The following is a 70710-nucleotide window of genomic DNA, read 5'->3' as shown; positions in this document are numbered from 1 at the left end:
GTCTGTATAACTCGGATGAAGGAGGGAAAATTGCACAGCTTCCTAGGCAGATTGTGCAGGGCTGGCAACTCCCAACAGGGCAGCAGTGCCAGTGAGCTTGGACAGCCATTCTTTCTGTCAGTACAGATGCCTTTCCTTACCTGTCATCACACTCCAACCAAAACCTGTTTGGATGCCATGACAGCCCACACCACTTGCAGCCCTGTCACCTGCTGTGCCCAACCTAACAGCAGGGACAGGAAGGAGGAAGGTTTCCATCAGGTGCAGTGCCTGGCTCCTGAGCCAAGTAAGCTGGACCAAGGAGTGCAAAGTACAGGACAGTGACCCCACTGCCTGCTTCACCTAAGCCAAGTCACTGACCCAGGCTGGCTACTGCTGTGCTTAAGTCCACATCCTTAAGGATATGGACTCATCCACATTCAAGGCAAGAGAAGATGAATGCTTCCAACAGTACAGCAATGGCAGGTCTTCCTGAAAGTCCTGTTCTAATCTCAGTCCTTTAACCCTGAAGCAATCTTGCTGACATGACTGAGAAGCCCTGAGACAGTTCTGAGTCCCATGATTTCTGCATCTCACCTGCTTGCATGGTAAATACTCTGACACACAAGATGGAGCTCACTATGGGAGCACCAAGGGGCCCTGTGTGCACTTGTGTGCAATTGCTGCAGATTAGAAGGGCTGCCACTGGCCAACAACAGCCCAGTTTTCTTTTGCACAAATAGGTATAGTGGGCAAGAGACCATGATTGTCTTGCTGCCTCCTATAACCTTTGGTAGCCCTGTGCTTAGACCAACCCCGATCCTGGAGCTTGCTGGTGCAGTGCAAAGAGCCTGGCAGTGCAGAGCAACTACTTTCATCACAGCTATGAAAACCTCTGCTGCAGATGGGCCTTTGTCCCTTGTGGAGTGGCATGGTCCTCACAAAACCACCCTTCTTTTTCCTCCTCTCCATTCTCCTCTCTGAATCCCTGGGCTCTTTGCTTCTTGGTGCAGTGTAGCTCATGATCTGCTCCCTGGAGGAATCCCAGAGAAGCACTCCTACACTGAAATCAGTGTAGAAATCCAGCTCAGAAATTAGGATTGAGAGCTCCAACACCTGCAACAGGATATGCAATCTGTGTGACCAAAACAGGAGAAATATATTCCTTTTACACTACTAGAAGCCAAACTTACTTCCGAGCTTCTCAAGCTAGAGACACCATGCTATGTCAAGGTCTTGTTCTCAATATTTAAAGATGAGTAACATCCCTTCGGCAAGTAAGTGCCAGTCTGGTAGAAAAAAGAGATTCTTTTTACCAATCATCAAGCAAAAATGAAATTGTAGTTGCTTGCATCCCAAGACAACACAAAAAATGCTCCTGAACTTTGGGTGATATTTAAGTGTCAAAGTCAGTTCTCTGCAAGTGCAATTCTATTCCAGGCCTGTGGCATCTGGAGATTTACAAGCTGATGTGCCACAGGAGAGCACAGAGAAGATGTTCATATAGGGGGAAATACACATTTACAATGCATCCACATTGTGCAGCTGCACTGTGTATTATTAGACTAGCTTCTCTTTTTATTAAATCAGATCACTGCAGAAAGGAAAGAGCTCAGATGTGACGGTCTAATGGAACATCAAAATATGAAGGTTGCTTGCTTGAAGGAAAAAAAAAGCATGACAGCTGCTGATAAATCCCACAAAATTGATCAGTATATGAAAAAATTCAAGTCAATAGATATAAAGGTGAAGGAAAGGGTGAGAAACAGCTGCTAAAGGTGCTCATAGATAGAATAAAAGAAGATAAAGAAGCAGTAGTGCTTCTCTGCTCCCTGAAGAGCTCAACAAAGCCCCAGAGCTCCTCACAGCCAAATCCCAGGGCTGTCCCGGCTCTCACGAAAGCCCAGCCATGCCAGTTGCTGCTGGTTTGAGCTCCTGCTTGGTTTGTTTAGGGAAAAGTTCCTTGCTGTCCCCTTGGTGGATCTCAGTGCAAGGGGACTGTGGAAAAAGTGGGTGATGCAGCTCAGCCTCTTCTGCTCAGCCATCCAGTCCCCCACAGCCCCTGCCAGGAAAGCAAATCAAATTTGTCCAGGAAAGTGAGGCACCGCACTTCCCCAGTTTTCATGCTACCAGCTGGTCTAATTTCTCTTGACATTTCTTCTGTAACAGCAACTGCAATGTGTCAGGATTAATTAAGCCAAGCAGTGGGCAAGTCTCAAAGGAGAACACACATCTGCCGTGACCTGCCCCCACCTAAAAGCCAAGGACTCTTTTCAGCCATGGGGGTGGAAGGGAAAAGGGAAAAGGAAGCAGGAATGCTGAGGCATCTTCCAGCAGAAGGAGCACATTGAACAGCCTTGAACTGTCAGAGGAACACCAGCACAGCTACAGCACTCCAGCCTCAGAGCAACCACTTTGCACCTTGTTATTTAGCCCTTCAGATAGACCCCAGTAGATTTTGCAAGGTGTACATTGGAGGTCTGGCAGGCAATTAAGGCTACTTCTCCCCAGACCTGAACACAGGACAGAGTTTATTGGAAGACTGCTTATGAGAGGGTCAGAGATCAATGTGTGTCTGTGGTCTGGAGACAAGGCTGACCCTCCATTCACAGCCCAAATGGTGGCCTACCAGTGAGGAGCACAGCTATGCTTCCCACCTTCAGGCTGGGAAGGAAAGTGGATCCCCAATATAATTAACAACCAACACACCTGATAATGACAACACAAGGGCACAGTAGCTGCTTCCCCTGAAGTCAGCTCTCCATTCCTGACTGTGGCCAGGAGAGGGGTTTGCACCAGTGTGTGCAGTGGTAAAGGATGCTCACACCTCCAGATGGCTGCAATAGCCAAGCAGTGGCACAGTATCCAGCCATTTCCCAGGGGTCCCTTTTCCAGCTGGAAAGCAAGACATGGATCAGCTTAGTGGATCTGAGTGGCAGTCATCATGGTCACTAACACCAGAAGATGACAGTTGGAAATGCTGGAACGTTCTCACCTCCCTTTCTTCTTTTTAGTTTCCTCTTTAAATTCCAGCCCTGCCGCCATGCCTTTCACACTTCCAGCAGTCGGATGAGGAGCAGTAGATAGTCTGTGTTTTCAGTTCAGCATTAATTCACACAAGCTGAGTTCTGTCACTTTCACCAAGCAGCAGGTGGCTCAGTAATAAGAGAAATTCCCACAATTATCATAATTTTTTAAGCCAGGAAAGGTATATTTTAGTATAAAAAGAAACTGTCTCTCTAAGTAGCACTGCATGTAAGACAGAGATGTCATAACAACATGTACAGACATAATTACCTAAATACTAGTGTTGGTTGATTACCAAAAATCCAGATCCATGAATCAGCTTTCTGCTCAACTCACTCTGTGTGATGTTGTTGTATGTCAGGGTCTGGAAAGTCGCAGAAATGCCTGGCTGAATGTCTTCTAATTTTAGCAAAGATTTACATTTGTCCAAAAGACTTCAACGATAGTGTATTTATTATTATGCTCTCAAAATTAATCCTCTCATCACAGACCACCAAGAGAGATTGCTGCATAACAAAGGAGGCCAACTACAGACAGAATGACAAAGAATGCACAGCAAAACTTGTAATTTATTAGTTAAAATTGTTTATTAATAACTTTTGAGAAAATCTACTGGGATAAAAACAGGATTGAGACACAATTCAGAAAAAAAAAAAAAAGAGGGTATTATATAAACACTATGCCATTGAGCCCACATCACTAGGTAGTAATACCAGAACAACAATCTCTAAGCTGTGTTGTACAGATGTTACAATACAGGGTGTTAAAGGGTTTGACCTTGTTTGATATAATCTGCATTCTTCAAGTGCTAAGACAAACTCTCAGATGAGATATTCAGCCATATTTCTGGTCCATTTTTATCAAAATAAGTGTAGCTATTTGTCAGAAAATATTCCAGTCAAGCCAGGCTGGGTATAGAAGAGGATGGAGAAAGCTTGGTGGTCAGTGGTTTTTTTCTATACATGGTGCTCTTGCAAACATCCAGAGCTGTGAATTTTCTCTCTGACACACTCCTGATGCATAGTGGCCTATGTATTATGAATATAGTTATTATAACAGTGTATACAACCAATTCCAGTAAATCTCTTGTGTTCAGACATCTCTGCATATACCTGGATTGAGAAATTCAAGCCTAACTTCAAATCTAAGTCCTTCCTTGCCCCACAACTGATGAAGAGCTCCATCTCTGTCAGGGTTCATGACGAAGAGGCACTATGTCTCCAGAGACATGGCATACAATTCTCAAGGTCACTGTTTGTCCTTAGGCATACTCCATCTGCACCACGCCCCACAGCTTATTGCACTTTAAGCCTGTCCACATGGTAAGTGGTTTTCTAATACCAGCCATAATTTTGCACCCAGTTGGCATGTGGAAGGCTATATTAAGCCCAGACGATTAATGCTGTCTTTGCTGAGAAGCAAGAAAATAGTCTCTGTGCTATTATACTCTGCCAGCTTTCCCAAACACTTCAGGCAACTAATTCTGAGGACTTTTTGACTGAATTGACATAAAATACATCCTTCCCCTCTTGTTGCTTTTTAAATGCTTTAGGTTAATTTTATCCTGCAGTCTCAGAGGTCATTGGCAAGAGCATGTTCTGCCTCCCACCAGGCACTTAAGGAAATTTATGAAGACAGTCAGGTCCCATTTGTTCTGGCCATCCTCAATGGGTTTACATGTCAGCATAATGTATATGAACATCAAATTGTTGTTTGTCATCAGAAGTCCCCTGAGTCTGTCCATGGGGAGTTGTTTTGGAACAGATATAGTGGTTACTGCCTTCAATAGATATAGGAAGAAAATGTGGACATCAGTAGATGTGAAATTGGAGAAAGGCCACCTGGAAAGAACAAAGAAAGCTCTAGGAAATCCATCAGAGCAAAGTCATGAGAAGAAGTCATTTATAAGATAGACACAATGGGTTAAAGGTTTAACAGAAAGACATTTTTATATATACATACATAATACATTTATGTATATATACATATATATATACACATTTATATATTCTTGACTTCTGAGACTGAATGTGTTGTGAAGAAGACATTCCCATTCAAGACTTAGTTCCCAAAAACTTTCTACATCCCTATAGTGTGAAATTAAGTGGAAGGACCAGTCTTAAATACTAAGCTGATATTCCCAGGGAGTTGAAGATTATGTTTTGGCAACCATCTTGATACTGTTATTGACTGACATGGTGCACACCAAGGCGAGATTTGCAGCTCAGGACTGAGACAAACTGTATGTACTTACAGCCAGTGTGAGATGTGGCTGTCTGCAGTGTGGGTATCTACACGTGAACTTGGGTCCAAACATCTACTCACAGTCAACAGAAAACAAGTCAATGCAGGCTGCAGGCTCTGGAGAGCCATTCAGCTGACCAGCTGTGTCTGCTCAGCAAGAGCAGTACAATTCTCCAAACTACACTGCATGCATTGACTGGATCTCTGCTGACTGCAATATCATACCTTTCCACATACCCACACATAAGCAATGCAGTTGGATGTAAATCTTGCTGTCAGTAATAAATTTTGGAAATTCACTCACTGCCAGATTCTAAGGCGAAACATGCTACAGTCACTGCATGCCCAATTGGCCTTGCCTTATCATTGAGTTCTGTTTTTCTTGTAGATTGCTCTGACTAACATTAAGTATCTGCCTTCAAAGTGTCAACTGCAAACACAACATGCCCTGATGTCAAAATGTAGGTTATTCTTTTGCAGACTCAGGTTGCTTTATAACATCATAATCACTGAGACTTTAATTTCTCTGACTCATGTCATCCAGGTAATGGGGCTTCAGCAATTTTGAGCAAAAATCAGTCTGAGGGCAATCAATCAGACCATTGATTTCTATGTACAAAATGAGATGTTGCTCATCTGCAACATTTTGACATCCACGAAACAGGAGATGCAGTGGTACAGAAGTGAGAACGGAGTATTTAAACTCCTCACTGTAGATAAATTGCCTCAGCAGCATTCCTCTTGTCCACAAAGGTGCCATCTCTTAACCAATAAGCACTTTCCGTATGGACACTGTATTTTGCTGGCTGTCCTGTGAGATTTGTGAATAGGCAGTTCCAGCGGTACAAGCTTCTCACTTGGAACAGTGAGGGTGTTGATGAAAGCTGCTTTCAAATCAGTTCAATCCCTCTTGGATCAAATGATGTTTGGGAGACAGAAGACCTTCTGTTAGATCAGTCAGAACAAAGTTATCTGTTTTACTGTGGTTTTCGATGTCAGCACAGTCATGTGCAGAACACATCCAACAAAACCACTGCTGTTGTGCATCACCATCTCAACAGGATTACTAGAATCTGTGTTAGTTCCTTGGCATGTGACCTTCAAAAAGGCCAATGTATAAGATGTTTAAACCTCATCTCTCTGCATCTGCTTGTAAGTTTTTTTTTTAATTATGGAGAGAGCTAGCAGCATACTTTCTACAGCATCCAAATGACTAAATTTTCCAGTACTGGACAATGTAATCTCTGATAAGGCTAAATTGCCCATACAGAAAATAAGAAAAGAGCGGTAAAGATATCATTCTCTTGCTACCCAAGATGTCCTAATATCAGAGATGTCCTAACATCAGAAGTCATCGTGTACTCAGTCTTTCTCATTCCTGACATATTCTGAACTGGCAAAGAAGTTCCAGGCCTCATCCTCCAGTCTTGCTGAATTGCAGGGACAGCTTCTCAGCTCAAGAGCTTACTGGTTGGAGCTCATAGGAGATCACGTATTTCACGTCTGAAGACTATTGCCTTCATGAATCTCATAAATAACACAATAGAAACTTCTGTATGATAGATTGCATCCTTTTCTCAGACAGAAAATCACACAAAATTCCATGATTTATATGAATGCAGAGTAGTCATTTGGTTTGTAAGACAGCTGAACATTACGGAGATCTTTTCTTGCATGTTCTTGGAAAACTGAAAGGCAGTCTACTACAAAATCCACACTAAGGCTTTGGCAAAGAGGGAGGAAATAATCTGTCCTCCATATCCTGATTGAATAGGGCAATATACTGACAAGGGGGATAACAACAATGAAACACTGGAATAGTTGCTCAGTTTGGGGGGTGCAAAGCCTCTACTAGTCAGATGCTTTGGGAAGAGGTTATACAGCTGGCAGGAAGGACATTGTGAAGCTGTTCCTGTCTTTTGGAGGGGGATTGATTAGGATAACTTCTCAAAATCTGTTAAGGCCTACAGTTCAGGAAAAACTACAGTATCTCATCAGGATCAAAGCCCCACAGGCAGGCATCATTAGGCCAGGCCAGACAAGATGGTAGATGCATTAGTATGAGACCCTCAGCCCACACTGCACCGACTTCTGCATTCTAAAACATCTGCTGGAGACAACAGGAGTCCAGATATGCACAAAAGCAGGACTGGTCCTTGATATTCAAAGAGTGAGATTCTCTAAGGTTTGCGCAGAAAAGAGCTCTCTGCCTCAAGCAAAGACATTGCAAAACCCTTCACTTGAGTTACTTGATGCAAAATATCTCTGCTCATTTGTGCTGGAGCTGCTAAATTAAGTGTGTTACTTTCTATAAATCCTTCCTGTTGTCAGTGGGTTGCCTCTTACTTATGGCCATTGTCCCTTTGTTGCTACGAAGGAAAGAAACATGGCAGAGAGCTTTTGTTTAATGAGCCATCACATTTAAACATCATTTGTCTCAGTTGTTTTCCTTTTCTCATCTACCTTTGCTCATTAAACTCCACCCTGCATGGCTGTTAACAGTATAATCATGGGGAGCAATAGCATCACGAGATTCCTTGTACCAGTGTGATGTTGATACCCCCGCTGCTTTTCCCCTGTTCACCAGCTCTGATGGGGCTGTGCTTGCCTAGCATTACAGCCAGGGTAGCAGCAGCTTCAGAGCCAGCTTACTCTGGCTGAAGGCTGAACAGCTGGAACTGTGCTTCTCCATATGGAGCAGGGTTTCAGATGGATTTTCTTGGTGCTGCCTGTGACGTTCACCTTGTCCTTTTGCACGTCTGTCAAAGCCAGTTGCCAGCCCCTTGCCTCTGCAGTAGGGCAAGGGAAAGGGCCGTCAGTCTGTTCGGTACAGATGGCACGTAGCTGTGGCAACACCCAGTGGGGACAGAGGGGAAAAAGTGAGGTAGAGGAGTGGTGTTTGTGCCCCTCCGCAGAGGAGCTGCAGGAGATCCTCCAGTTCCTGCGCTTCCTTACGTGTTTAGAAACTGCAGCAGTCCTAAGCCTGTCAACCTAAGCCAAGCAACTGCGGGAAGCAGCAGCCTCGCTAACAGGACAAGGATTTAGGATAAGATAGCTGCTTGCTCCAGTCACTCTATGGCTGCAGGTCCTAGCCAGAGCTAAAGGTAGCAAAAACAGATGTGTTTTCCACAGTTCTCATCTTCATGGGCACACTCAAATATGAGCCAAAAATTACCCTTGCATCCTCAAACCTCTTTCTGAGTCAGCTTTGGGGAGGGAGGGTACACCCATTGACTCTTACCATGACTCATTTTTAGTATGAAGAACTATAATGAAAACTTGGAGTCAGCATCTTTTATTTACATCTGTGGCTTATGCTGCTCATCTCTTCTCATCTGTCCAGCACAGGGATACTCAGATCCTGATGGATGGCACTTTGTACCTGTGAGGGCAGTGTTAGGATCAGGAAGCTGCAGCAGCATCCCACAGTACCTGTTGCTTGTCATGTTACCTGAGTGAAGGAACACATGTGATGAGTTCAGCCTGCAGTTCAGAACAGCTAAGTCCAGGTGCCAGTGGTTGGAGATGACAACTGTGGAGCTGTCTGTGGAGTCTGGAATAGCCATGAGTGGGACAGTGACTCTATGGTGCTAACAGAGGCCTTGTTAACCCTGTTGGGAAGGCAGGTCCTCAAAGGAACTGGCCATGTCCTCCCATTAGCTGGCTCTGTTACATTTATTGCCTATATCAGCCAGATTGAGGGTTTGTGTGGGATCTCATCAGATAAGAAACCAAAGACCCTAAGTTCAGTAAAGCAGGGAAGACTGGACACGAGGAAGACATTTCTGAGAAAATATTGTAGGGTCAAGTCCCTGTAGAGATGGTCAAGTTCAAAGATTCTTCCCAGACCATCAGGAATACTCTGTAGACACTGTGACCTCCCACCAGTGGGAATGTTAATGTCAACCTGAAATAAAGTCCATCTGCCAGTTCTCCAGGATTTCATCCTTCCTGATCTGAAGGCAGTCAGATCAAAAGATATGCACGCATCTGGATGTGCATATACTCACTCTTTGCTAAGCCACTGTATGACAACTCTGCCTGGACCCGTGGGTAACCCTGAGCACCTTTCCTTAGGCTTAATTGGCCGTTACAACTACCAAGCTCACAAGGAAAAGCATTCCTCTGGCAGAATGAGGAACCAAGAGGCAGCACTTTTTTAATGGGTGGCAAGTGTGCTTCTTTGTCACCACTCAAACCACCCCATGTATACATGCACACATGGTGCTGAGCCCATATTTCTCAATCAGACATGCTGTGGCTAATTTTGGCAGACAGTTCAGCCTCAGAAAGTCGGAGCTGAGCATCAACTTCTGCAAGGCTTAACCCAGTGAGCACTATGAGTAGGGCTCAACCTCTTTCATAGTGCAACACTACTCCAAGTCTTACAGAGGGGCAGAAGAGTTGCAACTCCTCCACACTCACTAGATGCTCCTGATCTTCATCTCTTCTTTTTTCACCTAAGTTGGAAAACACTCTTCCAGCCTTGTTATTTATTCTGTGTACCTTTTCTTCACATGGAAAAATGGCACTTTCATAACATCATGTCAGACACTGTCACAGCAGAGCTAATTCCTCTTTTATGAAGGGCTTGATCCAGAGCCAGGGAAGTCTCTCCTTCTCCTCTTCTATTCTTGTTGTCCAGATCCAACTTATTCTTTCAAAGCTAAGCTCTTTATTCAGTAATACCCCCTAGATTTTGTCATTGCAGGGAAATTTTACCAGTGTAAACTAGGTTATGAGATTGAAAACTTAGTAGTTTTACTGGTGAATATAAGGATACAAATTCCTTTCCCCCTTTGTTTTAGTGATGTTTTGGAAGAGGCTTAAATTAAACCAAAAAGTCATTTATTCTAAAAGAATGCCTGCAGGGGACATAAACCAATAGTGCCTTAATTATGCCTGTATGCTCATTTTGATTGCTTTAATGTTTCCAATTACAGTGTTAACACTTCTCCCATTTGACAAGCTGGGAAGACAATTTGGCTCAACCAAGGAAGCTGGAGCATGGGTTATGGGAGATGTACATCACCTTCCAAAATGGCTTGTTCTTGCCAGCTTGGAAAGAAAGGATGCTGTCTTTGGCATCGTTATTTCAGTCTGTTCTTCCATTGGGGCACTGATGGGGTAGCATTTTCAATGACAATGCAGTGGCAATGAAAATGCTGCTATTGCCTCTTTTGACAAGAAAACTTTGCGGACATATGCAGAATCATAGAAAACAAAGTTGAAAGAAATTGCAAAGAATGATTTCTGCTTTCCTTGTGGGAGAAGACAAGATCCAAACTTCTCTACAGGCAGAAGGCCCCTAGCCATTTATTCCTGTGCTTAATTACTGTACCATTAGTAAAGGCTTCTTAATGTCTAACGAGATCTTCCTTCTGTTTAAGCCAATTACATATTGTCCTATCCTCAGGAGACACAGCACTGATTATTACTTCAAAGCATGTTAAGGCAGATTCAAATTTAACAGCAAGTGCTGTATTGTGAGTGAGGTATCTAAAGCCTGATACTTGCAAATATTTGGAGGGGAGCCACAGCCTGGACAATATTTAAGGGGTCTCCATAGACAGTGTAAGTGCTAAAAAACTTCAACACAGAAAATTTTAATCCAGTTTGCTTAGATGGAAGAGAAGGATGGTAGCTTTTTACTAATGCCTGCAAAGATGAGTTTCTCTTATATCCAGAAGAGTGTTAATTCAGATCCCTTAGTAATGTAGTCTGACTATAATTTAATTGAAAAGCAATAGATGATATTTATATCTTAGTAAATTTAATCAAAGTATTGGATGTGAGAGGGGCTTTTTCTAGTCTCTCGGCTCCAAGACTTCAGTGCCCAAGGTTTAGACACATCCTGGGCAGGGCTTTTGTCACCATGCTATTCACTGCTGAGCTAAGACAGCCCATCTAAAACAGCAACAAGGGCAAGGGAAAGGAAAAAACCACAGAACTCAACAGAGTTAATCTTCAGACAAGTGTATCACTCTCTTTGTAATCAGTTCCATCCCATTTTTAGACTCAGATTCGGAGACACACATATCCTGTGTGTGCATAGGTCCAAAATTAGAAACCTTTATATTTCCTTCCAAAAACACTGAACCCGTATCTTTAAAGTTAAGTGGGCCAACTTCTCTGGAGTCAGCGCTCTCTTTTCCTGGTTAGTTCTCTAATGCCCTCTTTGACCACATCCCAAGAAGGTTGCTGGTATCCATACTGCTCCCTTCCACACACCATCTTAGAAGACCACACCTTTGTAGCATCTGGTTTCCTCTGCCCCCAGGAGAGCACATCAGGTCTGACTTCTGTAGGCATCAAGACTGCTCCTGGTTTTGCAGAGAGCAGTAGTTATTCAGAGTCAGGTGGAGTGCACATTTGTCCAAGCCCTGCAGATTAGGACATTATGAAAGTTAAGGGTAATTACCAAAGATATGAAATGAGCACACATGAATTACAGTATGTTAAGCCCTGTGTGGATATTTTGGGATAAAGTGACCTTGCTTTGCTTTTGTCTAATTGTCACCATAGTGAACCAAGGCCATTTTCCTTCTATATCAGAGCCCTCACACAGAGGTTTAATGTACTTGGACTTCTGCACTTTAACTCACACCTCACATTAATTTGTCTTAACTCTCCATGTAAAAAAGCCCTCAGAGGACTGATTTTTTTCCTCTCTTATGTGATGGTTCACTTTGTCACTAAGTGAAATGTGATGGAAAAAACTATTTGCAGTGAATTTTCCCTCAGTTGTGCCCACAGTGACATCTTTGTCGGGAATTGCTGCAGAACTTCTCTCTCTGCCTAAGCTTCTCTGTTCTTTTCCTCTTTCAAAGACCTGTACTGGATCAGCTTATAATTAGTAAAGCAGCATTTCTCTACCAGGCAGATAAGGAACTGCTGGTCTGGTCTACAGGTGAGGTACAGAGGCGACCCAGGGAGATTAACTGCTGGGCTAAGGATTACACAGGCTGTCTACATCTGAGCAGAGAAATCATCTAAACCCAGGCCTCCTCGGCCCCTGGAAACATCTTTTCTCCTGCTCTCAGTGGATTTTTCCTCATTAGAAATAGTCAAAGAGCTTCTTCAAACCTCAGGATCATGCCAGTTGTGTGGGAAAGAAAAAAATAAAAATTACTGCCATATGCATGACTCCTATCCAGGGACAAATCTTTCACTCTCCCTCTCTCCTTTTCTGCCATCCTCCCTTTTTACTTAAGAGCAGTAGGAGACCTTCACATTAAAATACTGAACCCATCACAGTTGGAACAGACAAAGCCAAAGTGAAAAGGGAGGTGATGGAGGCTGAGACAATGTATTTTTAGTCATTTCGATGAATTATGGAGACATGAAGTTGATAATTTATTGAAGAAGGGAAACGGGGGACTCTATGTAAATGTTTTCAGATGAATAATTAATGTGCCTTTCTAGCATCAGGGGGTCTTTAATTAAAGCCTCTGTTAAACAAGGGAAGGCAGACGGGCCCAGCTCCTTGCAGCAGCTAATTGCACCTTTCCCATGTACAGCTACGATTCAGAAGACAAAGCATCATTTGCATCAACAAAGAAGGACAGATCCTACCCAGGGAGAGTGGCAGGAGACTGTGGAGGCCAACCGAGCAACCCCAGGGCTTAGGTGGTCTGCATCACATTTTAAATCAGCTTGGCATATGGGCCAAACAAGGAGGTGTGGGTAAGTGAGGATGGAGGGGATACTCTGGCCACGAAAGGCTTTGAGGAATGCAGAAAGCCACCCACAGCCATCTGCAGATTACAGCTTCTTCAAGAGGGACCTACTGACATGGTTATCCAGGGTCTTCCTGTCACTGCATGACACATTTGCCTTCCAAAATCCTGTTCCGCACCATGCCTGCCTCCCTGTTCCAATGGAAGAGATGGGTTCACAGCAGAGGGGAGCACAGTAATAAGGCAGCATTCACAAGGTGGAGCAAAATGGCAAACTCGAGTCTTCCCACTACTCAGCTACTGTCCTTATCCCCAACATCCTTCACAGGCACCACTTGCTCAGGTGAACATCACACCTGGACTCTTCCTTCCTTCAGGGGTTTCAAAGCTGATGGGGAGAGGATTGGATGAAGGATGAACATTCACTGTGGACTTCAGTCAGAACACAGCATCCTCTCCCTCTGGTGCCATGTGAAGGTGGGATCTAACTGAAACCTTCTCCCTTACAAGGACTGGGCCTCTCAGAAGGTCTGTGATTATTTCCCAAGAGAAAAGTATAAAATCATAATAGTTTCAGGAATTAGAATGGGACAATTAAGGAAAGACAGAATTCCTGACCCGGTTAATACTGCTGAGGAGCTTCCAGTATAATCCCAAATTTGGCTTATTTAAATGCCATGGGAACAGCAGGTAAATTTCCAAACTGGGAATGAAGTCTTGTTTTTCTTGAGAATGTTGTCTAAATTAGACACAGATTAATTAGTTTTACCACCTTGGCAAAGAAACAGTATCTCACATTTTTTTCATTCATCCTTATCACCACTAACATTCATGGTAACACTATAAAGTGAGGGAACAAGAAAGAGTCAGCTGAAAATTTATTTTTAACAGAAAGGGTTAAAACTAAGGTAGGCTTAGCAGGTTCACAAAGCAAATATTTACAAACACAGAAGCTAGCAACATGTTTCTTTCCTGCACTGCCTAAGATTGAGCTGAAGAAGACCTCAAGGGGTTACCTAATCTGTGCCAGTCATCTATGAAAGAGGTTTGCTTAATTTGCTACAGGTATCTCCCCACCTTCTGAAGCCATACTTGAGGCACTCCCTTCTGGCACTGAGCACAAAGACAATCTGGAGAACATCTCCCCAAGAAAGGTCTCTCTGATTTCACGAACACCTTGGTTTTCAGGAAAGCGCTGAATCTTTGGGATTGAGAGCATGTGTTTTCTGTTTGCCCACACCAATTCTCTTGACAAGTTTGACATGTGCCTGCGAGTTCAGCGAAGGTTTACTGCTGTGCTTTGTGGAGGCAAGCGCTGCCAGAAGGTCTTTGGAGGATGAGGCACCCGGAGCCCCTGCGAGCAGCTACGAGGCTCTGCTGCTCTCTGCTGGGAAATGCGGGCAGAGCCCGAGCAGGAGGCTGTAATGAGGGAAGAGCTGGATTTGCCAGTATGCTCTGGCACGGTGTCTGCACACAAACACTCAGAGCCACCTGTACAAATGCAAACACCTGGGTGCAGTCTCCTCCTCAACGTCGCTGTCCAAAACGGACCCACATCAAAGGCTGCTGGTGCAGGAGCAGTCCGGGTGTGAGCCAGCAGCCTCAGCCACCTCTCTTCCCCTTGCATCCCAGCCCTCTCTACCTCATGCGGGAGCTGGCTTTCTCCACTCTGTTGCACTTACGCCTGCTTTCCTCCCAGGCTGTAATGTGGTTACTTTCTCAAAAACCCTCTGGACAGAGGGCAGAGCAACTACCCCACCACACGGTTAAGGAACCAATGTGCAGGGCAACCACATGACCCATGCAGAGTCACCAGTCAGCACATGGATGCACAGAGTTGTCTCACCAAGGACCCCAGGCCTCTTCCTCACAGCCTGTTTGGTTTTTTTTTTATCATTGGTCCATGCCACAAAGCCACTCTTTGCTTTCCAGACCTCAGGAAGGCTTTAACTACATCTGTCTGCAACGGTGCAAAACCACAGGTCAGAGAGTCTCAGGATCACAGCGTGCTGGGAACCTCGAGGCCATGGCCACAGGTATTGACTGGGCTGCTGCAGCTTCGTGGATTGTGCAGCAGGTGAGCTCACTCCTCCAGCCAGCACCCTCAGTCTGGGCCCCGACAGCAGCTCCTGCACAACAGAGGGGAACAAATTCCCCAGCCTGGTGCCGACTGAGGCCCTCTGCTCCCTTGAGCAATGGCGTTTAATTTTCTAATATGTTTCATCTCATGCATCTCGTTATGATTTTAAAGTAGCAGATGAAGCTACAGGACTTTTACACAGGCATTTTCAGGATTTGGCTATCATACATGTATATTTATAGCTCAATAAAATAAGAAGAAATATTCAAAGTAAACAGACTGTGGAAAGTGATTTCTTCCAACTCTCCACTGCAGACTTGCAAGAAACCAATCAAAGAGGCTCAGGAGTGGTTTGAGCGTAATTTATTAACCCAAAAGGGGCCGCATTGTTAACCAACATTATTTATAGTGAATGTCTCAAACATCTCTACTGAACAATTGTGTGATACTGCAGGGACAAATGCAATGAGTTACTACAGAGATAGGACAAAACCAGCAGCAGGTCTTTGTTACAGCTGTTAGAAGAAGCATCCTCAGGAGACAGACATTGAATCTCTAATGGCTATCTTATTTCTCTGACAATTTATTTAAGTTTTAACTTAACAGCAGGAATGATAGCCACAGTTACACAGTGACTCCCAATAAAGGAGCATATTGCTGATCTGCAGCTGGTGTTTTCTTATTTATTTCAAGGTCTTTAAGTTCCAGACTTAGCATATGGTGCCATATAAATAATGATATAATAATACGTTTTTGCTTTCCATGTGCCCGGGTAGAAAAAAGCCATGTGATTTATCTTACATGAGCATTGTATTTAAGGCATTATTTTGCTCAGAATTTTTAATGCATTTAAAATGCAGCTTCTGCTTTTTGTAATCTGTTCTTTTGAAAGAATAAACAGAGCAGTGATGTTTATTTAATAGAGTCATTCATCTTAGTTCCTTGTGCAAAATCCTAGCTTTCCAGTCCCAGCAGCCAGATCCCTGCAGTAGGCAGTGGGGTTGGAAATGGAGAGATCTGCTGTTTACCAATGAGGCACAGATGAAAGGAACACACAGGGCTCTAGATTTACCCACAGCACAACACTATTTGAAGCCAGCAGGCAGCTGAGAACTGCTTAGTCCCATCCAGTAAAGGACAGAAAGGAGAAACTCATGGGAAAACTTCTGTAGGGAGTCATGCTGTGGAGAACACAGCACTCGGATGGCTCAGCACACAACATACACAAGTTTAATATCAAGGTGAGTCCTTCAGATAAAACTGTAACTGCAGTTACCAGAGCAAACACCACCGCCATAGAGTATGACAAGGATGTAACTCTTCAGAGCTTTCCTTTTAAACCCTTGATAAACAAGCTCTGTGAGCATTACAACTGCAGAAACACCCAGCTGGAGGGCAGGGAAGATCTCAACTCATACCTCAAGTGTTTCTGGATGTTGCTGTCTTAAGTTTCTAGACCGGCTGCAAAACCTCATCAAGCAAAAACTTCTTGACAGTTACAAGAGTCTTCAAAGCTATAAGTGTTGCAAATGTGGGTTCATAACTGCACAGGTCATTGCAGAACAATCAGAGTATTTTTAAGGGGCATAGAAGACTAACCAGTGAATATTCTACTTGCAAACACAAGCCTGATCCGTTGGTCCACAACTCCTAGAGGAAATATGACAGGGTCCACTAATCAAAGACTGACAACCCCGAACACCAGACAGCATGCTGTACCCTCTCCCATCATGTGAGGATTGGATAATCAGTGGAGATTGAAGGAGTTAAATCCTGAAATCTCCCTGAAAGTCCACCCACCCAACTGCCTAAGACCCTTCAATGATTTTACAATTTTACCCAGAACCTTTCAAGATCTTCCCAAGTGAACACAGACCAAAAAAACCTTCACACTCAAAGAGCCAGAAGTCCCATTGCTGTCCGGAACCATCACAGTCACATGGCAAAGTGGGAGAGGCCAGATGGGCTCAGGGGACTCAAGTAATGACCTGGCATCCCGTGAGTGCAAACAGCTGTGCTCCAGTGCAAGGTGAACTGAGTAGTCAGAGTGGTTGAGGAGATGGACAGCACTGTCATAAACCTGTACTGGAGCAGTGGGGCAACTGTTCATCTTAAAAGCTCAACAGCATACCCTGAAAAACACACACAAACTGAGCTGCTCTGAATGGAAGTGACATCTGTATGTTTAGAACAGCTTTTGAAGTCCTATATTTCCCTCCCTCTCACCCCACATAAGCCCCCATGGCAGTTTCAGCCATTCGTTTCAATTCCAGCTCTTGCAAGAAGAAGATGTCAAAAGCTGGTTACTGTAGTAACCTAGCACAGCTTTTATCTCTATTCCTTTCATGTCTTCTTTGGGGGAAACTGGCAATCTGTTTATTTGCTTTTTCTGACGAAGTTCATCACGCAGCACACCAACTGTCTGTGTCCGTGTAAAACTGAGAAGAAAGTACCTCTCACATGAATGCACATGTAAATATTTCTCTTGGCACTCTACTACCCCACCTCTTCCTTCCCTGCTTCCCTTTATGAGCTATTTGACATGTCTTTTTCCATCTGCCCCTCCATGCACAGCTTTTCTCCGCCCTTCTCCTCCAGGCTTCCTCACTACCATGGCAATTATTAACAGGGCCAACAGCAGCAAATGGCTTCCCTGGGCTTTCCTGAATCCCTCATATGAGTGTGGGAATGTCAAAAGGACACTGGAACTCACAGTGAAGTATCTCAGCTCCTTGCAAAACAGAAGGCCAGTGGCAGGCTGGGCTATGGGCAACCTCCCCCCCCTTCTCTGTGCCAAGGGAGGCCCCACAGACAGTTCTCTGGCTCTGGCACACACCGAGAAACCTCTCTGGCTGCTTCGAGGGGAACAATAACACAGGCAAGGAGGCGGCTGCCAGGATCAGAAGCAGAACCAAGACCAGGACCAGAGTTAGTGCCAGGACCAGGGCCAGGGCTAGGCACTGCCAACAACAGCATCCTGGCCTGGATCAGCAACAGTGTGGCCAGCAGGACTAGGGCATTGATTGTCCCCCTGTCTTGGGCACTGATGAGCCCACACCTCCAGTCCTGTGTCCAGTTCTGGGCCCCTCGCTACAGGAAGGACATTTGGGTGCTGGAGCAAATCCAGAGAGGGGCAACAAAGCTGAAAGAGTCTGGCGCACAAGTCCTATGAGGAGTGTCTGAGGGAACTGGGGTTGTTTAGCCTGGAGAAAAGGATGCTCGGGGGGGGGAACCTCATCGCTCTCTACAACTGCCTGAAAGGAGGTTGTAGCCATGTGGGCATCAGTCTCTTCCTCCAGGCAGCTAGTGACAGGATGAGAGGATGCCAGCTGCACCAGGGGAGGTTCAGTTTGGATATTAGACCAAAGTTCTTCACATAAAGGGTGATTAGACATTGCAATGGGCTTATCCAGGGAGGTGATGGGGTCACCATCCTGGTGCTGCTTAAGGAAAGACCAGACGGGCACTTAGTGCCATGGTGTAGTTGACATGGTGGTGTTCCGTCACAGGTTGGACTCGATGCTCTCAGAGGTCTCTTCCAACCTGACTGATTCTGGGATTTTGGAATTTCCTCACCCGCCCTCCCCTCTCCCCCCGGCGCTTCCGCCCTGACCCAACATGGCCGCGCGGCACCCGCCGCCCACGTGACCCAGCGGCACCGCCCACCCACCCACGTGACGGCGGTTTCCCCGGCAACCGCCCCGGCGTCCCGCACCGCCCCCCCCGGCCAGTGCCGAGCAGCAGAAGGGCGGGCGGGGGCGAAGCGCCCCTTGCCTTGTCCTGCGGACCGGGGGCAGGTGAGGGAGAGCCCCGGCCCCGGGAATCGCCTTCTCCCAGGCAGCTGTCAGTAAGACAAAAGGGCATGGTCTTAAGCTCTGCCAGGGGAGTTTTGGGTTGGATATTAGGAAGAAATTCTTTGCAGAGAGGGTAATCAGGCATTGGAATGGGCTGCCCAGGGAAGTGGTGGATTCTCCGTCCCTGGAGGTTTTTAAGATGAGGCTGGATGTGGCACTTAGTGCCATGGTCTAGTAACCACGGCGGTAGTGGATCAAGGGTTGGACTTGATGATCTCAGAGGTCCTTTCCAACCCGGCTGATTCTATGATTCTGTGATTCTGTGATTCCCGGGCTACACCGACCCGCGCTGCCCCCGAGCAGCTTCCTCGCCGAGCGCCCGGTATCTTTTGTCCCCAGGCTCAACGCCCCCTTCCCAATTGCAGAGATGGCTTCAGACAACGCTGCTGTCACCGGGACCCCCAAAACCTTGAAGCAGCCGTGGCTGCTGCCTCCTGTCCCGGGCGGGAGGGAGAAACCGGGCAGGACTCTGCCTGCGCTCAGTCACAGATCTGGGAATGGGAGAGCAGGGCGTGGATACAGCACAGCCCACAGCCAGCTGCTCAAGGAGGGAATGGGTGAAACCTACACAAATTTCGGTGGCTTGCTGCCAGGGAGCAAGACGGGGACTGTGTCAGACAGGGAGAGGAGCCAGGAGCTGAGGGCAACCCCAGCACAGGCAGGTTGCTGGTAAGAGGGATCACCGACGGCCCCAGGCAAGGAAAGGTCATGAATCAGGTCTGGGATCTATCCAAGAGACTTCCATAGAAACAGAACTACCTACAATACATATTTACAGAGTCCCCCTAGGACAACTAGTTAGTAAGTGAGGATCAGGCACAGGCCAGTTCTGAACCTGAGCTTAAATGGAGTTCCTGGGATCATGCAGAAGGTGCAGGTGGGGCCAGTCACAGAAATTAAAGCCTATTAGTGCATGTTTTAAGAGGGGTTGCAGCATATTTGCAGAAGGTTACAGTAATGTGATGTATCTGATCTGTGGAGATGCATGTTTAAAATATTCTTTGTTCTTTATTTGTTAAATACTTTAGCAAGAGCACAACAATCATTCAGAATCCAAAGTGGAAGAATCTAGCATACTGGCACCTGCTGAATCATCTGAGGACCAGACACCTGTAGTTGAATCCCCACCATGACTGGATGACTTACCTGGGTTTAAAACACCAGCTGTCTGTAGTGGAATTGCCAGTGTCTGCAGATGAGCTGATTATTGAGAAACTACCAGGTTCTGAGGACCAGTTACCGCTCATTGAATAGTCCACATCCAGGGAAAGCTCACCTGACATCAGATCATCTGTGGGTGAACTGTCAAGTTTTGAAGTCAAGATATACATGTCTGACTCCACACAGGATGGTAAGACATCTGAGGCTGTGTCATCGGCAGCAGAGACTGCATATGAAACACCAGAGCCAACGATATTTGAAAATGCCTATCAAATGTCCATCGATTACGTGGAGAAACATAACATTATGCAGATATTTCAGGTGAAATATATATTTCCTTCTCCTTCCAGAAGCTTAGATGAGAAGCTTGGCCTAAAGTTAGCTTGAGCCAAATTATCCCTTCCCCAGATCCCTCCTTGTCCTTGTGCTTTCCTAAGTGTAAACTTAGGAAAAGCAGTAGAAAAGGACCCTTGATCATCTTTGAGGTTTGAAAGAGATGCTTGCTTTTTAAAATGCAGATAGTGTTGGAGCAGAAAGTGCAGCCACCCACCTACCCAAGGATCAATAATTCTTTCCTTCTGTCTGTCTCTGTCTCAGGAGATCACAGAAAAATTGGTGTACTCTAAACCTGATGACCCCTTGCAGTTCATACTGATGGAGGTATGGTCTTGCTGAGGCTCAGTGGGGACTGCCTGTTAGGGCCACAGCAGAAAGCCAGCTTTACTGAGCACACCAAAGTTAGGGTCAAGCCAGGACTGTTTCTCTCACTGTGTATCTTGGGAGGAGGAAAAGCACAGGGCAGGAGCAGAGTGCTTGGGATGCAAGGGGCCGCATGTGCTCCAAAAGGAGAGGGAGAGAAGGTACGAGAGTGTGGGTGAAGAGTTCAGTTTGGGGGAAGGATGGGGTAAATGTGCCCTGGAGTTACCTGAGAAATGAGGGAAGCTTAAGGACAGATATAGGGCCCCTCTGTGACCCTTCCCCAGCTACCTCTATCCTAGACTGGGAGGGAACACTTTTTTGCCCACACACCTCTATTCAGGAGAGCTGTCTCTGCTGATCCTGCATGGTATTAAAACACAGCTAATTCAAAGTCAGTCAAATTAGACAATAGTTTAGGAGTGAGTAGAAGTATGGGTTGCTTCTTGGGAAAAGGAGGAGGTTAGAGAAAAGAAAGTAGACAGAGAAAGAGAGTGAGTCTTTTCCTTCGTTGCCCTCTAGTCAGTCAGGAAAAGCACCATCTTTGTGGTTTGCTGCTGGGTTCATGGTGTACTGAACACAAAACCTGCAGAGGAATGGCAAGGCAGTTCTGGGCACCAGTGTGTGAGGAAATAAGCTCCCAAATGACCCTTTTCCTTTTCCTTTGTCCAGGTGCAGTCTATGATAGAAACCAGGCAGGCAGAAATGGAGAGAATATCAGAGGAGAACAAAGATGTGTAGGTGTTTCTAGAAGAGGCCTGCACACTCCTTTTGGGCCCTACTGACCTTGCTATTGTGATATTGCATCATGCTTTTGTAGTCATTGGCAATAACTTGGAAAAGGTCTGCGTGTGTCTGTCTTTCATGTTTTCCCTGTTCTGTATGATTCTGCTTCCCCTTGGGTTTAAATCCTGCAACCAAATATTGGTATGGAATCACAAACTCAGATCTAAGTGTGCATGAACCTGCATGCACATATGGCACACCTTGAAGAGGCAGGTCTGCTGAACTCCTATGTGGTCTGTGCATACAAATGCATAAGTCCCATATTTAGGCCACTCCTAGACTCTGCTTTTCCATGCAGAGAAATCCCACAGCTCAGACAACACAAGCACAAAAGCAAGTAGAATTTAAGAGCAGCCCTGGAAAACCCACAACCCTTTCTTTTTTTCCTGCTGCATTGGTGGCACACAGCTGTGCAAGCTATGCAGCAGCACCAGTGCCCATCTAATACTTTGATGGGCTGGGTCTGGGCTTTCCCGCTGGCCCCAGAGCTCCTCTGATGCAAGAAGCTGTCTTCTGCCTCTTCCACACACTGGGTGCAGCTGTCACGCCCTTACTCATCCCTGTTGGGTACCAATCACTCTGCTTCTTGGGGTTGCCTTACTTGTATCATTGCAAGTACAGTGTATATCTTGATAACAAAAACAGTAAAGCAACAGTCGCACACACCCTTAATAGCTTCAGAAAACATTGTCCCTCAGGAATGTGGGAGGTGAATAAAACTAAACAAACCAAAACCAAGCACTGGTAGCTCAGGAAATTCATCAGAGTCGAGGTACATTTCGCAAACACGTCATTTGAGCTGCTTTTGATTCTTAAAACACAATTCTCATTTTCATACTATCCAAGTGTCTGTTTCCACCCTGATACGAAACTTTGTCTTTCTTTTTTTTTTGTATCTTGCCTGAAGATTATTGAAAATGTGCAACAGAGCATACTATTGTTTTGGCTTCATGTATTGTGTATGTGCAGTAGATGCCAGATAGTGTTTTTTTTTGTCACTAGGCTTTTCTCTTTTTTAGGCAAGTGCTCTAATTTCCTGATGGATGGCAATGTATTCCCAAATGACTGTCTCTATGACTATGAAGAGAACGCCATAGAAACTTCATCTATCTATTTTTAGCTAAAAGTCTGATGATTAGGTTGTGTGATTCTCTGCAGCACAGCTTGGGCCCGAAAAGGCTGGGAATAACAGAAGCAAGTATTTGACATACAAATTCCATGTCTGAGAAGAGTTTCTTTTTTATCTAAGGTTCTCAAAAAAAAAAAAAATCAGTAACTCATATGTTTCCAGGTTAAAGGTAGGTAAGCACCCATCATTCTTAGAGCAGGGAGGTTTTTAAGGTTATTTTGAGCCTAGGGGTGGCTCAAGATTCAGATTCAATCTTTGTTGGTTTTGTAAGAACAAGCATTGAGGCCATGTTGCTGAGAACACAGCTGCACTGGGCAGGGCATGTCTCAAGGATGAAGGACCACCACCTCCCTAAGATCTTGCTTTATGGTGAACTTGCCACCGGCTGCCGCAAGAGAGGAGCCCCGAAGAAAAGATACAAGGACTCCCTGAAACAACATCTCAGCCTTGGCCATACTGATCAACATAACTGGTCTACTCTGGCCTCCAACCGGGAGATCTGGAGACACACCATCTATAACGCTGCTGATGCCTTTGAGAACACATGTAGGATCACTCTTGAGGAGAAAAGACAACGCAGAAAGAATTGTGTCTTGCAGAATAGACCACCTAAGGAGTCTTTCTGCTGTGCCTTTTGCAATCGGATATGTCTATCTCATATTGGCCTCATTAGCCACCAGCGTGCTTGTAACAAACGTGGGTAGAGCCTTCCTAAATCTTCGTTCACAAAGCCCAGCCATGAGGTGTAGACTTAGGCATCTAGGTCCCACTGAAGTGGTGAGATGCTTTTGAAATCCCTACCTATCCTTGGCAACTGGAAGAATCAGACACTGAGATTGTTTTTCAGCCTGATGTATTTTTGATCAAGAGTTTTTAAGCAGCCCTGTGTATATATGCCCTGTCCTAAAGTATCTCTGTGAAACAGAAAACATGTGGAAGATGAAGACAGTGGCTGAAGCCTTCTCATCTCTATGGTCATTTGTCATCATGCTGTCACAGAAGATGGAGAAGTTGGCATGTCTTTAAATTATGTTGTAGAACAGGATTAGGGTACAGGATTGGGTACAGCCTTAGCTGTGTGTTTCCTGCTTTTGTCATTTGTGTATTGTATTTCGTTGTTCTGTTTTACTAATGAAAAGCTTTTGACTTGTAATATGTTCTCAGACTATAAGTGTATGCCTTCAACTTCATGTCATGATTAAGGGAGTTATGCAAGGAAAGATCCTTAATCCCTCTTTCATGTAGGTTGGAATGAACTGGAAAGCAGTCTTCTTACAAGTGACAGAAATTTTGAAAGAGAGGCCCTACCCAGAGTTCCTCAGCAAACTCAGGGCCAAAATTTTCCTTTGGTGGCCTGGCTACCTTATCTCATGCCAGCAAAGTTTCTGTGTGGTAGCAAGAAGTCTTCCCATTGCACATAAGACAGAGCACCTGTCTTTTCTGCTTCTCAGAAAAGTGAAACAGAAACAGTGTTTTCTGTTCATTTCTCTTCTCAGAGGAGAGGTCACTCTCCTTTGGGGAGCAGCAGTTGTATAGAGATGAATGAGGCTGTACTCAGGACAGCTCTTTGGGCCTAGATTTGTCATGTGTAAATGGCAAGAGACTGAGGAAGACAGTAGGCTGAGGACAATCCTTCAGCTTTCACTGACTTACAGGGAGTTGATCAGCTCTGAGCAAGGGCTTTGACCAGAAATCTTGGGGAACATACCATGAGCTGAGGAGAAATGTCACTTCCTTCACCTTGAGCCTCTTAGATGATTGAATTGTATTTTGAATTGCAGTTTTTCAAGCAAAAAGAAGCTCAGGAACTTAATTTTATGAAAACAAAAAAGCATTCTCCAGAATGTTGGCAGATTATTGTGTTTAAGCTAGTGTCACCCAGCTGTGCTTTTTTATTTGCTTCACAGTTCTTCTGAAAAATACTTTAGTCCTAGAAAAATTCTACTTTATAGTAAAGCACTGCTGTTTGTGTATAAGAAGGCTTTCCTGTGGCAAGGAGGCAAGTTAGATTTCAAATGGAAACTTTTACTGTAGTCTTAATTCCAGAGTGACTGCCCCTTTTCCATAATTTATTTCTCAAACCATTGGATCCTTATTTCTTCTTCATAAGTGGACATTTATCAACATGACACTAAACTGTCATTAAATTTCTTGCCTTGAGTGCTCTGAAGGAATTAGCAGTTCATTGTGTGTAACTGAAACTATTCCATATAAGTCCTTATAGCACACTAGTCACAGTATATTTGAATGCTCTCCAGAGTGTGCTAAGCAACGTGACTAACATCTGTTGTTTGCTCTTTTTCCTCTCCACAAGGGAGATGTCTGTGCACTGAGGTACATTCTTTTGAAAAGGGTGGTTTGTGGTTTTTTTTACCCACACCTGTGTGTTGCTGTGTGCTTCTAATGGATAAGGATAGGTCATAGAGTGAAAAGTGTTGAAGTTGGAGGTAATTTGTAGTTCCCAAGGATGATTACTCCTCAATATGAGCTGGACACCAAGAAAGTAAATTATTTTGAAGGAACAGATTTTTTTTTTGCCGATCCATGGACAGGCACAGAAGCGTGACATCCAATTCATCTGCCAAATGGCATGACCTTATGGCCCATAGAATGTTTCTGTTGTGAACCTTGTACTCCAGAAGCAGGATGCAGAGGAGCAATCAGAAGGAAAGTGTAATCACTGTGAAATAGGTCTCTTGGATGAAAACATCAGTTTCTTTTTCTGCTATCTCTGTATGGAAGTTAAAATTACTCAGATGCACCAAGCAATACTAAAGTTGCCTATGTATTGCTTCTAACCAATGCAAAAAAACCCCAATGTTGCAACAGCTGATTAAAGATCCTTTTGAAAAGTTCACAGACTCTGCTCTGCTTCTTAGTTAGGTGGAGAGCATATTTTTCAATGGCCAGCTGCTTATAGCATGAGACATTTCATTGTGACTCATTGGATATGAATCATTGCTACATAACACCAACTTCAAGCTAGTTTAATGCCACTGATTTCAAAGTTTCACAATCATGTGAAACTTTTAGGCAGCAACAACTATTGAGGGCTTTCATGTCTGAAATGGAAGAAATTAACCTCTGGGTGAAGTCCGACAAAGAGCTCAAGAGAAAGCTCCAGCTGAAGACTGGAGAATGTGGAAGAGCTTGGAAAGGAATACACCAGGGCAAATTGATCAAACCCTATCTGACATGCCTTTGAGTTGTATTCAAGGGAAATCTGCTCTTGACCATTCTTTCAGCCAGAGGAAATGGAGAAGAAAATGACATTACCTGAAGGTCAGGCTTTAATATCCATGGCTGCATTCCTTTTTTTGGGACTGTCCTCATGGACAGAACTGATGTAGTAGCAGCACCACCAAAAGTTCATGGCCATAGCTCAACATACAGAAATGAAAAGGAGAACTTTGAGTTGTTGGGGTGACATGGATTGGATGAACACTCATCTTCTCCTGGGGAAAGGTGGCGGGTTGGAGTGTCACTGCAGAACAGATGAATTTAGGCGAAGCAGATGCAAGAGATTTCTATATACATAATTCAACACTGGAAACTAACTGCAGACGCTGCAGTAGTTGGTCTGTTTTAGAAACAGCTGGTATGAATTAGGAGAATGGCTCTTCCTTTCCCCCTTAAGGCTATCATCTCAATTCCCCATGCAACTTCTCTCACAAGTGGGAAGAGCTCACCCTCCTTTGTGAGACCTTGCTGCTTTCAGGCACTAGGAAGGACATCTCATTGGCTTATTCATCCAGGAGTCTGGGGTAAACTTTCTATCTTCCAGTGCAGAAAATAGAAGAAACCGCTGGTATACTTTCATAAACTGCAGTGAAATAATACCATGGAAGAAATGAATTATGAGATGGACTCATTTGCTTTTTTACACTGTTACTTTGAGACCAAAAATAAGCATCTTTTTTGTTGTCACTCATTAAAGTGGCAAGAGATGGAGGCACTTGGAACTAGATAGAGCTGGACTTACAAAGGTGCATGGCTATTGAAAAAGAAGGCACTGTAGCAGAGGGAGTGCAGCTCTCCATTTACACCGACCATAAAAAATTCATTATAAACTTGCAAGACTTTGAGGCAAATGCCTTATTTGGAATCACCTGGTCCAACCTTAAAAATCCTTATTATTAACTAGGAGGAAGGATCTATATTAGGGTTAGGGAGTTTGTAGGAAAAAGAGATGACCTCTGTCCTTCCTCCTTCCTGTCCCCCAGCTTTCCTTCTAGCATAAAACAGGAAACAGAGGTGTATACAGGCATGTGTAAGAGCACAATAGTTCGTTAATGAGAAAAATGCATGTCATACCAGCCCTTGAAGAAAAACAGTTTCCACCCTGAGGAGGTTTTGGTGTTTGGACAGATGAGTTGACGTTAGGGAGAAGGCTATATTACATTCAGACAAATGGTCAGAGACCCAAAGATTTTTAACAGTGGCTCAAAGTTACATAAACACCATGAACAAACATCACAGCCCCTTTGAGGAGCAGAATGATGCTGGCCCTATCCCGCTATTGTTTAAGTATCCCCTTGGGTCTAGCATAATATCCTGCCTCCCTGCAAGGAGATTCAGGGGAGGGCAGCATTGCCAGTTTGCTGAAACCCCACAGTATTGAAAGCAAGTATTGCCCACCGGATAACCCAGCTTTTGGCCCTGTGGTTTGAATCCTTGGTAGGATAAGAGAGATATCTTGAGAGACTCCTTGAGAGACTCCTTGGTGCCATGATGCCGATACGTGCTTGGTATGGCAGATAGGAGTGCATACAGTAGAAACTCAGCCTATTGTTGGGAGCAACAGCTCCCTATATTTTGCATTGTTAGGCATCTAAATGTTTCCAAATGAAGAGAAAAGCACTTTAAAAATGTAAGAGCTAAGCAGGGTCCAGCATAACTCTAACAGAATCACGTTTTGTAGCTACAATTCATACACCTCTTAGAAGCTGTTCTAAGCCTTAGTGGCTTTTCAGAAGTCACGTGTGAAAAAACGGCTCTTGAGTAGCAGGTTGAAAAGCATCTTGAAACAGAGTGAAACGTAACCTTTCCTGTGTGTGCCCATGAGAGGGCAGCACAGACCGACTGAGCCTTCTCTAAAGGCTATTAAGAGGCAGGGGGACTAACTCGAAGAGTTTATGTCCAGCCATGGAGCAGCTACAAGTAGAGAAGAAACGGTCCATGTAAAAGGTCTGAATTGCCCAAAGCACAACCGCATCCATCCCCCACCTGAAACTAAAACTCAGGTGCAGCTGAGTACCGGTTTGACTGAGTCAAACCCCAGGTGCATGGAAGGGTCTCAGGGAAGTTTCCAATTAGTTACTGAAACCTTAAGAGAGTTTCAGAGGAAGAATATTGGACAGTGCCTACAGTCCTGTCAAAGCAATGAGTTGGTGTTAGACATCAACCACACCCTTGCCAAGGCAGAGGCTGTCACCCAGGAGCACTATAAACTTGCCCAAGGCGTGCATACTATTTATTTCCATCTCAGTATTGCACCAGCCAACACCCCTCTGCTATTGCCCTTTCCTCATGCTGCCAAGACTCTTGTGATGCAGCTTTCAGTTGACTGTCCTCCCTCTTTCCCTCGGGTGCTCCAGCCCTTTGACAAGGTGGATGGTGGAGATGCTGAGATAAATGAGACATAGGCTTGCAGCAAGTGTGTTGGAAACTGGATAGTGACAGCCAACCATATGTAGATGGCAGTGCTCCACAGCCAGCCCCTTACAGCCTCCCACATCAGAGGCAGCTAATGCAGAGGAGGCATTAGCTCCATTAGGATGGATTTGGGAGGAATGAGATATCCCAAAACACCCTTCAATAATAGGATGGAATCAATTAATGTGAATGGATTTCTTTGGCCCCTTGCAAACAAACAGTAAAGACCGCTCCGTTTGAGCATGTTGTGACTCATGACTGACACACAGAATTTTGGAGAAGAGGTTTTTAACCATAAGAAAGAACAATGCAGTCACTAGGTCCAGACAGAACAGCTTGTTCCCAGTCTGTTAGATGAAACTCGACTGAACCAGCAGTAGCAAAGGACCATCACAGTGCCAAGGCCATTTGGTAGCTGGGACCACATCCTAATGGATATATTGACACTGACATACGCAGTCTTTTAGAGGCCAGGAAGCCCTCAAATTCATAACCAAGAGCAATACAGAGACACTGTCTAGCAGACCTTCCCTGGACATTGTCAGCTTTTTAAAAGACAAGCAGAAAATGTCTATCTTCTCAAAAGTCCTTTCTTCTGTTAGAGATTTCCTTGCAAATCCCAGACAATCCTTTGCCAAGACACAATGAGATTTCTCTCCTCCTGTGAGCCTTCCCTGTGAGCACTTCACCTATGAAGACAGGCTGAGAGAGCTGAGACTGGTCAAACTGGAGAAGGGAAGGCTTAGGGGAGACCTCATTGTGGCCTTCCAGTACCTCAAGGGTGCTTATAAAAAGAAGGGAGAGGGATTTTTTATACAGACAGATAATGATAGAACAAGGGGCAATAGTATTAAACTGAAAGAGGACAGGTTTATATTAGATGTCAGGAAAAAATTCTTTACTCAGAGGGTGGTGAAGCACTGGCACAGATTGCCCAGAAAAGCTGTGGATGCCCCATCCCTGAAAGTGTTCAAGGCCAGGCTGGATGGGGTCCTGAACAACCTGATCTAGTGAGTGGCATCCCTGCCCATGGCAGAGGGGTCAGAACTACATGATCTTTAAGGTTCCTTCCAATCCAAACCATTCTATGATTCCCTCTGGTCAGGTTCCTGTTCAGAGTGAGCTGCCTGCCCTCATCAATCTCATGGGAAGATGAGATTGAAAAGAAAGCCACATCTCCTTTACTGGCACTTTTATGCCATCAAGGGTGTTGGCTAAGGAGCATCACTCTTGAAGGGCTTGGCTCCCTTTCCCTGCCAGGAGAAACTCCTACCAGTGGGAGGGGAGTCAGGGCAGGGCTTGACGTCAGGCTCCTCCATGCGTGTTTTATCATCTGCTCTCTGCGTGTACAAAAACGTGACCTGTAGGTTGCTGAAAAACATAGGTGAGATCAGCTACTCTAAGATGCAGATATTTTGGTCTGTGTTTTCCTTTGCAGAAATTAGCCTCAGGCCTGTGTTGAGGCTCTCCTATGAGTTTCTTTCATAGTCAGCAGAGTAAAAGAGGCATCCTTACGGTGAGATTTAGAGCCTAAATCTCTCTCAGTATGTGCAAGAAGGCACCCTAAGGGTCTTCTTTATTAACAGTAGTAGCAGCCAATAGAGATTAACCTTTATATACATCCACTACTTCTCTAAGCTTTTGGGTTGAGACCGCTGAGGTAGGGAACCTAAGCAGCTGGTCTAATTGTTAGCAGTGTGGTACCAAGATTTAATTTGTTACTGGCTTTATCCACGCATGCAAATATCACTATATGCACTAGCCCAAAAGTCCCTGGGGAAGCAGTTCCCTGCCTGAACTCAGTTCTTTACCACGCAGAGTAGCTTCCTCCAAGTTGTTCTTTCTGCTTGCTCACGTGTCAGGAGAAACAGTCTCTTCTGAAAGGCTGAAAGTACGGATTTTCAGGCAATCTCATGATTCCAGTAGCTCAGGCTTTATGCAACCACCCAAAACTGCGAGTCTTAATGACACCAAAATACAGGCATGGTTATAAGCTCATTAATAAAGCTACCCTACAAAATTAGAAAAATATGGTGTGTCCCTTTCCTTCCCCAAAATATCAAAAAAAACCAATTCTTGAGAGTGTGCCTTATAGCTCTCTCTTTAGGAATGAGGAGTGGAATGCCATATTCATTGCTAAATGCAAAACACCAGGATTACCAGTGTCACAACGATGCTTGTTCTCTGTAACACTCTTTCACCAAGATATCTAAGTTTTAGAGAGAAGTTACTTACCGCATTCCACATGATACTAAATATATACATACAGTTGGGCTTTTCAGCCTATATGTTTGCAGGTTTAGCTGGGGTGGCCAGCCCAGTGACCCGGTGGTTTATTCTAACCCACTATAATTAGCCCATGGTTGTTGCTAACCGTATGCCATTTGTCTCCCCACACTCAGCACTGTTTGGTAAACAATTTCAGAGACAGAGTTGCTCTCCCCTGATCTCACTAGGTGGTGTTCACTTATTTATTCTCTGCACCCCACAGTTATTCCTCTCTCTTGAGATTGAGAGTTATAAAAGTGGCAAAAAAAGGGAAAAAATTTGCCAGAAGAGGGAAGTAGCTGTAGCAAAAGACACAACTCAACTGGGGAGGCAGGAGGCAAGCCTGGCAGGAGGCCAGGCCAGCTGCAAACTCGAGGGGCACAATGGACATCTGTCCCCCACAGCCCACATCCTCGCCCCCCGTGCGGATGCACTGAGATGGGAGAGGAGGCAGCCATGAGGAATTCCTTTCTTCTCCTGGGAGGAGCTGGCTCCTGGCCATGGCACGTGGAGGGCTTGGGTGGTAGGCACGAGCCTCAAACCCAAATCTGGCCCGGGGAAGGAAGGTCAAACTGCGGACTGGGAAGCAGCTGTTTGCAGCCCTCGCAGGACTGCAGGAGCAGAGCTGGGTGGCAGGAACTGGGGCTGCAGCCACGGGGAGCAGTGCCCTCAGGAGGAGGTTGCCGGTGAGGTTGGGACTCTGCCAGGAAAGGCAGCAGCCCCTCCACTCGTGGGCAGCACCTTTGCAGCTTGCTGCAGCAGGGATGCTCGGCTTCACTCCCAGCAGGGCTGCCATGCACTGCCACCATGTGCTGGAGGGGCGATCATCAAAAAAGCCCCTCTCCCTGGGACAAACAGACAGTGCCAATCAAGCTGAACCTGCATATGGGTGCATGGGCTTGGCCAATGCTGAAGCTGCACTGCTGGGGGTGCAGGATTTCTTAAGTCCTCTCCCTCAACCATGAGATCTGATCTTCCCATGCAACATTGCAAATCCAGTCAGGAGCCTCCTGTTCATGGATGGGAGTGGCTCCACCATGATACTGACATGAGACAGTCACAGAAATGACTCCTGGCAATCTACTACTTTGACCATAAGCTCCTTTTCCTCTTTGTGTGCTCCTCTCCCTTCCTAAATCCACCCTCTCATATTCTCTCAGTCTTAAACCATTATTTCCATGGTATGAAGAAAAGAAATTCAAAGGATTCAGGAAGGTGAAAAAGTATTCTTAGAGGTGAGGAATGGGGCCAACCCACTGGAATTACCCACAACATCTAATCAGCCCTTTTCAGCAACTTTGGGCATCCTCCAGCATGCCTTCCATGACAATTCTGAATAAACACAGCATACTTCATGACAGACATGTTCTCACATTGCCCTGTCACCCACAGAGCACGTTGCAGTAGCCAAGTGATAGATCTGAAAAATTTCATTTTCCACCTCTATCTGAAAATAGGCCAGGCTGTGTCCTCAGCATCTGACTGTCCCTCCAGACGAAATCCCAAATGACTGTGTGTCTTCACTCCCAATCCTGCACTTTGCCTTTAACTCGAACGCAACAGAGGTGTGCACATATGTGGACCTATGCCTGGATACACAAGGAAAGCACATGCATGTATGGATTTCTACATGTGTAGATACACGTGTGTGTTCGTGTGGCTCTGTGAGAGGGTGTGCACACTTGTCAGTCTGTAGCTTTCACAAATGCAAGAGCTTTCACAAATGTATGGGTCTGGCAGTATAGAAGTGTTGGTCCACCTGCAGTATGCCAGCACAGATACAGACAAAAACACAGACACAGGCAGGCTAAAAGAGCTGCAGGCACCCCAGTGGAGGTACCCATGGGGGCACTTCCCACTGCATGGCTTTTCAGCCCCACTGCGCTCCCTTGCTCGGACAAGGTCTCTGACCCTCCTCTGCATGGGCATTCAGGCAAACTTACAGACTAACCTTGTTAGCACACACCAAGAGAAGTGCAAAGAAACAAACAAAACTTCTCATTCGTTCTCTCCTTCTCCATATCAAATTTTGCTCCAGAGATCACCAAAAATATTCTTACCCAGATTCGAAGCCAGATTAACAAATTGTGAGCAGACAAATGGTGATGGCAGCTGAGGAGTGACCACCACCCACCCCAACCTTACCCTCTCTTCCAGCCCAAAGAAGGATTCACTCTAACAGCCTTTTGCAGTGTCTTGGACAGGGCTACAGAGTTGCAAGAGCTCTGCTGCACCAGTGCTGGTGATTGGCAGAACTACGAACTTCAATGCCAGCTTTCACTTCCCTCTCTCCTCTTTCCTCATCTGCTTTTCCCAAAACAATATTTCCATATGAGAGGTGAGGAGTGTCTTACCACAGCAAGCTTGTGTCTAATCACTGCCCAAGATCAGCCAGACTGAGATGCTCAGGAGGTGCACTGCCTTTTCCCCCATCAGCTGCTCTCAGTGTCCAACAGCAACAATGAGAGCCTGCCCTCCTGGAGCTGAGCACACCAGCTGGTGTGAAACACCTGGTCCTGCCAACACTGCCAAAATATGGGGTGGCGGCTGCACCAAAATAGACTTCACATGTAAGGAGCACAAATAATGGGCAAGGAGATCTGAATTATTTAAGTCTAGACAAATAAGCATCTGTATGCTTGAGAAGCCAAATGACCACTTTCTTGTGCCTGTCTGCTAGATCAGACTACAATGGCTGGGTCTTCTTTTGTTTATAGCTGTGATACCTCATGGTGCTGGAAATGCCGAAAGCACTGTCTTTCCTCAGGGAGAAATCTCCCAGGGAATCTCATGCAAGAGCTGATTCTCTCTTCAGTTTTCTCCTGGTACCAAAGGATCCATACAATGTTAGAACTATTTCAGTTCTCACTAATTTCACACAAAATATTTTCCAGGATGGCTACCAATGGGATATATACATGTTATTTTCATGTTTGGTTTTGACTTGTGAAGGCTCTAACAAGATGGAACTCCCCTCACCCTTCCCAAGCCATTTATTTGACTGGGTTTTAGAGCAGTAGATGAAGAACACTGAGCACAACCACCTGTGCTTTTGCCAGAGACATGTTCAAGGCTCCAGTAACATGAATCATGGCTTTTGGAAGATTTGGACTGGAATGAGTGAGGGAGAGGAAGGTGAGAGACATTCCTTTTTTCCCGTGTTCCTCAGCCTTAGTCCTTCTCAGTTCATCACAGGCCAACTAATACATATGTCTGTGCTTGACTTTGCTCAGCCTTAATAAGACTGAATATGTTAAAAATCCAGAGGACCCAAGGAAATGGGATGGTCTTCCCACTTTTTGTGTTATCCACAGTGTCTTGCAGAGTATCCAATGGTTACACTTCTGTTTCCAAAAAAAATCCCAAACTAAATAAGATGAAAATGGACCCAACCCAAACCACTGGATTTTTTGCCATGCAACATAATTAAACGGAAAATTAAAATTAATTTAATCTCTGTTTCTATTCAGTACATTCTTCTTATACCCACATTCAAACAGCAGTCCAGTAATCTTTTAGTCCAGCAATACTTACGTCCTTCCAATTTACCCATCATGTTTAAAGTTCAAGTACCTCATATGAGTGACTCATTCATCCACCCTTTCAAGAGTATAATAATAGAAATTCTTTAAAGCTTTGTGTTTTCAGCACAACAGCATTCCAATACGATCTAAGAATCACAGAGACACCCTCTGGTCCCAGGAGGACTGGGGAACAGGTTTGGCTAGAAAAAAAGTTTTACTCATGTGATGGGCACCCTACCAATCACACAGCACGTTCCTCAAGCGACCTGTGCTCTTTAAAGCCCAGTGGAGTTGGGAGAAAGGGGCTTTGTTGGCTTTGCAGGGGCACTGGGATCTCTGCTGGGAAGCATCACAAGAAGAGAGAGGTGAGTGCCTTGCTTTGGTCATCATCTTCCTCTTAATGAGGCATGTGAGCCATAAGTGTCTGTTAGGAGAAAAGGCAGCTCTTATGTTTAATGTCTTTTATTTTAGTTCCTGGACTGTGTTTAGTATATGGGAATCTGGTACCTGGATAATATTAAATGCAGTAAATTATCAAGTATTTCATTTTTCTTCCTCTGGCTTCTCTATGGCTCTTTTAATTTGTTTCATATTTTTTCTCCTAAAGACTGGGTAGGAAGGAATGGAAAAATAAAACTTGTTGTAAATCTGAGTGTAAAAGAAAAAAAAAATGTTGCAGAGGAAGATGAATCTTGTAATTCCCTCTCACTTGTGAATATAGGAAAGGAAAAAAAACCCTCTTGTTTTGTCTGTGCTGAACTAATAAGGGAGAGAGGAAAAACCTACCTCCCAGCACTATTTCCGAGGTAATTATGCTTGATGATCATTTACCATCCACTCCACTGTTCACACAAGCTTCATTTCATAGCAGTCTCTCTCCAAAGGAAACTTAATTAGTCTCTGACCCCTTCTTGATGCCAAGCTTTGGTTTTGCTTTATTTTTCTCCCTGGTAGCACAAAATAACTGTCTGGCTCTTCCTTTTCGGAGTGTGGTTGACTCCTAACATACAAGCAGTTCTCTGTCAGAGATGGCTGCACTTTGGGGTAGGTGGAGCATTGGGAAAAGTCCGGAGGGGCAGGAGGAGTGCACGAGTTTGTGTGCACGGGAGGTGTTTGCTTTAAAATAAGTAAACATATGATGAATTGATATTTGCAAAGCATTTGATTTCTTACAGCGAAGTACAAGCTCATCATTAAGATATTAAGTTACATCCTCTTAAAACCTGTGTGACTCTGATGATGACCCAAGCACTTGGAAAATACCTCCTTTTTAAGTCCCTTAGGGGCTAAATTTTCCACTGTAACTAATTAAAAAAAAAAAAAAAGTAGATTTATCACTTAATGCATCAGACTCCACAGCAGGTCCGGGTGTGGGCAGGTCTGTGGCTCACAGAGGCTTCCCACGGCACCAGTGCTGGCATTGGCACAGCACCTCCGGCAGCGGTTCCACCTCGGTGACTTCTGTCCATCAGCACCACAGGACTAGCCCAGGCATCTCCCTTCTGCCTGTGGAGACATGCTCTCCCCCAGGGCAGGGTGAGCACAAGGGATGGGAGGTGTGGTGCCCGGGCCTCTGTGCCGGAGGGGTGTACAGGCAAGGACCAGGTTTCTGCCGTTGAACAGCTGGGTTTGCTTAGTTGCGCTCGAGTGGTACAGAGCCCTTCAGCCGAGGCGTGCGGAGCCCATGAGTAATAAGGCAAACGCGTCCTTTGTCTCTGCCTCCTTGCACCTGGGGACGGGAATGCAACGCCCTGCATGGGGACCCTGAGGCAGCAAGGGGTGATGTGAGGCCCCTGTAAGCCCCACCACCATGCTGAGAAACCTCCATGAGCAGGGTTTAGAAGCAAATAATACTCACAGAGGTGGTTTTGGACATCCCTTTGTCACAATGCTTGACAAGTACCACAAAACACAAGACAATCAAAATGCCACTGGCTTCTGCATGTGACAATGCCAAATCAATTCTTATCCTGTGGCTTTTTTGTCAAGAGGTGGAATAGAGCTAGGCTAAAAAGGGGAATTCATCTGTAAAGCCACTGAAATCCTGTCTTGATCTATAGAAATAGGGTATGGAGGCTTCAAAAGATCAACCAGCCCAATGTGTGTGAAGGGCGCACAACAGAGCCCAAATTGCACTTGAATCCAGGAACTGCTGGCAGAAGGGCTTCCTTTCAAACCCTGCATGAGATTATCACCTCAAACGCAAGGGCAGAAGCCATCCTCTGCAGAAAGAAGCTTCCTTTTCATCTCCCACAGTTGTGCTGCAGGTCTCACAGAGCCCTCGTGAGTAGAGAAAGTGAGGTCAAGAAAGCTCAAAGGGCATGGAAAAAGCAGATCTGTCTGCAACTTTTGGAGGAGCAGGGGGAGGCAGGGCGCTACCACTGCTCCTGAACTCAAACAGGCTCAGCTGGACCCAGGGAGTGTCAGGAGTATTTGAGGAGTCTGAGTGGAGAGGAGTGGGGAGAAGTTGCAATCTGGGTTGAGACCAGTACGTCAGAAAAAGGAAGAGATATGTGCTTCAGGAGGGATATAGGGGTTTTCCATACAATGAGAAAAACAGACACCTTTCCAAAGCTGCTTGGACTAGGAAGCAAAGTCTCTGGTAGTGATAATTGAATACCTCAGCTAAATTGCAAGGTTTTTGGGATGTACTGAGAAACACTGGGTCAAGGCTGAAATCTCAGGACCTGGCTGCTTTCTTATGTGGAGCTTTTGGATAGTGGTTGCAGCTGAAGCTCCAGTTTCCTCTAGGAGTTCACAGAAGCCCCAGGAATCTGTATTTGGGTCATAAAACTAATCTTAACCAGCCCAGGAAGAAAGCTCCTCTACCTCCAAATGCATTTGTGTCCACAGGCAGAGGCTGATGCACCTGTGTCTCTGGGGGTTGGGAGAAGGGCTGCCTACCAGTGTCACACCCGAGTTGTTGTCAGGTCACATCACAGTTGTTGTGAGTCACATCTCTGTGCAGCTTGCCTTGGGCAAGTTGGCCAAGGTTTGCCTCATGCCTCTGTACTCATGTACCAGCACCAAGTGCTGCGCTATCTGCTCTTGCTTAATGCAGCTTCCCTCTGAGGCATGAGGAGCAGATAGCAGGTGGAAAGCTCCAGACCTTCCACAGATTCTCCTCTGGGGCCTGTTGAAGGATTGGCTCTCCAGCTGCCCAGCTATTGTCATGGCCTTGGAGTACCTGCATGGTCTCTGATTGGTAATGATGATACTGGACCACCTGAAATGCAGAAGGAGTCAGACAAAGGGTTGCCATATGTGGCACAGGGGAATGAAGTGAATACAAAGTAATGGACTCTTTCAATGCCAATGACTTGAGGTAGAGGGAGAATTCACAGAAATACGGCAACATCGTTACAATGTTTATTTTTAGATCTACAGTAAAGGCTTTTCCTTCCCTTTTCCTCCTCCTGGTCTCTCTGCTTCTCTCCATGCTGCAATCCTATTGGATGTAGTTAAGGAGAAATAGAAATTTGCCACTCTCCAGCTGATACCTGTGTGGTGGTGACCGTGTCCAGTTTTCTTCACAACTATAGTAGCCTAAGAGATGGGCTAACCCCAGGAGAAGAGGATTGCTTTCTCCAACTCATGTGACTGCAGTAATAGCTGCCCAAGGGGAGGCAGGAGTAAGCTGGGCTCTGCCTGCCAAGGAGGAGAAGAAAGCCAGCTTCTGGGGAGGCAAGAGCATGGGCCAGATGGACGGCCCACATACAAGGTGTGAGCACTGTTGTTACACTGAAGAGGCATCTCACGCTCAACCATGGTATATACCTGGCAGCTGGAGCAGACCCGTTTTTCAGTGTGGTAGTCAGAGTTCAAGTGCCTGCATTTGAGCAGGAAAGATTTCCTTGCTTTTTGGACTGCTCCCTGGCTTGTCATGTTTCTTAGATTGCAATAACTAAAGGCTTTTCTAAAATCTCTGGAGTTTGCAGCACATAGGTCCATGAGCCAGACAGCAATCTCTCCAGCTTTCAGATGAGTAGAGGACCAGGATCCATCTCAGGTTTGCCAGAATTTGCAGCACTGTATTGCTGAACATGTGGCCAAACATTGCCCAGATCCAGATTTGACCTGCAAAACAGTTTTATGTGACCCCCTGGACATACTCACTGGTCAGGAAGTTTGGCAGTGACAGAGCTTCAGGTTGACCTCATGAGCCTGCCATTTTCAAATACAGAGCCATACAGCTTCATATATATTGGTCTGGCCTCCAAACACCTGTTTGCGACTAAAAATGGCTTCTCACCCTAGAAATAATGGCCATGCCTACACATGCTATCATAGGAAAACATTAAAGACTTATGTGCTCTGCTGGTATAATGGTGAGAGCACTGGAGATGTCTCTATGCCTAACCCTCAAACCACTGCAGAAAGAGTAGTAGGAAATACCTGTTTTGCATCTGTCACTGTTGGAAGTCTTGCATACCCCAAATAGAGCAGCTGCTTAGGCAGCATTTTTAGAGAGGTATCGCAATTCTCTGTTCCTCAGGGAAGTCCCCTTCATTGACACCTGTATCTGCTTATATATTCCCACAGCTTCTTTGAAGAATCATAGAGTCAGTGATCCCAGCAAGAGACACACAAGTGCAGGTACTCTGGCAGAAGTAGGACGTTAAAACTGCTTTTCCTGTTGTCTGCTTAAGTTGGGCTGACTTCAGCCTTTCTTTCTGGGTTTATATTTTCATAACCACCTGGCAAATGCAGCTGTCTCTGGGTTTGGGTTTTTTCCCTCCCCCTCTCCATGCAGACACATGTTCCATCCCTTTGAAAGAAGGACTTCGTAGGAGCTGGCATTTGAGCTTCTTTCTCCAAGAGGTCTCACACCACTGACTAGTGCCTTTATGCTCCTCTCTCTGGAAGGGGATGAATTTGACACGGGGCACCTGACTCCAGACTGCAGGATATAGCACTCTCAGGAATTTGGTGGGAACGCTACTTGGCCTGGCTCCCATGAACCAGCTGCAGCCTGAGCTACTCCCTCCCTCCCTCCCTCCTTCCCTCACACCTGACTTGCGGGGCTCAGCCCCAGTTTCCAACATGGGTGGGATATGGGCTACCCTTAGCAAAGTGCAGCCAAGCCCTGCACCAAAGGTACATGTGTGGGATACAGCTAAGGCACCGTGCTTACCAGTTCAGTCCCATGGTAGCGAAACAGCCAGCAGAGTGGACAGCATGTAGCTCAAGTATCGAGGAGAGTTATCAGATTAATACCTGGGGAAGTTTCTCCTCTGAAACTACCACGAAGCAAGGCATGAGAGGTGTACAGACAGGCTGGCAAGTTCTATCTATCTATCTATCCATCTATCCTTCTCCTCAAGGATAATTTCTATTTCTTTGTGAACCATATTGTACTGGTGGTCTAATTGAAGACTGTATTTGGCTTTTCCTAGGTTGCATGAAGAACTAAAGATGGCAAAAAGTGAGGACTGCATACACATTTTGCAGGGTCTATTAGTCTTTGGAAATGCGGTCATTGGGGTAAGTGAAGTGGAACAAGTACAGTGGAGGCTTCCTTCCAGTATGACACTTCTTAAAAACAGCAGTTTTCAGATGTGAAATCCTTCCTCAAGTGTGAAGTCCACACATAAATAGTCCAATAAAGTGTGAGAGAAGAGGAAAAGGAGAGCTGTCCTAGATGATCAGTTTGGTGGGAAAGGGACAGCAGGGGCTGATCCAGAAGATCAAGGTAAGTTCTAGGGGAAGAATCCTAGAACTGTCATCAGGAGCTGACTAACATCTTTCCAGCCACCTCTCTCCATATAATGATGGAATGGTTCTGTTCATTCTTTCATAACAACATCCTCAGGTCCTAGGCCAGACCTCTCAGGTCTAGGCTGGGTGAGATTTGCCTGCAGTTCTTCTGTGAAGTCGCAATACAAGAAATTGTAGAGCTGGGCAGAGGAGGAGTTGAGTAGCTCCCATTTGTCAGGCAATCAAATGAAAGGAAAGCAGTCTATGCCTGCTTCTGTCTCTCCTATTTCTTTAGGGAAGCTTGATCTAATGCATTTCCTACACTTGTGCTCCTCAGATGTGTGGCATTGCCCTGACAGCAGAATGTATCTACTTTGTATCTGATCCACATGGTCTCTACCCTCTGCTGGAAGCCACAGAAAACGATGGCATCTATGCTGCTGCCTGGATTGGCATCTTTGTTGGCTTTGCACTGTTTGCTCTATCTATCCTTGGTATCATTGGAATCATTAAGTCTGACAGGACCTTGCTGCTGGTGGTAAGTATAAGAAAGTTTGCCTACCTACTGCTATCAAACTGAACAAATGCTGCCTTAGTTTCCCTGATCACCTCAGTAATCAACCAATGAGCAAAGACAGCTTTTATAGCGATGAAGAGCCAAAGGTTCTTCTTGGTCATGGCTGTGGTGTCCCAGAAAATGACTCCTGTGAAGATGCATGCATGAGAAGATCCCAGACCAGGCTGAGGGAATGGATGGAGGTGGCCACAGTGGAGGTTTAAGCTGACTGACTTGACCCTGACCTTGCCCTTAAGCAATGCAGAAGCACTTGTGCAATCGCATATATCTGGGATGTGGTTTAGATCCTTGTTTCTCCCCACCCCTTACTGCCTTTCAGCTGTCATGCACCATTCAGTTTAGGAGCTGATAAGTAATTATTTCTGTACAAGGCATTAGTAAGTGTCAGTATACCAACTATGGATGCAGTTGAAAACATGAGACATCAGCAGGCAGGCACAAATTACAGGGGTGGGGACAGAGATTTGGATAAGCCAAGGACAATGTTAAGATGTGAACAAATCTTTGTACAGTGTCTTATTTAGTCCTTTGGTCTGGCAAAACATTAGTGGCAAAACTTAGCTGATGCTTGTATGAACAAAAGGTGGAGCTGAAAACGCTGGAATTGGCTCTTTCTTGGATTATTGTGGGGTGGCAGGGTGTCTTTTAGACAAGAGGCACTCAGAGATCTCAACTCTTGTGCCAGGGAATTTGCCAGCAAACAGCGGAGGAAATAGAATTCCCTTAACTCTGAATTTTGGTGTCTTGGCTAAATCCCAAGGCTCTGATTTGAGAGATATGAGAGGGTACAAGGGACAGAAGCTTGTTTAAGAAGGAAACTTGAATCAGAGATGAACATTATAAAATGTGAGAGGAGAAATAGACATGAGAACTCGAAAGGGAATATGGAAAATGTTAAAGGGATTGTGCAGAAAAGGGAAAAGAAGGAGTGAAATAGACCATGAGAGGTGACCCTTGGAATCTGTTTTCATGAAGGATCTTTGCTCACAGTGTAGGAGTGTTAAGGAAATCTGATGATGAAAAATCAAGAGGATCTGAATGATACCCTGAATTGCACCTTCTGTTTCCCCAAAGTACAAGTTCTCCTGCTAGGAGTGAACAGCTTCTTGCTGAAAAGCCTATACCTGTCAAGTGGAAGGAGAAGACATGACACAAACATAGGTTGCCAATGAGTTGCAACAAAGAAAATGGCAAATGTTATTCTAGGACATATTAGGCAAAATGTTTTCCATAAAGGCAGTGTAGTCTTAATGCCATGAGGTCCTGATGAAATCTCATCTGTGAGACGGGGAACAATTCTGGTCATTTACCTTCAAGAAAGCAGATTGCAAATTGAAACAAGCACAGGGAAAGGCTATATGAACATTCAGGGGCACAGAGAGGACTGAAGAAACTATGATAGCCTGGCCACCTTTACCTTGAGTAGGGTTTCAGGCTTAATCCTGAAAAAAATGCGTTAGTTCTCTAAGAACTAACTCTGCTCTCTGCCTCCCACAGTACATCATTCTGATGCTGATTACTTTTGCATTTGAAATGGCTTCTTGTATCACAGCAGCGACTCACCGAGACTTCGTGAGTATTTCTTTCCTGATGTATTCTTTTAACTGCACTGGGAAATGCAGTTCTAGGGCACACAGTTGTCCTGTTCCGTGTAGTAAATGGCCTATGTGATAGTACAGTGTAAACTCATAGGACTACTGCTAAGCAGAAGACAGCCCTTCAGGGAAAGACTCCAACATCATCATTCTAATCAAGGAAATAACTTTGTTTTTTCTAACATAGTTTTGTTATTTTTAACATTTTAAAATGTTTACAACCTTGCAGTTAAGGAAATAATAGCGTGGGTTAGCTGAATCATCAATACAGTGTTTAGTCTTTCAGCTACAGACTGATTAATCTATTATACACGTCAAAGACAAATCTTCAGTATTGCCCCAGGCAATGTTACTAGTGAGGGAAAGATTACATGGGTTATTGAAGATACTGGTGGGGAGCAAAATGATTTGTGGTACTTTACTTCCAAGCAACATATCAAATACAACCCATAGCTTCTGCACATCTCCTGTGGTCTGACATCTGGTAGTGTCTGCTTAAGATCTATATCTTTCTTGCTCCTGGTCCTCAAATCCTGCTCTTTATTCCCTTTCGTGTAAAACCAGGGTAGAGGCAGCATTCCTGTTCTCCATCAAGACACTGAAACAAGCAAACAAACCCTCCCCAAATAACCCTATATTTGCTTTACATGGCCACTTATTTACATTGTTTTTGCATCAACCAACTGTTGGGTTTTTTCTGTAGCTCACTCCAGATCTCTTCCTGAAGCAAATGCTGGAGAGGTATCAGAAGGCAGAGCCAGCTAATAACAATGACAAATGGATGACTGAAGGGGTCACAAAGACGTGGGATAAACTCATGCTTCAGGTAGTAATAACAATAATAAAAGTCACTAATTACTAAATGCTCTGCAGGTCTGGAATTTCAAGTCCTTCTTGGGGCCGCTCAGTAATAAAGAGGATGGCATCTGCCTTGAACCTTAAAGAAAGTTCTGACATACTCCCCCTTTTGCTTGTTTATCAGATAGACTGTCAAAGGCAGGCACGTCAAAAATCTCTCCCATAAATCTGTAGTTAATGCCTAACCAGCCATGTGCAGTGTCCAGACATGTGTGGGGCTGTGGCCTGGGCCCATAAAGACTATTCTCTTCTCTCACCCTGCAGAACCATTGCTGTGGGGTGCTGGGCCCCTCCGACTGGCAGGAGTACACGTCTGCCTTCCGCTCCACACACAACGATGCTGACTTCCCCTGGCCACGAAAATGCTGTGCCATGGATGCCCAAGGGCTCCCTGTCAACCTTGATGGCTGCAAACTTGGAGTCCCTGGCTATTATAACAGCAATGTAAGACCATCCCTGCTTTTTCCAGTTAATGTATGTCAGTCAACAGTGCCTTTCTGGAAGGGAATGAAACTGTGAATAGCCTTTCTTCTCTACTGTAATCTCTGGGTTTCTCCTATCTTCTGGAGCAGAAGAGCCTGGAGTGGAGTCCTGGCCACGTTGCTGAACATAGGATAGGGGTTTTTTTTAGGATAAAGACTTTCCTGATGGATAGAGAACTATTAAGAAAACTCTCCCAATGCCACCAGAAAGAAGTGACATCTGTACCATGTAGATGGACAGCAGCTGAATCGAACTTAGCCCAAAGATGAGTGCATATAATATGAGCAAATCAGCAGTTCTACCTCAAGGTAGAACTTTTCAGTAGACTAGCAACTAATCTATTCAAATAGGTTGCTGGGTCATGAGCATCAGCTTCTGCATTAGCATGCATTTCTAGAAGGCATTCAAGCTTCCAATTTTTCCTGTAGCTTCTTAATTCTAGAGGTCAATTCTGTGTCAACTGTGTTTGGTTATCTAAGTGTACTTGGCAAGTGGATGGCACAGGAAGCTGTCCTTGAAGTGTCTGAGACAGATTTTTGCATTTGGAGCTAGAAACAGGTAGGTTATCTAGAAGTTGTCAATAAGCAGTGTAGCTCTGGCTTGATTTTTTCAGACCCTACGAGGTGCCCAAATTGCAGTAGGAGAGGAAGATGTCATCTCAGTCTCTCTCAGAAGTGGATGAGCTTCTTGCCTTGCAGTAAAAGCTCAAAGCTGGTATTGAGTCATCCCTGGTTGTCTTACAGGGTTGTTATGACGCTATTTCTGGGCCAGTGAACACACATGCCTGGGGTGTTGCCTGGTTTGGTTTTGCCATCCTCTGCTGGACTGTAAGTACTTTATATTTGCCTTTACTTCCTCTTCTCTTTTCTTGGTATTCCACACCCAGCTGGGTGGAGGTGGATGACAGGACTGACACATTTAAAATGTCCATAGATTATCATATTCATTCCTCACCTATCTGCCTATAGCCTGTTCCACTAACTGCTACATTTACAAGTTCTCCTCCATTCTGGCTTCCAGAGGTGAGGAACTAGATGGCTTTCTAGTCTGATGAGTCCTGCCGCCATCTCAACAACACAACTCAGCAAATACAGCTTGCAGATACTTGTTTGTGAAGGGTATTGGATCATCTAAATAGCAATCATGATAGATAATTCAGTTTGTAGTTTGAAGACTTTGTATGAATGTTTTAAGTACTCTTAAAAGTAAACTCTCAGGGTTCAGCAGCTTCATGAGAGACAATCCCTAGTAAGATGAGTGATACAGTCAGATAGTTATGGCTGCGCACATCTTCTTTCTTCACTGTGTAGTTTCTGTGCAGATAAAAAAATTTAAGCTTCCTCTGCCTGAACAAGCTTTGCTTTTCAAGAATTTCTGTTGTCCCTCCTAGCAACGGGACTAAATGAGGATGGGGGAAAGGTGGAGAAAAGGAAATGGGAAGCAGAGAAACTTTAGCAGTCTTGTCTTTTCAGTTCTGCGTCCTCCTTGGTACCATGTTCTACTGGAGTGGAATTGAATACTGAAGGCCTGGTGTACTCAGTGCTGTCCTGAAATGCCGTGTGAAACTGCATTTGTCTTCTGCTCCATTCTCCTTGTGCCATGGAGGATTTGAAGTTTTCCCACTACCTCTCCCATATATACGTTTGCCCCTCCAAAACCTGACACACAGAACTGACTGCAGGAAAGAATCTTCTTGTCCCTCCTTGCCCCTTGTTCTGCAGCCTTTATGTCTCCTGGCTGAGGCACAATCCTTCTTTCACGGTGCAAGAAATCCTTGGAACATAAGATAAGAAGTTATCTGATTTGTTCTCTGATGATACCAGTAAAGAAAATCTCCATATACACTTACTGCGAAACATGGCTCTCTAAAGTAAGGTTGAATTTAAATGGTAACGCTAAAGGCTCCAGCAAGGGCTATTGTGAGCAAAGCTGTAACCTCTTGTGACCAAAACTGTAACCTCCCATGACCAATAAAGATGGATGCTGCAAGGGAGAAGACTGCAGACCTCACTAATGTATTTTATTGTTCAACTTCTCTTCCTGGTCTCTGTCACCCCTTGCCTTGGAATAAGGCAGATTTCCTGAGAGTTTTAGTGTGTCAGCAGTAGAGACATGTCACAGAGAAAAAGTGTTGCTAGTCAAGCCCAATAAAAGGCTAGCTCAATCCTCAGCAATATGCTGCCTATAAGCAAGCCTACCTTCTGTCGCTGATGAATCTACTGCATGTACTCCTACCTTCAGAAGTGCCAGTCCAGGAAAATCTTCACTTGCTGACAAGCAACTCCTTCAAAAAGCTGTTCTGTACTTCACACAAGATTTCAGACATCTACAGGCTAGAATTCGTGCAGAATACAAAGGGTCTTGTGCTGTTGTTGGCTTTGCAAAAGTGGCTGTCCCACGCCCCTAGTTTACTGTGGTTCTTGCTTCGGCTACCTGTATGTATATGGTTACATCTCCTATGTAATTCCCCTTCCACATCCCTGGATCAGGTAGGACATAAGGCAAACAACGGCAATGAGTATCTCTTGTGAAAAATGCAAGCAAGGTGCTAACTGAACCAAATCCAGTCCTTGCATCAGCACTTACAGTTCTCAGTCAGTTCAACAGAGGTTGCGTATTTTGGCCTGGACTTTATCTGCTGTCTTTCCTAGTGAACACTTCAGCAGTTAAATGTATCATGAGAAATATGCCCCTGTAGAGGATTTTAAGATTAATCCTTCGGAAATTCTACTGGTTCAGGTCCTGACACTTGCTATCTGCCTTGATTCTTTGTTTTTGTATACTCACCAAAATACTAATTAAAAAGAAGTGGAGGTGAATTTTTTCTCTTGTTCAAGATGGTGTGTTTGGGAAGGGGAAATAATAAAGGTCTGTATCTGGGACGTCTGGGGCAGGACAAAGGCAGGCTTTAATGTCCTGTAATGCCATTCTGATGCATGGTGCTACAAAAACACTGAATAATCCTTTGCTAGAGTGCTGGGGAAGAGAAAGAGGCAGATATGAGGATGAATAGCTTAAGGAAGAAATGCAGAACTGCAACATAGAAGTTTTCTGTATGACTGTGCCTTCAGAACTTAAAGTCCTCATGGGTCAGCCACTCCCCTGGTTCAGTGGGGTGGTGACTGTCTTGGAGACCCTGGACCGTCAGAAATTCCATAAGGAAATTAGTCTTCACTTTTTTTGTGAGACATGAGTCATGAATAGACCATGGAAGCCATGTATGTCCGTGGTTAGAGTTTGTTTTTGAAGGGGAGGAGGGGGCAGTTTGGTGGTAGGATTGGGGGTTTTTTGTGTCTATGCTGCTGAGAGCTACAGTAACACCTAAATGTAAAGAAATCTTAAGAGAATCAGCATCTGCCCAAATTAAGGAGCAATAGCAATGACTGAGTTCTCTGCTACTTGACATGAACTGCAAATGCCTGTCAACTGCAGCCAGAAGAGAGGAGAGAAATGGGGGAGAAAGGACAATGCAGGCACACAGCCTCTGTCCTTGCTTGGCCAAACCCTTCCAATAACTCCTCAGCCATGGCAGCCATCGTGGATAGAAGCACTCCTGTGTAAGGAGTTGCTTGAGTTATTTCTGAAACTCAGGTAGCTCTGCAAATGAGTGAAACAACTGGCTATGGGACTTTCTAGAGACTAGTAGTGCCTTCTGCACACGGATGTCTCTGTAGATATGCCGGGAAAAAACTTTTAGGACTGCAGAAGCAGGTAACTTCAAATATTATTTTCCTTCTCTAGTCTTTGACTTCAGACCGAGAGGTCTCTTCCTTTCTGGTGCATCTAAATGTGGTGTGATTATAGCACTACACTCAGTATAGGGGAAAATGCTGCAAGATTTTGCAGGAGAAAAGAGACTGAAACTACTTTAAATAGACTATTTCAATATTAACTGCTCCAAGCAGTTGCAAATGATACCATTGACCTATTACACAAATGGCAGCTCAAGTCAATTAAGTTTAGGTTCTTCACATTTGTTTTCTGCTTCCTAAGCCTTTCCCTCCCATTGCACTTCATGATTCATGTTCTCAAAAAATAAAAGCAGTAAATAAGTGATCCAGGCAACGGTGGATCTATGCAGACATGCCAAACATGCCTCAATGCAACCAGAAAATGCCAGCTTTATCCGTCCTGAACTAAGGAGGAAGGAGAAGACTGGACTGATGGCAGAATGATGTTGAGCAGGGTAATGAAAAATCCTGCACAGCTTTTTCTGGTTTTTCAGCTTCTGAAGGTTGATTCCAATCTCTGCAAGTTCATTGGGATGCCAGAGGGAGGGTGAGGAAGGGATGGAGTCCACGACAGGAATGGTGGTGAACAGGTTTATGTGTCGGCTGAGACTTGTAAAGAAATCTTGGTCATTCTCGGCTGTTTGGATTGTGTCCTGAAGGTATGGATGTATGTGGCCTTCAGTGCAGGCAATATGCATATGTGCATGAAAACTACTGAACAAAGACATCCTGATAAGATAGGATGAAGAAAAAATCTCCAGGTAGAACTGTATGGTTTGTTTGCAGATTTGCTCTGTTTATTTGTTCTCTGTAGGAGTGATTATTCACAGTTCTCTCTTGGCAATAAAAATGCATTTCAATTCTCCCACAGAGTGACCAAACATATTTTTGGATTATTAATTTATTGTAATATTCCCAGCTCTGAGAAATCAGTCTTGCTGAGAAGCATCCTCTGTTCAGACATGATGAAGTAATGTGGCCTCCAAGCCAACAAGAATCCCACATCCTCATCTGCTCCTCTCCCATGTAGTCAGAAATGTAATCTGATGTTTTTCACACTGCCAAACGTTTGTGGCTGACAGTACTGAAGGCCACTGTTCCTTCAGGCAATGAAGCAATGAGAGAGCTGCCTTTGCATATTTTGTGCCTTGACTCCCTTTTTCCAGCAGGCTTTCCTACCCTTTCCACCTTTCCTTTCACTTCTTCTGCATGAGATCTCTTTACACACTCTCTCAGGCCTTATTTTAATTTACGTTGCTGGTTCATGGATGATGTACAATGACCATTATGTGCCATGCTTGCATCTGGCTGCGACCTCATTGTGAAAACCAGGAACCAGGCTGCTGGTAGTGCTCGGTATCCTCTGACTCAGATGATTTATGCCCCATCCTGCTCACTGACCTGGCATCTTAGTTTTTCACATTCCTTACAACAGGGACTTGTGCCAAGCAAATGTTTCCTGGGACCAGGAATGACCTAAAACTAGCTATAAATGAAGCCTCCTACTCCCAACGCTTGGCAGCCCCGCCCTCCTTGACAACTGGGGAAAGCCCCTGCAACATGTGGTATGCTGGGAACCTCCTGCAAGAACTCTCCCTGAAATCTCGGCCATCTGTCTTTAGGAGACTGCTGCAGAGGAGTTGAGGATGACTGTTGAGGGTTAATCCTCAACTGGAAAAAAAGGTAAGGGTGTTTCTGACTGTGTTAACTTGCACCAAGGTGAAATTCCAGTATAGGCAATGTCATCTGCACTTCTTGTACATTCACTAGTTGAGATAAACCCTGTAAGAGAGCTAAGTGATGAGCAGTGAGCTGCTCTGGCTACCCAGGGCTGTTGCTAACTGTGAGAGAATGCAGGACTTCTCTATTTTTCTTGAGGCAACGCTCACCTTTAGCACGGTACTGTGGCTGGCACAGAGTCTGGAGCCTGTAAAGCGAAATTACTTCAAAAAACTCTCTGCAAATGAGCAGCCTAGTCCTTTCACTCCTCTCTTCTACCTCCACTATCTGATCCTTAGTCTTTAAGTAAATTATCTCACAACGCAAAAAAAAAAAAAAAAAAACAAAAAGCCCCTCCAACTAGTAAAGCAGTTTGAGAACACCTGTTTCTTCTGATTTAGTCTTCCTGATTCCTACAAAGGAGGAGGAAAAGAAAATTTTACCTGATATTTTTCATACTGGTTCAACTCTATCTTATGTCTGGGTGTTGGAGTTTTTTTCCTTTTTGGGTTTTACTTACCTAGAAACTTTCTCTGTTTAATAATTATCATGTGTTATTCTCCTTTCTCCAGAACTGGTTGTTCCCATGTTTGTGTGCTTTGTGGTTCTTTCTTAAGCAGCTACAAAGTTTTCTTTCAAATCATTTCCTCTCACTGAATTCAAATATTTCCTGGTCTTTTCAGATAAGGGATTTAAATTATACAAGTATGTAGTCCCTGCAGCAGATGTGCTATGGAAGAAAACAGGTCCCATTTTAAGATGGATGACATAATTCCTATGAGTTTTCTAGGTTTGCAGAATGTTTATCTCACACTGCGGTTTGCTAAGACATGAGAAAATACCTATTCTGTTTAATTATGGAGTGAAGGAAATATTCAAGTTTTAACACTCATACTGTATCTAACTTTTGAGGGCATCGTGACTTGGGCAGGTCTGAGCTTTGCAGGTCCCATTCATTTCTAGTCCTTAACACTGAAACACTAAATGCATGTGGTGAGGCATGTTCTTTCAAAAGTTTATCCTGCTCAGATGGAAAATTAACTCAGAAATCTCACTGTCTTTCTCTGTCTTGATCTTTATGATTCTGTTCTTTTTGCTGTTGTTGATGCCTTGTGCCAGTCTCCTTCACTGGGCTAAATTTCCTTCTCTGCACTGCCTGCCTTTTCCTTTGCTGCCAGGTGACCTTTAGCCCCATCCAGTGGAATAGCAGCTAGATGTTCTGTTGCCCACAGCTTCTGGACTCTGGGGCGCAATGAGGATGTGTGAGACACCAGTATCAAATGCTCTTTCACACTGAGTGGTTAGATTGCTTCCTGATTAACAGCCAGTTTGGGAACTTGCTTAATCTTGGTTTTGGCTTAGCTGAAAGTATTCAGAATGTTGTAGCTGTGGCTTCCAATACAACCTACACAGACAATTGTCCTAAGTCAGGCAGGCAAAAGAAACTGGGTGAAATTGTGTTTGAAGACTTCCATGTGTTTAAGCACCCTGATTTAGAGAGCAGTGCTGATTGGAGCATGAGCAGGTCTACAGTGTGCCTTTTACTTAACTTTCAAACCATGGGAATGCTGTGGGGCAGTTTAGGATTCTCCTCTTGCCCTATGGCCAAGTCATTGCTAGATTCTGTGGCACAAAGAATAGAAAAATACTGTTTCTTGTACAGAACTAGTAATTGGCTCTGGCTAACAATTTCAGAGTTCAACAAACATGATTTTCTTTCTCACTTTGTGTGCCAGTTGCCATGGTAAGCAGGAAGCACAACCCAAGCATTTCCCTAAAGGGAAACTGAAGTCATGAAGGAGGTAGGAAAGGGAGACAAGCTCTGAGTTCAGCTGCCGAGTAGGAAAAAAAAAAAAAAGTATTTCATTTAACCTAATGATTCATCTGGTTTTTAGGGAGAACAGTGAGCAAGCTGCACTACAAATACATCCACCGAGGCTACAGCCACAAGAACACCCCCCCCCTCCTTATTTTGTTTTTTATTTTGTTCCCAGGATAGAAGGGGCACATACTAATAATATTGACTTCCATGCTACAGCTCAGAGATTGGATTAATGAGAGTCAGGGAACTAAATTCATAATTTGCTTAAATTCTTGCTTGTCCTTTACAAAGCAACAGAAGTGCATATATGATGCACCAGAGGCTTCATAGTAACTTCTGTTCCAGCTTGGCTTCTGCTATACAAACACTGGGATCTCAAAGTTTTTCCATACTGCACTCTGCATTGCTCTGCATTATTACAGGCAAGGCAGAATTCTGCAGGAGATGTGCTAAATGGGATGACACGGTTGTACGTCACGGAAACTTCAGCATGGTAGAACTAGAAATTGTAAGAAAAAAGATAATTTTACCCTTGAAAATTTTAAGGTATGTCAGGTAACAGTAATTCTACAGAAGTCTCCAAGCCCTCACTTCATCTCCAGAGCTGCAAAGCAGCTGCAGTCCTCATAACCCCAATCAGAAAAGTGTGTGGTTGGGCCCTAACCTCTAATCCCCACCATCCAAACCCACACAAACACAATTCTGTGCCCTGGCCACTCACACAACAAAAGAGGGGCTCAAACTCCATGTCAGAGGAAGACAAAAATGTTTGCATTGCATTCATAAACCAAATCCGGGAAAAGGAAAATGTTCCAAAACATCATTAGGGCACAGGTCTGTTTTTTATGAAAACTCTAGTTTAATCTAATGGCTGAGACCTGGCAAAACATCTTTCTTTTGTGGCTTTTGTTTTTCTTTCCTTTTTTTTTAAAAAAAAAAAAAAACCACAATTAGGCACGGGGGGCAGGCAAGTCCACACAGAGGAAAAAAGCTTAACAAAAATGCAATTCGTCAGAGCTAGCAGGAAAAATAATCACAAACCAGAGTTAGTGGGATTGGGACAGTCCCTTTCACAGTGTCTGACTTCCAGCCCTTCCTTTGACCTGGCAGCAAATAATATTTCAAAGGGACCAGTGCCTACAAGCACAAGATCTAAGGTCTGGACTGCTGCACAGAGCCCTGAGAAAGCTCTTACCTCTTGCCATCCTTCCTTTCTGGGGCTGTTACAGTCCTACTCCATCTCCAGTCAAACTCAGTAGCAAGCTTTCCATTCCTTGCTTGGAGCAGAACTAGTTATCACCAAGCCTTTTCATCAACTGAGAGCAAGCAAAGGCTAAAACAAATAGGGATCAGCTACAGCTTCTCCCCCCCTCCTTAGAGATTTTTATTCATTTTTTCTAGAGGTGGAGACAAGCAAAAGGGACAACTGCAAAACCTGGGCATGCTTGAAAGATAATATATGCTTCAGTAGACTGTTTGCATTTTCAAGGACTTGGGAGGAGATTATGGTGGAAAGTTAAATCAGTCCTTGCACTCTGGTCTCCCCTGATCTTATTCCTCCTCTCCCTGGACAAGATCCTGCTCAGGAAGGTGTATTCAGGCCTTCTGCCCACCACAGATTAGCCAGAACTAATTAGCTACTTTGTGGGCAAAAAGCCCACATTTGATCTCACACTCTCAGTGCTGCAAAAGTTGCAGCAGAAAACAGTTCCATGCATCAGCCCAAGTTTCACAGATGTGTAAAATACTATTTAGGCAATTCCTTCATTTTAATTACATTTTGTTTTTAATATATTTATATAGAATGATCTTATATATATATATATATGTATAAATTTAAAAAGTGTTCACCACGACAGGCATTTCAGAATCAATAAAGAAAGAAAAAAGATTTTTATTGCACCATTTGGACTCTGGATGAGGGAAAATGTTGCAGGCTTTATGGATGCTCTCTAATACAGATCTAAGTTCCTCTGAAGCTCTAAAGGTGAAAAAATAAGTACTTCGGTCTTTCTGCAGTCATACCATGAGAAGGACATCCCAGAGGACTGGGATTTATAAGGTAAAACACAGTCTTCCTTTCTGTTTACTCTCCTGCAAATAAGGCAGCTCCCACACAAGCTAACATTAACCGTGTCCCTCCTTTCTGTCAGGGGATTCTCATCTTTGCCAGCTCAGCCATTTCACTCTAAGCTACATTTAACAGAAGCTGCACAAACCCCCGACTACATGGGAAGAATAAGTGCAATTTACTCACTTGCCTTCCACTGGTAAAAGTCCACAAGCAACATATGCTGGTGATATGTCATGTCTGATACTGGGGCCATCTGCAAACTTGGGAATAGCCTTTACACTGTTCACAGCCTCAGGAGAATTGAAATGTACTGCTGGGTCCCTAAAATGATCTTTGTGGAGCTGCAAAGGATGAGCCAGTCTATTTAGTCTTTTCAATACCAAGAACAACCAGTAGCTCTCTGGTACACAAAACTTCAAACTCTGGGCCAGACCTTTCTCCCATAAATCTAATCTATCCCTCTTCATAATGCTTCACAGATAAACAATAAAAAAACAAAGAGAACTCCAAACAAACAAACAAATAAACACAAATCTCAAAACAAGGAGAAAAACCCATAAATCCTTTCTTAGAGAGATCAGGACTGACCCTAAAACTGACATCAGGGATAGCTTAATGAAGTTGGATCTCAGGAAGCTCCTGCCACACAGTCAGCACCATTCAGTGGGAGATGGCATCTGTCTTCTGGTTCTGGCCAACTATCAAACTCTGGTCCTTCAAGCTGACTGCAACTACCAGTATCAAATGGATCCATCATCAAGCATCACAGACTCTGCAGAAGGCTGAGTCTGAAGTTGAGAATCATGACACCTGTCCAACGGTGCACCTTGCAACTAAGCATGTACTTTCAGCTCTGCAGGACCTGAGGCTTTATCTAAGCGCTCTTGGAACATCAGCTGAAGGCTGGAGATGAAATTGTAGATAAGAAACAGGATCAAGCTACAAAATAGACATATCATTACAGCATCTCTGCTTAATTAAAATCCAGGACCCGGATCTGAGTTCAAATTCTGAAACATCCTTAAAAAGTATGGTCTGGATACAGATTTTAGTTGAGGTTGATCTTTAATATTAAGTAAAGATTTCTAATAATTTTCTCTTGCAGGAGTTTCACCACTTATGCCAAAAGCGCTATTACTTAGCGGAATGCTGTTAAGAGCTGAGACAGTGTATTATATACAAATTGCCAGACCTCATTTCTTGTTCATACATCAACTTATATGAGAATAAGGAGGGGGAAAAAAAGTGGTTTCAGCATGCCAAGGTTTCATCACATTTTCTTTTTTCTTCTGGTACATTATTTTGTGAGCTTCTTTAGCTCTCTTCCAGGTGCCTTGGCTGTCAAAACTTCTAGGAACTCAGAGAATAAATCCTTGTCCAAAGTAAACTATTTTGTTGATGCAAAAAAACCCCTGGGCATCATTTCCACAACTTTGCCTTCTTCTAAACTCTTACAATACCTCATATCTCACTTTCCCGAATCATTTGGCATTAACCCAGCCATGGTGATTAAAAGCTTTCTCATGAGGCAATAAAAAAGGCATTTGGGTGCCATGTTAATGCAGCCTAGAGCTGTGCTAACTATGAGGAGCATGGAGGACTGGCAACTCCCTGGTTTTTATAGGAGGCTGCACAGGCATCTTATGGTCTGGGAGTAGAATTATACAATTGTCGTGAAGCTGCATATTCTGGGCCTGCTGTCCACAGCTTGCCCAGCTAAAGCATAGGCTGACATCTGTGAGAGAAAATGGACCCAAACAAAAACTCCAGGCTCTCATCTGGTTTACTATTCTCCCTTAACAAAACCGACAGCATGGATTTAGTTCTCTGCTCTGTTGCCTCTTATATGGCATTATGCACACATGAGGAGTACAGTGGGGAGGATCAAAGACTGCAACTGGTGACAGGGAAAAGCCCTCTTTTTTTTTTCACACTACCTTTGCATATGGCAGGAGAAAATTCTGCTGAAGATATATTGCTTGCATTTGTGGACCCAAAACTTCTAAAAGCTACTCTGGTACCTCTTCCCGTTAGCAATCAAAGAGTGGAGAGAAAGCATCATACAGGCTCAGGGCCCTCCAGCCACAATAACACTAATAAAGTGACAGTCAGACTAGGAGCTCATGGGTTGAGTTTACTAACCATTTGAAACTGCTAGTACTTCAGAAAAAAAGCCCTAAACATACATCCTTTGGGAAATTCTGGCTGACCCTCATTTTGGTGGCTATAGCACTTCGTAACAGATGCTCAGTTACTGCTTAAACTATAGCCCATGATACCCAACAGAGGGCCTACAGACTCAGACATCTCCAGGAGTGATGGCCCCTGTAAGTGCCATTACAGGGACAATCTCAGTGCTGGCAGTAACACCTGTGTACCTGTCTCCTCCGTAGTCACTAGTGACACTTAAATTGCAGAGACAGCCTAGGCTGTGCCTGACTTTGCAATCACCCACGGTCACAAAGCAGTCAATAGATGAGCCTGTGGAGAATGTAGAGTTAGAGGCTTTATAAAGGAAGCTTTAATTCTATTCCCACAGCAGCTGTTGCATATCTGAACCTGTATTTTCCTGTAACATTAATGTTCCCTTCAGGAGAGACTTTAATTCACTTCAAATCTCCCTCTCAGGACTTGTTCATGATCTGTTCTGCAGTCCCACAAATCATCCTCTTTACCACACTTTTAATCAGTCTGAAAGCGCTGAGGTTTGGGGAGGTGACAACCAGCCATACTCTCAAAGGAATAGTGTAAAATCACAAGGAGTGGAAGTTTAAAGGAATAAGAAGCACCTGGGGACATGCCACACAGTGGCAATGAAAGACCAAGGGTCAAAGATATGTCAGTCAGGGTACAAGAGGGCAATAGCCCAAGAACATGCAGATCAGGAGATCCTCTTTCTTTTCTCTCCTGTTGGCAGTGTGGAGCTCAGCCAGAGATAGCTGCAGAGGTGTCACCTGGCTTTAAGCAATGATGAAAATAGTTGATACTGGACTTTGTTATGACCACATCTTGGCTGTCATTGATACCAGCCTGAGAAGTCTCTACTCTGGGCATCCAGCTGCACACTCATTCCTCATCCACATGGATCTTGTCTACCCGAGGAAGGTGTGGCTGAGCACACAAAACTCATGAGCAAGACTTGGAAGATTAAAAGAACAACTAGGCGTTTCCTGTACAGCTGCTTTCATTCCAGCGCTTGCACATGCTGGAAAGAGCACATCTTTGATGCAAGGATAGAGCTGGGGGCAGTGTTCAGGTTGTAGGTTTGTCATTGGAACATCCTTGAGTGTCTCACACCCTGTGTGACTATGACCTGCTCATGCCAGCTTCACTTTCCCCTTCAGCTATCCCCAGCCTCTTGCACTGTTTATTTACACTGTCTAAATCAAACAGGCCTTCACCAGTGTCTGGGAAACAATGGGAAGAGTTCCTAAACATCTGGATCTATCTCCTCAGCACCCTGGGCTGCAGTGTTTTGTAACAGGGTTTCCTTCAAGCCCTGTTTTCTAATTATACAGAGATTTATTTTTCCTTTTCTTCCATAGGGAGGATGAGACTTTCACAGGGCTTGTTAGACAGTAAGCACGAGAAAATGCAAGTTCCCTGGGACTGGCTTACAAAAAAAAAAAAGCAGGCAGTGAGGGACTAAGCAGAGGTGAGATAGGGAAGGAAAAGCAAGACAAAGAGACTATGACCTTCCATAGCAAAAAGCTTTGCAGGAAACCATAGAGGATTCAAGTCCATCTTGCACAAAATAACAACAGCAAAATGGCAACAGAATTGGTCTTGGACACTCCCATCCCAACCATCACAGAAAAGGAATAGGAGAAGCAGCTGCTATTCAATCTGCCTCCCACTTCGTCCATCCAGAATCACGGAGCGCCTCTGGGGCTGGTAAAAGCAGCTGGTAGATGTCTCCAGTCTCTGGCCATTCTTGGGGATGGTCATTTTGTTCCGCAGTGTCACCCCCTCAGGTGTCGTCCGCGAAGTCTCAGACAGATCACCACAAATGGGGCTCAGAGAGGTGGTCTGAGTGGGGCTCCTTATGGGTGATAATAATACCCTGGAGTCTGCTGAAGTGGTGGGGTGGTCCATAATGGGGAAAGGGGGACTGAAGAGAATCAGACTTTGGGGCCTCCCAGGCCTAGATCTATAGGAAGGCTTGGAGAACCCTGATGGCCTCTCTATCTTTGAAGACTGTGGGTTATCTCCAGCTGTCTCCCCTCCAGAGGTGCGCTTTCGTCGCAGAACGGGGGCATCCAAAGACGGGTTATGACTGGACTGAGATGGCTCCAGTGGAGGGCCAAGGCTGCCATGCCAGGGACAGGCTGAGTCCTTCTGAGCTGGGTCACTGTTTTCTTTCTCTGCTTTGGCTTTCTTCTCTGTCAGAGGGCTCTTAGGGGCCTCCAAGTGACTCCATGCCACCCATGGCGTTTGCCTGATGGTCTGCTTGGCTTCTGCCTCCTTCTTCTCAGCAGGTGGAGCAGCATTCGGAGCCTGCAGGGGCTGGGGGATCTGGGTGTACTGAATCTTGGGCGGTATCACAGGCACAGCTCTAGCCTGGCACATCTTAATCATGAAGGAGGTCCTGACTGCCGACACACTGACGGGGGCAGAGTTACGACGGCCAGTGCTGGCATGGGCCACTGCCAGGTAATCCAAGTCTAGATCCACAGGGGAATTGAAACTAGACCCCCAAGGAACACCTTTACTGGCAGCAGGGCAGTGTGTTGGCAGGGATGGGACAGAATCACTGCTTTTTACTTCCTTCTGCCCATATAGGAGATTCCCAGGGGCAGATGGCATGGACAGGTTCTCGAATGTGAAGAAATCTGGGGCTGGGAGGAGCGAATCCAAGTTGAGGGAGGAAGGCCTAGTCTTTACTTTGCGAGGTGTTTCTTCACCTTTATTACTCAGCTGTGACTCAGGGGCAGAGCACAATGCTTTGGTGACAGTCTCTCCTCCCAGGGCAGTGTCCTGAGAGATGGATAACTCCTCCTTTGTGTTCTTTGTCTGTGAAGAACTGTCTGGGCTCTTTTGGTAGGGCAAAGACAGCTCAGGCTTTGAGGTCCAAGGGTTTTCTTTGCTCACATCCACTTTCTTTTCCTCTGGCTCTGAAAGAGGTACTCTGTAGGGTCCTGCTTTCTCAGCTGGTACTTCCTCCCTGATGAGGGCATACTTCAGCTTCTCAGGTTTTGGAGATTCTTCTGGAGGACTTGGGCCATTCTCATCTTGCGTAGCTTTGCCCAAACAAGAAGGAGAGACGGGTTTTCTTTTGGACAGCTCACAGGTCACTGACAGAATGTCACTGTGTGGTTGCTGCTGCTCAGTGGCATCTATGAAAGAGAATGGGATAGTCCATAAACTCATCACTGTGTCTTTACTGTCCAGGGAGAGGCTGCGACTGAATCGTGGTCTAAGAGAAAGGCCTGTCTCTGCTCTCTGGCTCTGTGGATGAAACTCCTGTATCATCTTCTCCTGAATGTCCTTAGAGGTGGGGGAATGGAGAGGGCTTGTAACCCACTGGTGATCCTCCCATGGCTCCACAAGTTCTAAGCTCTGCACATTATCTGTCCAGGCGTCCTCATCATCCTGGTCACCAGCATCCTGGGTTCTGCTAACAGCATGGCCCTCCTTCACCTCTGGGATTCCATCTCCACTCAGTGCCTTGGAGGAGAATGTGTCCCTTTCATCAGTAGTCATTATCTCTTGCTTCTCCCTCTGAGTCTGGACTCTGGTAAGACCATCCTTTTCCCTCTGCTGCTGGCAAGTGCTATCTTTTTCTCTCCCTGACTCTGGACATGCTCCTTTGGAACAAGAAAATCCATCATTTGGGGCAATCTTATTAAATTCCGATTGACTATGAATCTTCTGGTCCAGGCTAGGAGCAAGACATTCACTCCTGCTGTCCACCATTGGGTGGTGGTTCTTTGGAGTGGCTGTGCCAGTTGGAAGAGTACTCAGTTCAGGTAGGGCTGAGCCACAGCTCTGCTGTGCAACTGCATCAGACTGGCAGTCGTGAGGGCTGTCTTGTCGCTCCATGCTGCTGGCACCAAATAAGGGCACCTGAGTTACTTGTGATGCTCTGCTTGAAGATGTCTGCTCAGCTAGTGTTGGACTCTGCCCTGGACCAGAGGAAAGATGGTCTGTTTGTACTGAAGAAGAAGATTCAGAAGTTCGGCTTGTCTTGGGGGCAGCTGCTGGCAAGAGCAAGAGCTCCTCTTCAGGTTCAATAATTTTCAGTTCCTGCTGTATCTCTGGCCACAGAGGTTCTAGAAGGGCATTTGCCGCATCCTCCTCAGTCTGAAAAACAAAAGAAATGCCATGACCTGGGAGCTCACAACTCTACCAGTAAATACCCCTCAATTTTCCCCAAACAGCTCTCTCAGAACAGAGAGGGTCCCAGATGAGCACGTTCATGGGTACAGAAATACAGACACACATACTGCTACCAGTTCAAGGAAGGAAATACGTCTATAAACAAGTGGGGTTATGGAGGAGAAGATCCGAGGTGCAGCCAAAAGGAGGTCTGGACAGATGTACTGAAACAGTGAGCTGAATGAGTAGCTGGAATATTTCAGCCCATTTCTCAGCTCTTCCCATTCAGGCTCGCTTGGCCTTGCCAGAGAATACGCATTCCCAAAATGCACACAAACGCGAATGAATAATCTATTCAAGGAGCTATGCCAACAGATCTTTAAATAGCTGTCCAGAGATGAGTATCACTGTAAGAAACTTGGTGAAAAGGCTCTGCTAGAGATACAGAGGAGGCAAAAATAGTAAGAATTTAAAAAAATTTGTGTGCGGCGAATGGAAGAATAAAGGACTGTTCAGGCTGTCCAGGACAAATGGGACAGCAAAAATAGAAGGGAAATTCAGAGACCGTGGGTCAAAATGCTCAGACATCCGGACAGTCTCACATCTGGAGAGTCTCAGAGCAGACAGATTGTAAAGGCTGAAATTGTATAGTTACAGGAAAAGAAGACCAAAAGGGGACAGTAGGTAGTTATGTAAAGGTAAATCACCACATGGTGCTGTGGATAGAAGTGAAATCAATTCATGGTCTATTCTTGACTCTGCTTTGCCTAGGCTGTGGACTGAGTTTTCACAACTACAGACACGATGAAACTTTAAACAACCTCTCAGTCACTACCATGACATGATCCCCCACCTTCATTCTCATGTCTTCTTGCTTACCACATCTCTTAGGCATGATCCTTCTTCTGTCTTAGCTGTCTCTAACTCCTGTTGATGACAGCTTCCTTCTGAAGAGACATCCTTCATATTGAGCTGTCCTTGCTCTGCTCTGTCTTCCAGGAGTGGCCCCTTATGAAACTCCGACACTGGTGTTTCTTCCAAGGTGGTTCTCTGCTCTAAGGACTGCTGGGGGCTCTTGGTGCTGCTTGTGCAGCTGCTTTGCCCACATGTCTTCTGATTTTCTGCAGCTGGCTGTGGAGTTTCTAAGGACTCAGGTTTCCTGGCTTCCACCAGTTCCTCAGGGTGAGAGCCTGGATCAGAAATGCAAATGAAAGATGTAACTGTTTGTGACTGAAAACTTGTGTCCTGAGAAAAAGTGGTGCTGCTAAAAGCCAATACCAACTAAAAAAGATGAAGAGCTCCCTCCAGGCACAGCAGGATGTTTCTGGGAGGCCATGGGCACTTCCCCGGTCTCTTTGCTGCAACAAACACCAACCTGACCTGCTTTCAGAGTCAACACCCACCCTGCTACAGCTTGGTCTCTTTTCCACCACAAGAGCAGGCTGGAGAAACCTACATGCCACCAAGCTGTGGGGCACCTCCAGTAGCACAACTGAGGATCCACAGCCCCCCCCTTAACACAATGTACCTCTGGATGCTGCCACTGGCAGAGTGGGCTCCAGCTGTTTCTCCTTCCGCTCCGTTGCCAGGTCTGTCCTTGTGTGGGTCCCTGCTTCCAGAGCAGAGGGGCTTGTGCTCTCCACCATTAGGGAAGAGAGCTCCTCTAGGCTGGAAAGGGAAAGCTTCTCTTTGGTGGGCAGGCGGCAGGGTGTGCTGTTGGTGCTGATGACTGCGGATACCCGCAGGGGGACAGATACAGCGAATGGCTCTGAGATGTTCAGGGCTTTCCTCTGGTGACGAGGAGAGGCCTCCAAGGGGAAGAGGCTGCTTGGGAAGCCTGACTTGGTTGCTGTTTCAGAGGTGTAGAACATGAGCGCTCCTTTGGCTGAAGTCTGCTCATTTTCAGCATCCTCTGCTACCCGGAAAACCTTCAGCTGCTCAGGGGGTGACTTCACCTGTAGTGTCCGGGGAGGACCTTTCTCCCCACTCAGCTCTGAGCTTCCTTTGGCCCCCATGGCAGATCCTTCACGCTCCCACTCATTCTCCTTGCTGAGGTCATATGTGCTGCCTGTTCCTCCTGTCCGTATCTTCGTCGGAACGAAAAACCCTCCAGTAGTCACTGACCGTTTGAACCTGCCTTTTTCATCCTCCCCTAGAGATGGGAACACAGGAGGAAGTCAATGGGAAACAAAGCACTAGCAAACAAACTTACCCTGTAAGGAGCCCTCATCAATCCCCCCAGGAAAGAGTCCTGCCCTGGTTAACACATTTCCCAGATAGATAGGAACAGTAGGTACTGAAGACCTTCCAGCCTCTAGCCCTGGGGCCTCCTTCAAACTGGGCAGGCAGGGCTGGATAGAATGCCCTCCAGTGGAAATCACCCAAGACTTTTATTGGATACCCTTCTTAACCAGATGCAACCAAGTCTAGGGCTGTGCACATGCCAAGCTTTGTCTTATTGCAAGCACTTTTCACTTATGAATTGGAATTTCATGCCCAGAATAACCAAAAAAGAAATCAAAGCAATCCAACTGCTAATAAAGATGCAGCTAGACACAGTGGTAACTCTCAGGGGCATGCACTGACATAAATGACGCAGAAAAGGGTCAAAAATGCATGCACACAAAGTTGGGGGCACACATCACCATACAAAAATACACAACATGGTGAGATAGACAAAGATACAGACTGCTGCATCCACTGAGGACAGCGAGGCAATGGAACAGGCTGTTCAGTGAAGTTGTGGATGCCCTTTCCCTGGAAGTGTTCAAGGCAAGGTGGGATGGAGCATTGAGAAATCTGATCTAGTGATAGGTATCCCTGGCCATAGTAGGGGGATTGAAACTAGATCTTTAAGGTCCCTTTGAACCCAAACCATTGTATGATTCTATGATCCATGATGCTGAGAATGCAGAGCTGCAATCCTTCACCGTTACACTATTGATGTCTCACCTTCCACTGGGAGAGAACACAAGGAGTCCATGCTCTTTGCAGGCCGAATAGTTGCTTTTTCTGTGGAAAAAAGAGTTTTAGAAGCAGGTATCAGATCCTGTGGCTTTGCAGGCTTCAGCCCATAAAGATCAAAGACTACGCACATATAGACAGGCGTGCCAGGCAGACATCAAATTTTCCATTTTCAAGCATTCCCCCCATGTATCTGCACCACGTGGCTTATTACCCACAACACTTGTCCGCACAGCTGGGGATCTGCTAGTGCTAACAACAGCTTTGCACCTGCTGGACATGTGGAGAGCTATACTTAACCCAGCCAGTCAACACCATCTCCACTGTGAAGCAGTTAAGCATCCCAAAAGCTGTTGTGTTCCACTGCCCTCCCTGATCGAGTCAGGCTATTGGTTGTGGGGCACTTTTTAACTAAACTGACATAAATGCCTTTCACCTCTCATTCCTGATAGCAAATGTTGGGTTATTTTTATGTTGCACTCCCTGGCTCTTTTGCTGATGTGAGCATGCCCTGCCTCCAGCAAGCACTCGGGGAAATTTATGAGGGCAGTAAGAAACCTATTTTCCTGGTCATTCTAGCTGGACTTGCTTGTCCAGAAACAAGCTGCCATTTGTTACTCGACACTCTACCGGTCTGTTCCTGACAGGTTTTGGAAGCTTGTAGCTGTTACTGCTTTGAAAAAGGGGGATGAGGAAATGTAGCTGGCAAGGAAGACAAGTTAGCCTCTGACAGCCCAAAAAGGGTCTGTGGAGATCTGGAAAATGTCTGGGAGTAAAATTTGCTGTTTACAGAGTTGCACAAAGTAGGTAAAGCAGAAAGTGAGCAGGCTTGTTGGACTTCATTTGTTTATATAATTAAGGCTTCTGGCTCTAACTTTTGCATGAGCATAGGAGAAACTCCAGCTACTTTTTGCATTTATATGGAGTCCTGGCTACTTTTTACATTTATATGGCATGATGTCTTGAGTACTGGCTCAACTTTCCAGGAGGAACAGAATTCAACCTGTGGAGCTCGCGTTTTGTGTGACTTACAGACTTTTGTGCATGGACACAAGCTGTGTTACATGTGCTTAGTTTCAACAGCAAGTTCATGTGTTTCCTCACATTAGGCTGTAAGCAGAGAGCACACAAAAATATAACATGGCAGTGCAAAAGTACTGCTTCTGAAAGGCACTACTTCAGTACTTAAAACTCTGTGCACAGTTTTGCATCTGTGTGTCCTGCTCATGGAAATGTACAGCCCTCTGTTGCTCAGTACTGTTCCTGGAACAAGGCTCAGCCTTCACGATCACTGGGCTCCAGTCATTCCTGGGCATCCTTGGGTTAGCACTATTTTGAGACAGAGTATTCCTTATCAAAGTGAAAAGGTGATCCCATGATCAAAATAGGATAGAGAGCTATTTTGAGGTCTACCATAGGCACTCTATGTAAAGCCATCTGTACATGCAAAAGCTGGGGAAGGCAGGGGTGCAAAAGAAGCTGGATCCAGCATTTGGCATCACACTAATTTCTGATACAAACAGAGACTGTCATATATGTGGTGGTAGGTAATGTTGCCAACGTTAACTATTTTATTTTAAGTCTTGCAATATTTGGTAGTGGTCCTCCAGACACCAGCTCCTGGAGTCATGAGATTATATAAATAAAAATTCCATCTTTATCTTCTTTTAAAAACTAAATTCCTTGACTTGGAGATACTAAAAAGTCTAGGACATATAAACCTAAAACATTTCTTTATGAACTCAGAAAAAAGGGTATGCTTTCTTTAAAAACTGTGATTACTTATAAGTCAAGTTCCTGATTTTCAGAACTTGAGTCATAATTTCTGAACACTGGGAATTGGCACTGTCATTTGATTTTCTAGGAAGTGGTGTTTAAGAGATTGCAGCTCAAAACAAGCTAGAACTTGGGATTACAGCCAGAAGAAAAGACAACTTCTCTCTTGGAAATTCTGCAAAAGCAATGGCTTCCTTCAAAGTCCTGAAAGCCAGGAGCCACAGGAATTCTTGGTACCTTGTTTTTCAGAAAGACATTGAACACAGTTGGTTCTTACTGCCCTTTAGTGGAAGGACAACCCAGAAGGACAGGCTAAAAGGACAGCCATTCACCCAGTGCCATGTAAGGAACATTAGGAGGCAGAGGCTGACTGTGCTGGAATGGACTAATCCAAACCTACATAGAATTTCCAAGTTCCCAAACTTGACAGCTGGACAAGAGGAACCTGTTTAGGCACCAAAATGAAATATTTACTGTAGCTGTCTGGCATATCCTCCTGAAAGGCTGCTTCTTGCCATCACATGAAAACGAGATGTGTGTGAAACCACACAACAAGCATGACCCCATTAGACCATCCCAAGTCTAATGGTATTAGTGGCATGTGGATACAGGTTGCCCCATGCTATCAACATCACAAGATAAAGCTTCAGAGAGAAACACTTAACTGAAAGGTGTGTTCTTACCAGAGAGCTTCTGTGCCCTTACAAAGACACTCCCATTTCGACTCAGTTTAGACTTTGATTCTGATCCAGAGCGGCCCAAGTTAAATATCGACTTCCATTTCTTGGACTTTGTGGATAATTTTCTCCTGGAAGGAAAAAAGGCTCAGGAGGTTACTGAACCCTAGAGACTTTTATCTTTTTAATATCCCACAAAGACCTCTGAGCTGTCTCCCCTCAATACTGTCCCTCTTTTCTTCCCACATCTCATTTAATTCTAAAGCATGTAAGGCATAGCTGCTATACAACCAACTCTTCTTGGTTATATAGCTAGCAATTACTCTGCAAGTGATTTATCTGTATTACTGATTTAACCATTTCATGGATGGAAAGTCACCTAAACCTTTGGATAGTTGGGTCTGGCATCATGCTACAGCAACTGTGAATGACTCAGCAATCACCCATGCTTTTGTCCAGAAAGAAGAGGTTTCCAAGGCTTGGACTATCATGCAATACACCAAAGAAAAGTTGCCTTTTTAACAGGTTTTAATGATACAATGCATGATAAATTCCAGAGAATGGATGGAACCGGTACAATTGCTCAGTGCAAAAAGCTATCCTGTAAAGGCCACATCTTATGATGAAAATAAAAGGATCCCTTAATAAAACTAGCTATTAATGCTTCTCAAGCCAACATTAATTTAATCATAGGTGTTATATATTCTTATGTAAGTATAATGTACTAACCAAATAAGAGGAGGCTTAAGGGAATTAAATTATTTTCTCGTTATTGTCAGAGGAAGTGGAACATCATTTCCCTGGGTGTCTTCGGAAATCACAGTTTTATGCAGAAAGAAACTGCCAGTCCTGTAGCCCTTTTTTTTCCTATGGATATTTCTACATGAAGCTCTGTTTTAGTTCCTTCACATATCCATTCTGATTCCTCCTTCAATCTCCCCTCTTCCAGAGCAAGAACTTTCTTCTCTCCCTGTCTTGCTCTCCATAATGGGCTTTCTACCCCCATAGTTCTACTTTTCTTTCAGATCAGTACTCAGAAGAGTACAAATCAGTCCTACAAACAGGATTGATATCTTGGGGATAGGACTGTTCTCTTCAAATGAGAAAGGAAAAGGCACTCTAGAGGGACAATACATCCTTTTGTCTTAAGCTGGTTATCCTCTTGCCAGTATTCTGTTAGACGGCTCCTTTTTGCTTTAATATATCGAGTAACAATAAATATCTTTTCTCTGGTGCTTTATGGGTCAGTAGATTAATGAGCCTCCTACTGCAGAGGCTGTAATCTATCAGAACCTGGCAGTGGAGTGGCCATGTATTAACAGTTAGATAGACCAATAGATAAATACTTAGGCTGGCCACTGTGCCAACAACTGCAGCAACCTCAGCTGAAATAGGACTCTTCTCCTGGCATAGACATAGCTGGCATAGGTACTACTATCTAAGTATCTCTCCATGCTGGGAGTGAAAATTAGCCTTACTACTTGGCCATAATTGCAGAGGAACCTGGAGAATGATGAAGCTGAGCAGGTCAGTGGCACCAGGCGTGCCGTGGATCAGCCACCAGCAGGTGGAACTCGTAGGCGAGCTGTGCCCCAACCTGCTCCACGTTCATCCCGTGTTCAGCCAAATTCTGAGCTGGCATAAGGTTGCAAAGGCAGCTAATTCCTCCCACAGGAGGCCTATGAAGTTCTGCCCTGATGGAGGGATGAGGACTAGTGGAGCTATGAACCCAGTAACTGCAATACTTCTCAGTAGCAGCTGTGCCTCTTTTGAAAAAGGTACAGAATTTTCTCTTGATGGTGGTTGTAGATTCATGTGTGCAGGTGTGGGAGTACCATGCTAACAAAAGGATCATTCCCAATCACACTAGGGAGCCTGCACTTTTTTATTTGCACTTCAACTCCTCTTGACACTCACTTGCTGTCGGGGAGGTCAACAACTGTGTGGAAGAAGGACCCAGTTACAGGCACAATTTCAGGCAAGCTGTTCTCTCTCCTCTCCTTCCGAGCAGGGTGGGATGCAGACAGACTCCGTGCCTGTGCTTCTTCCAGGCTCACCAGTTTCATTGGCAGGGAGGCTGAGGGGAGGGTCAGACTTTTCACAACTGATGCACTCTCTGAAAAGCAAGAAAATACATTCCAGCCTGGGGTGAGGAGAGACGAGAGAAAGAATTTCATGTCTTTGTTTGACTGGAACATCTCCTGTGGAGGGGGGAAAGGAGTGGCACGTGCAGGGAGAAAGGCTTTTTTTCCAGATAAGTCTTTCAACTCCCCAGCAACGTTATCCATCTGAGTGTATTCCCAGAAGGGGCCATGCTTGCCAGCCAAAGGCACTTCTGTGTGAAAGAGGTGTCTCTGAAAACCACCAGGATTCACACGGTCCCTTTTCTCCTCCCTCCTCCACCCACTCTCACCCTAACCCGATATTGGAGTGGTTCAGTCCCTGATCCAAATGTGGTGCCTAGTTCTTTCTCTCACTTCCACATCGTTCTCCTCGTCTTGCTCCAGGAAGGGGAATTGTTCTAAAAGCCAGCAATACTTTAACTTTCTAATCCATTTCAGGGCCACAGAAACAGTGGGGCTGACAGTCCAGGAAACTGAAAGCGCCTGTTTACAGAGGCAGTGGAAGAGCCAACCTCCCATATGCCACCCCAGCAACAGTGCTGTCCTGAACAGGCTGCCCCGAGGTGTGTGAAGGAAGCGCAGGCTCTGGAGTCCACCTGGCACTTAGCCCTACTGCTGAAGCAGGGTGCAAGTTCCTGCCTCTGCAGAGGGGCTGGCTGAAGGGGCACTTTCCCACTAAGAATCAACCGAGTTCATCAGCATGTTCCTATCTTGACTCCATATGTCTATTAAAATGCCAGCAGCGTTCAGCACTTCTCAAAGCTGGGCCGGTTTTGGGTCTGTGACCTGCAGTACAACCAGAAGTCTTAGAATTTACTAGCCAGTGTTTCACTACAGTGCTTGAGGCAGTACAGGAGCAGTTGCTCACTCCGTGCCTTCTGCCAGGGCATAATAAGGGCATAGGAATGACAACTTCACCACAATGCACGGGGGGTGTTACAAGTTGAGCAGGGCACCACACCAGAATCGTGGGATATAGGGACAGACTAGCACATGTTAAGGTAAAGATGGGCAGGACAAGCTGACACAGGGCTGGAAAGCAGAAAGGTGGATACTCCCTGATTTCTGAAGGTATTACAAGTCTTTACAGTGTGTAAAACAGAAAGGTGCATATTTCTGAAATTATTTGAGGTCAATGTGGATCCAAACCTTCTCACTTCACAGCCTTTGCCAACAAAACCATCTCTAAACAACAAAATCAGCATCTAAGAAAACTGTTGATGTCCCAGGAAAAAAAGAAATCTCTTACATAAAACATCATCAGGAACAAGACATAAGTTTTTGGAACAAAAAAATTAACTTTTGTCCTGGGAGTGTGACCTCTGACTTGGGTGGATATGGTGGCTGGAGGGCAGGTATTGTTGGTATGAGGAATTGTAACTGGGGGAGCCTGAGAGAAGAATTGAGATTGTGGCTGATGGACTTGGAGAGAGAGCTTAGACCAGGATCGAGAATCTGTCAGGTGGTCTTCTTTTTATGGAAAGCATTAAGCCAGATGAGATCATGCAAAAGATGACATAGGATCAACCTGAGAAAACACTGAAGGAGGCTAATATTCAAAAAGAAAATGTTGAAGATAGGGATGAAGAGAACAAGAATAATAAGGTATTGGGCTCAGGGTGTCTTTGGGGGAGTCTGTGATGCTGGTAAGGGTTAATGTGCTTGAAATATTAGTTGAAAGGAGAGCTGGAGTACATGACAAGTGACAGTGTAAAGCAGCTCAGGGAGGTTGTTACCAATGTTCTCCGAAGAGCTGGCTTTTCTGTTGTTGTTGAAGATCTGATCAACATGATTCAGGATGAACTCAATCACCAGTTGCTGCACTCGCACCTCCAGGAAAGCTGCATCCCCATTGCAGCCAACTGCCTCAATCTCCTTTGACCTACATGAGGAAAGAGGTGTATCAGTTCTGAGAATTGCCACACACAGCCCCTGGGAAGGAAAGACTAGATTTCTTCCTGCAAGCTTTGGAACAGGAATGATTTCCCCACTCTTGCTGCACTTCTTGTCCTCCTTTCCTCCCAGGCCCTCATCCTCTCTTTGCCTTTTCACTCTTTTAAAAATTATTTTCCTTGTTTTCTTTGCAACCTCTGTTATTTTCTTTCCTGACTGCGTTATTTTCCCTATTTGGCTTTTACGTTCCTCAACACAGATAAGATTGTGACTCTCAAAGTCCATCCTTGTCTCTCCTTTCTCCTCTTTTAGCTATTTCAAAATTGGGCCTGAAAGACAACACAGAAGCTTTCAAATGCTGCTTCTAGATCCCTACTCAATGCTTCAATATCTCTTAGTGAAATCCCTTAGAACCCTGCTCAGGTCTTCCGCATGTCAATTTTTTCAACGCTTTGCCGTGTGCCCCAGTAGTCTCTTCTCTGCCCCCCTGTTCTCCCACATTCTCACTCTTGCTCTCAGCAAAGAAACATTCCTTATCTTGACATGCCGAAGTGTTGCTGAAGAAATTATCTCTGGGCAATGGATCCTTTGTAAAGTTAATGACTGGTGTGTTAGATAATAGCTTGGGGCATTGCCAAGAGGATAACCCTGTAAGGAGACTGTAATTGCATTGCCTGCTCCTTCCTTTTCCTCCCTGGGACTTGTACTTATGAAAGATTGCAAAGAGAAACAGACTATTTTTTTTTGACAAGGATGGATGCTAGAATGAAATTGTTTCAGTAGTAAAGGCCCACTTTATTATATTCAATAGAGTCAACATTTGATTCTTTTTCAGAACCTGCTCTGCTAGTTTAGTGGTTTAGAAGGGTGAGATAACTCTTTAGAGAATGCTTTTCAGGCCTGTACCTCTCTAGCCAATGTCTTTTGCCAGCCCAGGGCTTCCAGTACCAGCTCTGCCATCACACCTTTCCTGCCCAGCTGCTGTCCTGGACTCTCCCTGCATAGTTCATTCCTCTAAATACAGGAATTGGATGGACAGCGAAGACAATTTCAACAGCATATAAAACATTTCTTTTTTTCCCCCAGACTCTATTTTTTCTTGTTCTTCTTAGCTCTACAACATATCAGCCAGACCTCTGCCTGAATCTTATCCAGGCTTCTTCCCAGCAGAGTGCCAGGCATAGAAACATGATAAACTAGGTGGTGATCTCAGATCTGACACTGGCCACCATTTTAAGCCCACCAAGCTCATCTCACTTTTGGGCAAGCAGATCTGGGCACAGGTCTGCAGTATTATTGCCCTGTTGCTCTCTCTTCCAAGCCTTGCTCTCTCTCACCACTCCGCTGCAGAAGCACTCGCACCATGAAAAATGTCATTAACGTTCCCCAGTGATGAGCTAACTCCTCATTTTTAAATCTATGCTCAACTTGCAAATAGCAACTTCTTTTTAATAAGAAACACACAAAACCACAAGTTTCCTTGGATGCTGGCAGTAAAACCTTAGATTATTCAACCTGGAAGAGCTGTTTGCTGTGCTCTGCTCTTCCCTTTAGTTGTTCAGCTTTTCCCTGTCTTTGCATTTTCCTCAGGTGATTGGGTCTTCAGGCTCAGGCGCTGGCATTCACCTTGGAGCTCAGCATGGTGCTCTGGACAAGAGGACTTTCTACTGTACCTGAGGAGATTTGGAGCCCACACCAAGGCCAGGTTTCTGGTGTGCATGTTGGTCATGTTGCTGAAGGAGGCCAGGTGAGTCAGATGTTTGATCAGGTATTCCAGCGTTCTGCAGTGGTTTCACATAAAGAAAGAAAAATGTGTCAACTTATCAGTGCCTGCCCACTGGGACAGCAAGGCTCAGACCCAGCTCTGTCCCCTTCTCAAGGAAGGCAGTGCCTGCAATGGCACAACAGACCCCACAGAGCAGAGGATACATAGCATCAGCATTTACATGGGATGGCAGTGAACACCTACAACTGTGCTCTGGGGTTGCCAAGGATGGGGCATGAACCTAACTGTCCTTAGCAAGATGGGAGCAAAGAAGATGGGAGATGGATGGAAGAGGAAGTGGGGTTATGCAAAGACTGAGCTGTTGCTCAAGCACCTCCAGCAGATCATCTTCTCCTCACCACACCTATGACACTGGCCAAGGGTGCCCTAGCAGTCAGAGCTGGGGAAGGAGGATGACAGACTGCAGCAAGGAGATCTTGTTCTGTCTCTAACAACAGTTTGTTCAATGACATTTAAATGCCAGATAAGTTGTTGTCAGATTTGAAAATGGTGAGTCAGCTCTGGGGAATTGATTTCTGGAAATGAATACCAGTGC

At 44.9% G+C, this 70710-nt stretch overlaps 3 protein-coding genes across 5 annotated transcripts in view; 2 read left to right on the top strand and 1 right to left on the bottom strand.

Annotated features, from left to right (window-relative positions):
* Positions 1-18725: 18725 nt before the first annotated feature.
* TEX55 (testis expressed 55) lies at positions 18726-22848 on the top strand. Of its 2 annotated transcripts, none has more exons than XM_051779701.1 (5): positions 18726-18856; positions 19892-20345; positions 20622-20684; positions 21393-21457; positions 22526-22848. In XM_051779701.1, the coding sequence occupies exons 2-5, from the start codon at positions 20193-20195 to the stop codon at positions 22536-22538; spliced, it is 294 nt and encodes a 97-aa protein (XP_051635661.1). In that variant the 5' UTR covers positions 18726-18856; positions 19892-20192; the 3' UTR covers positions 22539-22848. The 2 variants fall into 2 exon arrangements, with proteins under 2 accessions (XP_051635661.1, XP_051635663.1); XM_051779703.1 differs by lacking the exon at positions 18726-18856 and adding an exon at positions 19126-19185.
* Positions 22849-34381: 11533 nt separating this feature from the next.
* On the top strand, positions 34382-45220 carry UPK1B (uroplakin 1B). Its single transcript, XM_051779698.1, has 8 exons — positions 34382-34447; positions 39479-39566; positions 40117-40317; positions 41854-41928; positions 42655-42777; positions 43074-43253; positions 44036-44119; positions 44765-45220. Exons 2-8 carry the CDS (start codon positions 39498-39500, stop codon positions 44813-44815), a joined length of 783 nt encoding a protein of 260 aa, XP_051635658.1. The 5' UTR covers positions 34382-34447; positions 39479-39497; the 3' UTR covers positions 44816-45220.
* Positions 45221-52438: 7218 nt separating this feature from the next.
* The window catches only part of ARHGAP31 (Rho GTPase activating protein 31), a 198848-nt gene continuing 180576 nt past the window's right edge, over positions 52439-70710 (bottom strand). For both annotated transcript variants that reach the window (XM_051779629.1, XM_051779628.1), the window contains 8 exons: positions 70063-70170; positions 68233-68378; positions 66291-66489; positions 64380-64504; positions 61909-61968; positions 60485-61108; positions 59836-60146; positions 52439-58941 (listed from right to left, as the gene is read on the bottom strand). In XM_051779629.1, coding sequence (XP_051635589.1) covers positions 56476-58941; positions 59836-60146; positions 60485-61108; positions 61909-61968; positions 64380-64504; positions 66291-66489; positions 68233-68378; positions 70063-70170 — 4039 coding nt within the window. In that variant the 3' untranslated portion in view covers positions 52439-56475. The remainder of the gene's footprint in view (positions 58942-59835; positions 60147-60484; positions 61109-61908; positions 61969-64379; positions 64505-66290; positions 66490-68232; positions 68379-70062; positions 70171-70710) is intronic.

This window comes from Manacus candei, unplaced genomic scaffold (genome assembly GCF_025592945.1).
Source record: "Manacus candei isolate 608988 ecotype Guabito, Panama unplaced genomic scaffold, ASM2559294v1 h1tg000014l, whole genome shotgun sequence".
Lineage (NCBI taxonomy): Eukaryota > Metazoa > Chordata > Aves > Passeriformes > Pipridae > Manacus > Manacus candei.
This window is presented reverse-complemented; position numbering and strand designations above follow the sequence as displayed.

Bases quoted from the DNA above. Each gene is read 5' to 3' on its own strand.
- UPK1B (XM_051779698.1), top strand. From the start codon at position 39,498: ATGGCAAAAAGTGAGGACTGCATACACATTTTGCAGGGTCTATTAGTC. The intron at 40,318-41,853 runs GTAAGTATAAGA...TGCCTCCCACAG, and splicing joins ACAGGACCTTGCTGCTGGTG to TACATCATTCTGATGCTGAT. The intron at 44,120-44,764 runs GTAAGTACTTTA...TTGTCTTTTCAG, and splicing joins TTGCCATCCTCTGCTGGACT to TTCTGCGTCCTCCTTGGTAC.
- TEX55 (XM_051779701.1), top strand. From the start codon at position 20,193: ATGTCTGACTCCACACAGGATGGTAAGACATCTGAGGCTGTGTCATCG. The intron at 20,346-20,621 runs GTGAAATATATA...TCTCTGTCTCAG, and splicing joins ACATTATGCAGATATTTCAG to GAGATCACAGAAAAATTGGT. The intron at 20,685-21,392 runs GTATGGTCTTGC...TCCTTTGTCCAG, and splicing joins TGCAGTTCATACTGATGGAG to GTGCAGTCTATGATAGAAAC.